General features: G+C 38.3%; 2 protein-coding genes and 1 long non-coding RNA gene across 3 annotated transcripts; 2 read left to right on the top strand and 1 right to left on the bottom strand.

Annotated features, from left to right (window-relative positions):
* Positions 1-15,751: 15,751 nt before the first annotated feature.
* Positions 15,752-25,306, bottom strand: LOC140227641 (bile acid-CoA:amino acid N-acyltransferase-like). The gene is made up of 8 exons (XM_072308058.1): positions 25,147-25,306; positions 23,550-23,735; positions 22,595-22,788; positions 21,018-21,160; positions 18,767-18,881; positions 17,918-17,998; positions 16,981-17,119; positions 15,752-16,264 (listed from the first exon to the last, which is right to left on the bottom strand). Exons 1-8 carry the CDS (start codon positions 25,304-25,306, stop codon positions 16,116-16,118), a joined length of 1,167 nt encoding a protein of 388 aa, XP_072164159.1. The 3' UTR covers positions 15,752-16,115.
* A 21,024-nt stretch (positions 25,307-46,330) lies between these two features.
* On the top strand, positions 46,331-53,768 carry LOC140226920 (bile acid-CoA:amino acid N-acyltransferase-like). The gene is made up of 7 exons (XM_072307351.1): positions 46,331-46,628; positions 47,689-47,873; positions 49,633-49,841; positions 50,464-50,578; positions 51,059-51,143; positions 52,044-52,178; positions 52,657-53,768. Exons 1-7 carry the CDS (start codon positions 46,370-46,372, stop codon positions 52,800-52,802), a joined length of 1,134 nt encoding a protein of 377 aa, XP_072163452.1. The 5' UTR covers positions 46,331-46,369; the 3' UTR covers positions 52,803-53,768.
* A 13,608-nt stretch (positions 53,769-67,376) lies between these two features.
* LOC140226919 (uncharacterized) lies at positions 67,377-69,474 on the top strand. The gene is made up of 3 exons (XR_011901003.1): positions 67,377-67,492; positions 67,917-67,994; positions 69,339-69,474. It is a non-coding gene; the product is annotated as an uncharacterized lncRNA (long non-coding RNA).
* The last annotated feature ends 2,615 nt before the right edge of the window (positions 69,475-72,089 follow it).

Below are 72,089 nucleotides of genomic sequence, written 5' to 3'. Positions count from 1 at the left end.
GGCTAGCCTAGCTGGAATTGGGCCTTTAAGAGCGTCTGGCGGCTACCCCCCACCACTTAAAACGTCTGGCAATGGTCATTCATTTATCCTGTAAGTGTAACGAACAAGTTCCAGTTGTTTTCATGGGGTTACTTTTCCAGCTAGGCTAGCCTAATTTTGGGGGGTCCTTTTTGTGGCCCTCCTGGCCACACCCACCACCTATGACCAGCCAGACGTGCATATCCATACTCAGGGGCATATGTACTAAATTGCTATACACATAAAAATTGGTAACCTTTTCAGCTAGGCTGACCCCCGCTGGCTCCCGGACTATTATCTCCTCCATTACGTTGCAACTACTATGAAAATGTTTGGTGCAGAATATGCCAATGTCATAGATCCATGAAGACAATACAAACAACATCTTACGTCAATGGTGCGGGATGGATTAAGGAACCGTCCAGTGCTTGAATTCCCAAGTAATATAAGAGGGCATCACTGCATCTTTGCAGCGAAATGCAGCGCACGGGGAAACCAGTAAGCCTGGATATTACATTGAGCGCCAATGTGCCGCCCGTGCAACCTGCGCTGATACCAATCCTCGTGTCATCGATACGGGGATGTCTCCGGGCGAATTCGACAATGTCCTGAGTATTTGAAACAAGCCAGGCATACATTAAACAATTCAAACTTGCACATGTAAATGACTAATGTCATAATTTAACGTGATGTACGTGATTCATGCCGACCGTGTGCCAAAAATCAGGAGAAGATAATAATGAGGAATGAATATCAAACTAAAAGCCCCGTCACACCTTTCCGGGCAAGCCTTGCGTGCGATTTGCGGAGAGCATGTTTTGCTTACCGGAGATCCCCTCAGATGGCCCGCATATGACAGTACCTAGCACGTATCTCGCCCGTAGTCGCCCGGAGGTGCGCCCGTAAATGCTTTTTACCCGCAACCATGTTTAGGCCCTGTCACACCTAGCACCTTTCCGGGCAAGTTATAAGCGGGCTTATTGCGTGTGGGGATTTTCCAGCATATCGGGCAATTTCTGAGGGCGGACAAGGAATTGGACGAGTTTTGCATGTGTCTTACTTGCTGAATGCGTGCTATGGCAACTTAAGTTCTACTTACGGGTATTATGTGTCAGGGGCCGCGGAACGTTTTTCAGTGTGGGGGGGGGGCTGCGGGACCTAGACCCCCCCCCCCCCCCCCCCCCCCCCCCCCCCCGCTTAGACGGGAAGAATCTAAGGGCGGAATCTTTGGAAATTGAAATTCATGAGTGTTGTGATTTTTTTTCTGTGATTTTTTCTTTCGATTTTTTTTTTTTTTTTTTTTTGGACGAACCAAAAGTGGGGGGGGGGGGGTTGCAGCCCCCCAGCCCCCCCGCTTCCGCGGCCCCTGTGTGTGGCCTGCGTGTCAGGCGCGTGGGGGCTGACAACTCGGTAAAGGAATTCCGCTGAAGGAATATTTATTTGGCAGAGAATGTCACAATCCTGGCCGAAGTCAAATCTCAGCTAACCAGCAGAAATGCAGTAACCCTCAACATGCACTCGGGTTAACTGCCTGTGACTTGCGGCAGATACTGGTGTTCTTCGTGGACCTCTGCCGGCAATCCCCGCGAGTCATCCGGAAAAAAGAAAAAAAGTTTTGAGCATGCTCAAAACTTGGCTGCGGATAAATCGGACTTGCGTGCGCAACTACGGGCGGTTACGTACTAAAGGTACTCTCACTATGTAAACAATCTGCGGGACCTCCGATTAGCACAATTGTTCCCCGCAAGTCACAAGCAAAGCTTGCCGGAAAGGTATGACGGGCCCTTGAGCACCCTAAAACTTGTTCCGGGTGAGTCGCGGGGATTGCCCGCAGATGTTCACGTTGCAAAGCAGTAGAAGGACCGTAGCGGTAGCACCTCGCAAGCAACTCCCACGCAACTACCCCGTAATCTGAACGTGAGTAGAACGTAAGTATCACATGTCCAGCAGGTAAGACGCACGCGAAACTCGCCCAAATCCTCGTCCGCCTGCAGAAGATTACCTAGTTGGGTGGTGGAAAATCCATACACGCAACAAGCCCGCGTAGCTTGCCCGGAAAGGTGTGACGGGGCCTTTAGGCAAATAAACGATCTCACTATGAAAAGAATTTTATCACAGATGAAAGTGTCTCATGTCATGTACATTGTGCGTTCACATGCATCACTTTGTAACGAATTATTTCGCCACCAAATAATAGATTATAATGATGGTTACGATTGTTGCCATAACGATTTTGTGTGGTCATGTCAATATTGCATTGAATAATACATTCAAATTCAAATTGTTCATTATCATTTGTTTTATGTATCCAATGCTAACTCAGCTTACAGGTTGCTGTCTTTTCAGAAATTCTTCAATGCAACGGTGTATTAGATGTGGCTTTGTCAATAATACATTCACTCGCTTACATGCAACTAAAATTTCTTCTCTTAGCATAATCCTTCTGATTTTTCCTTTTGCCGGGAGTGAAGGAAATCACACGCATTGCTGTAATGGCTGGCGATTATACTATACGCAGCCGATATCATCTAGTCACGACTCGAAAGAAAAAAGATGCTCCATAACTTAAATTGTTTATTTCATTGAACACAAATCACCACGTAAACTGATAAATTAACAAAATGAGAGATATTTTCTAGGACTTACATAAAACAGCTGGCAGTCTAAGTATGCATTTTGCCCTTTTGGTCCACCTGTCAGGAGAGCTTCTCCAATAGCACTGAAGTACTTGAAATCAAAGACTGCAAAACCGTGGGAGGCCAGAAGCTGAGGTCTGTCCTGAGCAGTTCTTGGGCCCAGTGAGGCCATCTCAATGATCAAAGGTAGTTGTGACGAGACGGCTGTTTCATAGTTTATCACCAGATAAAGACAACGGCAAAGAAACAATTTGATCCTGCATCGAAAAAAAAAAAATGATAATACCTTCTAACTGTCAACGTCAGCTATTGTTATCACTTGCAACACCTATTATGTCATGGCAAATCTGCCATAGAATCTTTCACAACATGGCGCATTTTACATTGCATAATCGCATGGCTTTGCGAGTCCTTAAAAAAGAAATCAACCCCCCCCCCCCAAAAAAAAAAAAAAAAAATCAAGTCATAAGACAGAGTTAAAAAAAAAAAAAAAAAAGATCCTGCAGAATAGTGCACAAATAATTAAAATCACATCAGAAATAAGGAAGTTATATGACATTCTAAAATTTCACAATTTTTCGGACAAGACACTTCTTCAAGACACTTCTTGATCAGTCTTTATGAACATTAAAATCAGCGATTTGAACGTGTCATGTTCTCACAATTTCTTATTCATTTCATAATAGAAATGACAAAAATCTTATATTATCTCAGCTGTATAAAACTAATCTATACTTGCCTTTAAACCACCTATAAAATAAAAATGATATATCCTGGTATGGTAACATGCTTTTACTTGTATTGGCTAAAAAAGGGGGAAAATCATATATAACATACATGAGAATAATAATTGTGAAAGCATGGCATCATCAACTCATTCATTCAAACATTCATAAGGACTGGGCGAGAAATGTTTTCTGACAATAACTATGTGAAATTTCAAAATTTTGTATCTTTCTTACTTCTTATCAGAATTTCGACATTTTTGTATAGTTCTGTAGGATTTTTTTTTCTCTCTTTCTTTTGAAGTTTAATTATTTCTGGGGTGGATTTCCACTTTGATATGGTAAATAAGGCGCGGATCCAGGAATTCCACTGAGGGTAGGAAGCGCGCATAGTGAGTAAATGAGAGGGTGGGTTATAGACCGGGGGCCCAGAGCATTTATTCAGCTGAAAAGGGTCACACTTTTTGATGGTCTCATCATGTAAGGATGTGGCCAAGGGTCAATAAAATGAATTGCTGGCAAGTCACATCCTGTACCGTAAGCCTAGGGACCACAAAAAGGGACCCCGAAAAATGGATTTATTCAGCCGAAGGGGGTCACGGACAAAAGTTGGTGGATATTGTTCCTTTGGGTGTCCTTATCATGAAAACAGCAATGCCAGCTATTTTATCCTGTACGGGGCCCCAGACAGTAGCCCCAAAGGGCCCCAGAAATATGGTGTTATTCAGCTGAAAAGGGTCACGGCTAATTTCTTTTGCAATGGAAGTAGTTCCCATCAGAGATATCCAAAACACCAATGCCAGCTATTTTATCCTGTACGGGGCCCTAGACAGTAGCCCCAAAGGGCCCCACCCCCATAGGCCTACGTACAAACACACACAAACACTGATTTTATTCAATTAAAAAGAGTCAGGGCTAATTTCTTTTGCAATGGAAGGAGTACCAATCAGAGATATCCAAAACACCAAAGCCAGCTATTTTATCCTGCACGGGGCCCCAGACAGTAGCCCCAAAGTGCCCCACCCCCATAAGCCCTACGTACAAACACACACACACAACATTGACTTTATTCAGCTGATAAGAGTAACGGCTAATTTCATTTGCAATGGAAGTAGTACCCATCAGAGTCATACAAAACACCAAAGCCAGTTATTTTGTCCTGTACGGGGCCCGGACAGTAGCCCCAAAGTGCCCCCCCCCCCCCCCCAACACACATACTCACACAATAGTTTCATTCACCTGAAAAAGGGTCACGGCTAATTTCTTTTGCAATGGAATTAGTACCCATCAGAGAAATCCAAAATACCAAAGCCAGTTATTTAATCCTGCATGGGGCCCCAGACAGTAGCCCCAGACAGTAGCCCCAAATTGTCCCCTTACCCCCTCCCCCTCCCCCCCCCCCCCCCCAACACACACATTGATTTTATTCAGCTGAAAAGGGTCACGGCTACTTTCTTTGCAATCGGAAGTAGTACTCATCAGAGATATCCAAAGCACTAAAGCCAGTTATGTTATCCTGTACGGGGCCCCAGACAGTAGCCCCAAAGTGCCCCCTACACACACACACACACACACACACACACACACACATATATATATATATTGGTTTCATTCAGCCGAAAAGGGTCACGGCTAATTTCTTATGCAATGGAAGTAGTATCCATCGGATATCAAAATACCAAAGTCAGATATCTTATCCTGTACGGGGTCCCGTACAGTAGCTCCAAAGTGTTTTGCTTTATTCTCTTTATTGTGTGCATCTCTTCTTCTTAAATATGCGCTCCTTCGTCTTCATTTTCGCGACAACGACAACGCGCCCTCCTCATCATCATCAGTTTTGCTGTTCTGGCAAACATTTTCCAGCGTATCGGCTACGTTCGATTTTAGAGCGGCGAGAGCGGAAGACTTGGATAATTGAGTCTGGGAAAGCGTAGGAACAGCGTAGCTAAAGCGGCCAACAGCGTTATCGAAGCAGGAATGAAGCGTCGTAGGAACAGGCCTTGATTTTATACGAGAGTAGACAACTTAGTGAGAGCGTCGTTAAAGCGGGAAGGTCGTGCTTTGATCAAGAAAGCGGCGTAGCAGCGGGACCATGTCGTCGGTGTCTAGTTTAGACTATATTTCCCGTTCTTGTGCCGCTCTTACTACGGTCAGAAAAACCTGGAATTGTTACGCTCATCCCGCGGTATTTACACTGTCACTGCTCTCTCCCCGTTTGAGCTACGATTCAAAATAGGTCAATCTTGGTGGGGAGATGAGGAAGAAATTTTGAACCAGTTCAAAATTTCTTCCCGATCTGTAAAATTGCCAGATCCAACCCCATCACCCAAACGCTGCTGCTACGATGCTCCCGGTCCCCGTACACTTTTGCCGCTCTCTCCCGATCTGACAGATTGAATAGATCGGTATGCAGATCTTGATAGTGGAATTACATGTGGGGACACTTTAGGAACACTCCGTGGGGCCCCGTACAGCTATATAACTGGTTTCGGTGTTTTTGATACCTCCTTGAGTACTACTTCCATTGCAAAAGAAATTATAGCAATGATTCTTTTCACATAGAATAAAATAATACGGGAGCACTTTCCAGCTACTGGCTGGGGGCCCCTTAACTGGATGGGTTTGTGTTTTACGTATCTCAGCTGTTAATTCCACTGCCAAGGAAAATAGGCATACATGACTGTTTTCACCTAAAAACAATTAATTCATATGGGGTGGGAATACCTTGGGGCTATACCTGTCAAGGGCCCTGCATCCGGGCCAATATCGCACCTCTTTTAATCGAATTCTTTAATGTTGAATTAAATTTAGCAAAAATTTCGCCTAGATGACATGGTAGTTCAATGTCATATTAATCTCTTCATTCAAATTTATTTTGAAACATTCACATTACCTCTAACCTTATTCTAAATAACACTTTTTCAGCTGAAATCCATATATAAGACAAGTACCATTCCACTATCCGTTCATTCATAAATTTATAATGATATAGTCACGTGATTACATGCTGCGCTCGTTCACTCAAATTGATTTCTGGCCATCTAATTTAACATGTTCTGCAGTCAATTAAACAGATATGTTCATGCTTGGCCTCTTTCCTTATTTTCTTTCGTCGTAGTTATTGTTTTGTAAGCATCATGGCATTTCATGTTTTCGTATTCGTTTAAGAGACTTTGACACCATTTTTTAACGTGCTTTTTGAATCCAAAGAAGTAAGAAGCCACAAATTATCTGGCCGTTACGAGCGCTTTATTACGAGCGGTCGGCCAGTTACAAGAAGTCATGGTTATGATCCTCAATTTTTTTTTTAATTCTTTCTATGTCTTCTAGAGATATACGTCTGTATATATTGTGCTGTCATGACTATAAAAAATGAAGTTAAGCTGCATTACTGGTACACGTATAGGCCTATAATGACATGTATATGAAAGAGAAGGAGCGTTACCAGTCTGGTTAGAGAACAACCAAATCCAGTTATACTAGATAAGAAATATGACACTTTTACTGCTTTATAACAGTAATTTATAGATGAAACGAAAACACACATAGAAAGACATGTTAAAAAGATCTGAAACAAAGAAATAGCATGATTTGAATTTGAATGAACACGTTTGGAATTTGACTGTCTTTCGCGAAATTTAATGACTGAAATACACTTTTCGGCAAGTCAAGGCGAATTTGAATGAACGTAGGGTACCAGCCAATTTGAATACCCATTTTACGAATTCGAACCTTCTATCAAAATTAATGAACCAACAAAAGTGCGAAATTGGCTGGGAAAACCTAACTGGCTTTGATGTTTTGGGTATCTATGATGTAAACTAAGGCCTACTTCGATTGTAAAAGAAAAACAACTATGACTCTTTTCAGCTACATGATGTCATAATAATTATGTGGGGGAGGGGCACTTTATGGCTACTGTAACCTGGGCCCAGTACAAGATGAAAAATGACTGGTTTTCGTAATATGGTCATCTTGGTTGTGCACTATACAGAAGTATGCTTCCTTTGCAAATTTCTTGAGTGTTTTGCTACTGTAACCTATGGGACTCCGTCAACAGGATAAGATGACTTGCTTTAGTGTTTGTGATATCTCTGTTCAGTAGGCCCTGATATTAACGTTACAAAAGAATTTGTAACACCATTTTCAGCTGATTCACAGTACATGTATAATGGATGGGACACTGTGGAGCTACTGTCTAGGGCTCTGTGCAGGATGAAATAACTAGCCTTGGTGTGTTGAATATCTCTGATAGGTACTTCTTCCAGTGCAAAAGAAATTACCCGTGTTTGGGGCTATACTGTGTGCATGGGGCCCCATACAGGATAAAATAACTGGCTTTGGTATTTTGGATGTCTCTGATGGGTACTACTTCCATTGCAAAAGAAATTAGCCGTGACCCTTTTCAGCTGAATGAAACTAGTGTGTGTGTGTGTGTGTGTGTGTGTGTGTGTGTGTGTGTGTGGAGAGGGGGGGGGGGGGCACTTTGGGGCTACTGTCTGGGGCCCCGTTCAGGATAAAATAACTGGCTTTGGTGCTTTGGATATCTCTGATGGGTATACTTCCATTGCAAAAGAAATTAGCCGTGACCCATTTTGGCTGAATGAAACTAATGTGTGTGTGTGTGTGTGCGCGTGTGTGTGTGTGTGTGTGTGTGCGCGTGTGTGTGTGTGTGTGTGTGTGTGTGTGTGTGTTGGGGGTGCACTTCGGTGCTACTGTCTGGGACCCCGTACAGGATAAAATAACTGGCTTTAGTGTTTTGGATATCTCTGATGAGTATGCCTACTACCAATTGCAAAAGAAAGTAGCCATGACCCTTTCAGCTGAACAAAATCAATGTGTGTGTGTGTGGGGAGGGGGGGGGAGGGAGCAATTTGGGGCTACTGACTGGGGCCCCGTGCAGGATAAAATAGCTGGCTTTGGTATTTTGGATATCTCTGATGGGTACTACTTCCATTGCAAAAGAAATTAGCCGTGACTCTTTTCAGCTGAATGAAACTAGTGTGGGTGTGTGTGTCGGGGGGGGGGGGGGAAGCTCCTTTGGGGCTACTGTCCGGGGCCCCGTACTGGATAACATAGCTGACTTTGGTGTTTTTGATATCTCTGATGGGTACTCCTTCCATTGCAAATGAAATTAGCCGTGACTCTTCTCAGCTGCACGAATGAAATCAATGTTTGTGTGTGTTTGTACGTATGGCCTATGGGGGGTGGGGCACTTTGGGGCTACTGTCTGGGGCCCCGTACAGGATAAAATAGCTGGTATTGGTGTTTTGAATATCTCTGATGGGAACTACTTCAATTGCAAAAGAAATTAGCCGTGACTCTTTTCAACTGAATAAAATCAATGTTTGTGTGTGTTTGTACGTAGGCCTATGGGGGGTGGGGCCCTTTGGGGCTACTGTCTAGGGCCCCGTACAGGATAAAATAGCTGGTATTGGTGTTTTGGATATCTCTGATGGGAACTACTTCCATTGCAAAAGAAATTAGCCGTGACCCTTTTCAGCTGAATAACACCATATTTCTGGGGCCCTTTGGGGCTACTGTCTTGGGCCCCGTACAGGATAAAATAGCTGGCATTGCTGTTTTCATGATAAGTACACCCAAAGGAACAATATCCACCAACTTTTGTCCGTGACCCCCTTCGGCTGAATAAATCCATTTTTCGGGGTCCCTTTTTGTGGTCCCTAGGCTTACGGTACAGGATGTGACTTGCCAGCAATGCATTTTATTGACCCTTGGACACATCCCTATATGATGAGACCATTAAAAAGTGTGACCCTTTTCAGCTGAATAAATCTTCTGGGCCCCCGGTCTATTATGGAGGAGGGCGTCTCGCCTCCAATGGGAGGGAGATTTTTATATGTATGTTGGTTATTGTGCGATTTCATGCATACTTTTTGTATACTTTTAATGATATCAAAACTCTTTATAAGTCTGGAAATATTATTAGTATTGTTTTACTCGAGGAATGTGAAATATGAATGATGGAGAATAAGAAAACATACAGTCTCATGCGCGCAATAAGTCATTTATGATAATGATGATAACAATTGTTATTATTGTTGTTATTATTACTATCATTATCTCCATCATCACCTTCAAATTCATGAGCCTGGTTTTTTTGTTTTGTTTTTTTTAATCAGGGTTAAGAAAAGTTTGCTGATTTCGAGTAGGGTAAGAATGAAAAGTATTATTCAATTTGAAAAACTTGTGCAAAGAAACTCAGTGTAAACTCTTCAAATATTTAAGCATAAATCGTAAACATTGAAATTTGATATATTAGTGTTTTGACAAATTGAACAATGGATTTTTTTGGGCGAGATATTTTGAAGCAGTTCAATGCGAAAGGCGTTCGTTTGTATGCAATATAAAAACAGTTTAGTCTTCGCGCTTGTTGCTCACGCTGTATAGATTACAATACATGATTCATGGTAGGAAAGCGAATTGTAAAGCACAAAAAGAACATCTTTGATTTTTCTTGAAATATACAAGTTGTAACATGGCGGATCACGATGATTCCAAGTTAAATTTTCATAACTGAAAATGCCTTCAAATTTGATAAAACCTTAATCTTCAAGAGGACACTAATCCCTATATTACATGCAAAATCATTTGATTGGGTATTTGTAATGAATTGAATGTCTGTCTCAGAAGATGACAAAGTAATAATGATAACGTCGTATTCACCTGTTTTATCTGGTAGATAAAGGGTTCCTTCGAATGATTCGCAATTAACATTGTTCACTTCCACATACGGTGCGATAAACCGTCTTGTTACGGTTTCGGAGGCGAGAATTTCATCGGGGCCTTGGTCTACTTTGGGCACATTTCCGTCGCACAGATCGATCGTGTACACCCAGTAGTGTATATCTGGATCGGTTTTGGCTAGTCTAGCCTTCTTTTTGGCGGATTCTGCATCAGGAATCACGCCCCACAGCAGTCCCATAGGGTGAACTCCTGAATAGGTTCCTCCCAGTGACGGTTGTTCACTCACTGATAAGAAACAAACGTAGAGTTCTTGAGGTTCATATCACTTTACACACAGACGCAAATTAGGAAAATGTGAACACTGTATCATATGATCATATACATATGTATATAATAATACATGTATTTTAGACAAATGACATTTTGATGCATGCAGATGAGAACTACGTGCCTACAGTTTGACTATGTAGGACTAAAAATCCATGTTGATATGATTTGATAATAAAATCACAAAGTTAAGCAAAAATGAATCATGATGTAGGTCGACAGATAAAGAATGAAATTTTTTGGGAAAGCGTTATGAACTTCAAGACGTTTAATTGACACGGATATACACGTAGATCAACACTATAAGGAGGATGTCGGGCAGTTTGTTCACAAACATCACGTTACACGGACAATATTATATCTATCACATGACAATTAGATGTAATTTTATATAATGTCGAATGTAGATTATTTTTATATCTTTGATACCAACGGAGGAGACTTGAGGCTGACAGTGGTAAGAAAGAATACATATCGTGTCCTAACTATACACAGCCCAGTCGCTGCACGTACGTAGCGCGACGTATTCGCACAGCGTATTAACAGCGTCTGGTCGGGCTAATCATGGAGCTACCGTAGCTCCATGGGCTAATCGTGTCCATACGTATAACGACAGAATAAAGCACATGGACATGATTATAGTCCATACCAATTATCTGTGTGAATTATTACACCTGGTGCAGTTTGCTACCCTTTTGGAATGAGTGATTCAATTCATCTGCATTTTTCGTGAAATTTCGTTGTAGCCTATATGAACCACCATAGCATATTTTGATTGGCTGCCTGATATATTTGATTATTGTCACACGGTGATCAAAGAGAACCAACAATCACGTCAAATTTGAAGTCACAAATTATTGTGAAGTAAAACCAGAAAACGACCCAATGTACAAGATGCGTTTTTGGTTTGTTTTTTTGTGTGTGTGTGTTTTTTTTTTTTTGATAATGCATCATCATGAATATTAGTTTATAGATAGAAGTAGCCTCAAGGGCTTTCCGTCGGGCTCACCTCTCACACGTCCAAGGCTATCAGCTTCGTACGTAGCGTGCGCTTCAAACGAGTATTTTCCGCATTCGGACTTAACGCTAGATCGCAGGATTACCAATTGACCAGGTTCCAAGCCACTTGCTCCAATGGTCACTTGCTCATCGGCCATCCCTACCTGTGGATGAACTTTAATTGCTGGTCTGGAATGGAATAGCTTTAAGCCATTGAATCTAGAGAACATGAGCAGGCTGTGGGTCCTCCTCGCAAACGCCTGCCCAAATCCCGTAAGAGCCATGCTTTTAGGCAACTCCGTTTGCTAGAATACCAAAACCAGTATCAGAGTCAGAACAGTCGTGTATTGTAAACTCTCCTATATCACATCACTGGAGGAAAAGGGAGGAGCATTTATGGAATGCTGACTGCGCACCGATTTTTTTTTTTCATTTTTTTTTCTTACACAAATGAATGATTTTATCAACATGATTATTGACAAAGGCCTTTGATAAAATCTGTCTGGCGACCAAAGGTCGAATTGCACAGATATAGAAGAACTATACATTCACCAAAAAAAAAAAAAAAAAAAAAAATGACATGACATAAATATATCTTTCAAAACATTAGAAACTCAATACGAATAATGCTAGTAGTCTGTACTAATCTTTTTGGGGAAAAATAGCTAGTGTAATGCTTAAAAGTACTTGGCATAACTACAGAGCTTTATACTGACAAATGACATAGAGCCAAGATCAGAGCTCATGTCATTCTCCAACCTATAGCAAAAAGGATAAGGGGCTTCGTGTCAGAGCATCACCAAAAACAAGTCACAACTTTGTTACGAACAATTCGCCAACTATATAATATGATGTGAGCAGGTGCCGCGTACACCTACCTTGCTGTGACGTCATTACGTGATCGCATTATTCGTGTCTTGCTGTATAGGGCTCACACGGGTAAATAATTCCCCATATAGAGACGTGTGTTAAAATTCAAAATTCAAAATATTCTGTAAAATAGCTGGGAGAAATAAGGTGTTTTATCTTCACTAACCTGGATAAGTGAGATATACCCTTTAATCCATCAAATTTCCAAGGCGGGTTCCTCAGCTGAAACTCTGTCCAAGGGTCCGCAAAGCCAGACTTCGAGTTCTTTTCACTCAAAAAGTCACCTATTTTCTGTACATGCACCCAATGAAATATAGTCCCTTCAAATTCCATGAGAAAAGCTTTCATCTTCCAGCCAAAATGCAGTTTGAAGAGGAATTCATACTCAATATCTGCAGCTATTCAGGTTTTTTTGCCAAAATGCATTATTGATTTTTAATTAATTTTTTTCCTTCATTTATTTTGGTATCTTTGGTACGAATTTGTGAATGGGTCTGGGACATTCCATTTCATTTACAGGTGTGAACCCTATCTATTATATATATATATATATATATATATATATATATATATAGCAATAATAAAGTCACAACAGAGGAATGCAGGGAATGCATTAATAGCCAATCTTGATTTAATGAATAATCCGAATTTTCGAGGATCCTTCCTCTTCTTCAGGGATGACAGTGCGAATATTCACAATGATTATTAAGAGTGAGGTGTTACTACCCTGCTAGCGTGCGCAATATGTGTAACCAAAACAAAAAAATAATAGATAATAACAACAAACGCATACTCTACGTCATAATAGATAAAACGTCACACTAGGATTGCGCGCGCTGCACAAAAAGATCATGAGACAATAATAGCTATAACAGAAACGTCATAAAGGCAATGAAGTTAACATGATACAATATGGGTGCCAATGGATTTTCACAGTGATATGTCAATATAAACGGTTCAGAGACCCACCTCATCTTGTCTTTCACTGACGCAAACTCACACCTCCGGCCCCCATAGAGACATCCCAGCCAGTAGTTGTGCCTTGTCCGTGATGGAATACTGTATCAGACTTTCCTGATAGTCAACGGTCTAATGCCATTTTAGGTTTTTTAATCTCATAATATATATATATATATATAACATATATATATATATATATATATATATATATATATATATATATATATATAGATATATTATGTGTCTCTGCCTTGCTTTGGCACACAGGAACAGCCGGGCAAATGTACGACTTCTTCGGAAAATTGAGTAAACGTGTAACTTCCATTGCCATTGATGCAGTGGTACGACGTCTTGACTTAGATATCTCTTAAACCTGCATGGCTTCAAAGCAAGACTATCTTCATAAATTTTGCGATCATCATAAGCTCAGGTTTTACTATTCACTTCTTTCTGTTATAGGTAGATAGATCTCGCACCTACGGTATCTCCGCTAGTGACAGAGTATTTTTTACCTTGCCACAATTTCTTCTTTTTGGGTGTGTGACACAATGAATAGAGCTCAGTTTCCGCAACAACAAAAAAAAAAAAAAAAAGAAGACAAAAAGAACTACCAAATAGGACAGTTGTAGGCATGACAGTGCGATACTTCGCAAATCTGTATGATTTAAAAATCAATCGAAACGAAGGTCTGGAAATTATTCGTCATAATTATCTTCACAACCAGACGCAATAATGGTATGAGTTTGCAATCAACAGATTGTGAATAGCAGTTTTCTGATTTATGATCAAAATGGCTGAATGGTGTAAGAATGAACGCTAATCACAATAGGGCGTCTCAATACGACCGTACACGTGATGAAATGTAATTGTGTTATGTGCAGTCGTATAGTACTTTGACCTAGCCACTGGCACGAAAAAAAAAAAGTACTGTACGACTAGAGATATTGATGGTTTCACATTTAACAGTCTAGTGGTATTTCAGACACAGTGAATGATTACCTTCCTTTGAGTACGCTGAATCAAGCAATGCTTGTTCTCAAGCGAAGGGCAATACTATCTATAGTGTAATTTGTATATAAACACAATGGCAGTGTCGATTTTTTTTTTTATTATTCTTCCAGGCTATTACTTTTTTCAGATTCTTAACAGAAATGCAAATTACTAATTTCATCGCATAATGAGAGGCTTGAGCTGCAGGAAAGAGCTGACACATTACCATTGCACAATATTCATTGATATGCATGTCACTGGCAAATTACATAAATCATTCATACATCACTCACTCATACACACGTCGACAGTAAATATTCAAATTTAGGAGGTCTCCTTAAATGTTCATCTGTAGACGTTTTTACCCTTTCATTTTTGTTTTGGAGCGCCATGAGCACCGATTAAAGGGTGACCTGTCGTTATACAACTAGCCTCTGATTATTATAATCATTATCATTATTATTACTATTTTATCAAAATGTGAATTTCAGATGAAAATGATGAGCTATCATAAATCAACTCGGAAGACAATGCATGATTCGGAGTTAATGTGAAAGGAACAGGTAAAAAAAAACAAGGAACATAGAGACAAAAACAAATCAATCGTATAATTATAATGACAAGCAATGATGTACAATGATACGCATAGACTTTTCTGGAAATAAATAGCTACAAATACAGTCCTCGCACACCGCAAACACAAACACTGTGGGTAGTGTCCTCCAGTTATTTTGTGTTGTATTGCTCAAGTCAATATTTCAATAACATCATGAACATAATCAATTCAATAACGAAAATAAAATGTGTTCATTGCACACTTAACCTACTATAACACAAAATGATTGTAACTGTCATGTGAGCGTTACATGGATTTAAATGGCTAATGATCTGAAGAAAGATGACTGGTAAATAAATCGTCAATTTCTTTTTTGATACTTCAAGATATTCTCACCTTTTCTCTTTTGAGGGGGAGGGCTTTGAAAAACTTGCAAAATACACGTAGCATTTTGCACTTCAATTGTTGCTTTTTTTTTCAACATTAAAAACCCTTTGCACGCCACATTGATTTTCCTGTCCAAAGGAATGTCTTCGAAATGTATGCACATTGATCTCGTTACCACAGAAAGGGTTAAAGAAATCCTTTTCCAAATCCTTAAATGCCTTCATTACGGTATTGAGTTTTGAATTTGTCTCCCTCCAACAAAGCCTTTCTCTGCCACGGAAATAGGCCTGCGCATTAGGCTGTAAACAAGGTTGTGATGGGTCTTTCGTAAAAAATACAGATCACTAAATCCAACAAGTTATTATTATTATTATTATTATCATTATTATCATTATTATTATTATTATTATTCATCGTTATTATCGTTATTATTATTATTATTATTATTATCATTATTATTATTATTATTATTATTATTATTTATCGTTACTATTGTTATTATTATTATTATTATTACTACTACTACTACTATTACTTGCATAGCTTATACTTAGGTTAAAGTTTGACCTGTTGACGGTTCTTGTAAAAGGCTAAGTTGAGAATTGCTGTGGTCCTGAGCGAAAAGAGCACACAAAACGAAAAACTCGATTTTCTGGTGGCTTCGCCATCGCTGAAATTCGCATTCAACGGCAAAACAAATTGTAGAAGATAATACTCAGCCATCAACTGGGGATCAGTGAATAAGTCCTCAATCTTGAGTTCTTTGGGTGGGTAGAGTCCGTTTACAACAGAGGTGATGTCCTATTGTTGTCAAGTAATTCTGTTGGTTTGCAGGCTCTGTCGGTCCAAAAAATGTTTGCTTTATAAACAGTCATGCTGATTGAATCCAAATCTAATCTCCACAATTCATTCAGAATAAATGGACGCAAGCGTTACATTTTAGACAGATGTAGTAGACAGCCAGTCCTGTCTCAAAGGCTCTACAGGACCAAGATGTTGTCTGAAGAAGTCCAGCATCTTCTGCCATGCTTTCACTTGAGCCTCTGCATGCAGCTTCGGTTCGCCGCCCCAGCGGGCGTATACTGCGGCTGTCGGATTGGAGATTAGGAATGTGTTTGACCTTTGAATCATATCTTTCAGAAGGTGATCATAAGCAACACTGTTTTAAGCATCTGTAACTAATCATTTGAACATTAACATGACACTATTTTAAAAATAAAGTCATTTATTACTGTTTCCAGGTTGTATTAGAAATACACGTACATGAACACACACATACACAACAATGTGAAATGTTTAGTTCGATGTTTTAACACTATAATCCTGCCTATAATCGCATTGTAAGCGTGGAGATGCTTCTGTTTAATAAAACTGATAGGGACCGGGCAGTATTCCATACAAGGTTTATTCGAGTTCATAAGGGAGGATTGTAACTGTAACTTATTTATGTACTAATCAGTAGATGAAAGAATAGGGGAATCAAACAAATAATAAATCATCGAATGGTACAGAGGAACTGGAAACAATGTGTCATGTTCCAAAAATGTACCACCTGTGTTGAACTGTGTTAATTGTAAGAGTGACACTATTATTATTAACATTACTTGAGGAAATGACTTCAACACTTATCTTCAACGTTTCCACATAACGAGGTCAGCAGCTATGTCAGGAAGTTTAACAGTTGAATTTAGAGGCATGTGAGTAAAAGCAATATTCATGTTTGTAGGTTTTCTGGGGGGAGGGGTTTAAGAATGCTAGCTTCACCTTAAAAAAAAATACATTGTCTGATTTTTGTCTGACTTACCATCCAAAACATCAGGCAAGTACATAGATGATTCCGTACAGAGAGGAAGGTAAGGGGATTGCAGGAGGTGACCAGCACCAGGAAGATGGACGAAGTCTACAAGATGACCGTTTCCAGCTTGCCTCATTCGCTCTGCCGCCTTTCGGACGTAAATGTAGCAATCAATCGGTGCTTTTCCTGTTATTTTTGCTGTTGTTATTTTCATTAACTTATTGTAAAAAATCAAGTAAGTCCAGTAAACTCAATCTCTAGAGATTTTTTTTTTTCTTTTTGCCAGCATTACGAATTTCGTTTTGCATTATAATACTTCTCATGCTTGTTCAAAGTGTACAGATACCGGATAAGGTTCGGAAACCTGTTTAGTGAGGGACTCTTCATTACAAAACTTCTCCATATCAGCACTGGAGGTGGCCGCCCCGATTGAAATACATTGATTGTGAATTGCAGTTGTTTCATTTAGATTTCAATTGTATTTACCAGCAACGCTCATTTGGTTCCATTTGGTTCGTATACATAAACTATGCAAGCTTGCAAAAAAAAAAGCTCGCTGGGACAGAGTACAAGGTAGAGGTTTCCCCTCGGTATATTAGACATTATAGTAATTAAATACTTCCTACATTTTGATCGTCCACAATACCTAAAGTAAAGATTATGGGTGATTGGTTACACAAGAGAGTAAAACGAATAACTGGCAAAGTGAAACTCAAGCAAAGAGACCCTTGAGTACACGCGATTGTTCAAATTGTCCAGAATCATTAATCATTATTAACGGTATTTCTAGAGCTTAAATCAACATTTCAGAATATTACCTTGGTATAGTTCGCAGCGTTTCTTGGCATAACAAAGTTGTCGATGTTGCCCCAGTCGTATATTTCCTTTAATTTTCAGCGGGCCAAATTTCAAACATAAACGACAAAAGAGACGCCAATATACTCACTCTGGTCATACATTTTTCAGTTGGTGCAAGTTGATCATCGCCGCAGACAAGAAAGAGGGTTGGAATGGTCAGATTCTCCACCTATAACACATTAAGGACGTGATTTTGTAAAATTCTCCTTTCACGAAACTTTTTTTTTGGGGGGGGGGGGGCTTGGGGAGTTTTTGTTGTTGTGGGTTTTTTTTTTTCCTTGATTAAATGCCATTATGCCCCCAGAAATATTAGTCAATTGAGAACATACAATGTTGCTTGGCTTGGGCTCTTTGAATCTCCTATAGGTAAATGCTATGGTCAGTATTTGTAATCACGTTCTCTGTCCTTCTGCTCATAAAGATTACCCACCCCCCCCCCCCCCAAAAAAAGATATATATGTACATATATTATATAATATATATGTTCGAGACATGGTGGATGAATGAATCGTCAGGACCATTAGTACCATCATTTTAATTACCGTAATTATTGCTTACACACACACACACACACGTTACATTATTTTCTCTCTCTCCTGCTCTCTCCCTCTCTCATTCTGTCCCCCTCTCTCTCTTTCTCTCTGTATACGTACATATACAGGCCTATATATATATATATATATATATATATATATATAGTTATAGTTATATTTCATAAAATAGCGCTTATCTATCGCGACAGTGCCGTCAGATTATTGCAGTTTTAAAATAGAAGCCATTATCAAGTGATTATAATGTCCCTAATGTTTGTCTTTGTAAGCCTATCGTCCAAAATTTTGGGTATAATTTAATGGATTCATAAAGTACTATTTTAATGATTATTATGACAATCTTCATTGTGAATAACGAATGACATCAAACTGTGCATGTCACTTACTGGGGCCACGTAGTCTTCACGATTTGCCGCGTCATGTACATGATGATCGAAGTCAGCCGTTACCAACAGGGTGCCATCCTCGCCTGGCTTGACACTCGAATACCTGTCCTCGCTCCTTGATCAAGGAAGTTGACATAATAAAACCGATGGTTTTTAGGACTATACAATATTTCATATAAACAGACAAAAGATAAGAGCATATCACCTCTTCAGGATATTTTACTGGACAAGGACGCTCTACTACCGATGAGACGAAATATCAAATACACTTCCATGCTACATTTCCCTTGCGTACAACTCCTCATGTGTTAAATCTGTTTTAGTGAAATTGGTGATTGAGATAATTTCATAAAAATATGGTTATCGTTATAAAATAAAAATAAAAAAAAAAAATTACAAAATAATAATTTCTATATTTACCGTGTTAAAAAAAAACAAGCATTAGGCAATTGTGAGGAAATAACTCGAAAATAACACGAAGCTGAATTTCAGGTGAGTACAATTTCAACCATTAATTTTAGTAACTACTGATGTCCCATATTTTACTTGCAAACCCCAATGACATCACACTGCAATGCATGCGGCACAGCATGTTGTTTACATTGAACTTACAATAAACTGGGAACTCGGTATAAGATAAAACTACCATAGTAGCAAGTACTTAGTGTTGGTAACATTATGATTATCACAACGAAATCCATAGCTTAAATGTCGCTATGGCGACAGGTATGCCCCGCCATAATTCATGGTTCTCCTAATAGGTCTATAGTACAATGTCTTGACAATGTGTGATGCCAGTTTCACATAACTGGCAAAATATTAAAATGACTGCTTTGTCACAATGTGTTGAATGTTCACTCTCCTTGAACTAGGTGTGAATGGCTATATTGTCAAAGAATGCAGGTATTTGAGGATTTTTACTTGACTTTTGACCATTTTATAAGTTTATGCACTGAGTTTTCAAGGTATGGAGAAAAAGAGTCATTTCAGTATCAAATAGCAAGACATTTGCATTTTTACCTGGCATTTGACCCTATAACTCTAAAATTCCCAGGAGAATTACTGTCAGGTAGAACATGCATAAATTATGTATTAAGTTTCATGATGATACCTTGAGTCACTTTCGAGATATGACGGAAGAACTGAAATTTAGCAACTTTCAGTTGATCTTTGACCTTTTGAACTATGGCCTTTAGGCAAGAAACTTCCCAGAGATTGTCTATTGGGTAATACATGTATGCATTAAGTTTGAAGAAAAATCCTGCAGGCATTGCATGAATAATGAGGGGAAAAGTGAAATTTGTAGGAGTTGACCTTGAGCTTTAACATGTTTAACCCCTGACCTTTGATCCATGACCCCTAAATTCCCTAGATAATAATTGCTAGTCAGTATACGCATATCTATTAAGTTCCATGAAGATATCTTAAACCATTTGCAAGATATGAAGAAAAAAGTGAAACTCTAACTTTTTCACTTGATCTTTCACATTTGACCTTTGATCTCAGGACCAAAAACTTTCTCTGGAGAAACTTTGTATGGTAGTACATGTATATGCAATAAGTGTCACGAAAATACCTTTAGGCATTGCATAGGGAAATAGTGAAATTTTGAGCATTTGACCTTGACCTTTTGACCTTGAGCATGTACACCCAAAAGTTGATAGGCACAACCTCGTCGACTCATACATACACATGCCAAGTTTCATTAGGATACCTCCAACGGTTTTTAGTAACGCTGTCCACAAATTCGATTACGGACGGAAGGACAGAAGGAAGGACGGACATATAGTATGGACGACCCGAAAATATAATGCCTTCGGCGACACTTAGTGGCGGAGGCATAAAAAGTGTGAGAAGTCGAGGGGGACCTAACAAAACAAAACAAAACACGAAGGAGACAGCATGAAACATGGAACATTGTAAAGATATCAAAGAACGAAAGAAACTGCACCGCCTACTGTAAGGTGTGAGAGTACAGAACATTGGATTCAAATGTTTGATACCCCCTCCAACCCCCCCCCCCCCAAATAAAGAAACAGAATTCCAAGGTACACACACCATTTAATACAAACTTATCTTCACATCTCATCCCAGATACATATGCTTCACATAGGTTACAGAAAGATGTGATGACAATGTAAAAGGACCCTATGAGAGAATTCCGACAAATTCTTACGTCAGTGGTGCAGGATGGATTAGGGAACCGTCCGGTATTTGAATTCCCATGTAATAAAAAAGGACATCCGTGCACCTTTGCAACGAAATACAGCGCACGGGGAAACCTGTAAGCCTGGGTACTGCACTGAGTGCCAATGAGCCGCCCGTGCATCCAGCGCTGATACCAATCCTCGTGTCATCAATACGGGGATGCCTCCGGGCAAATTCGACAATGTCCTGAGTTTTGAGAGTATTTGAAAAGATATCACAAGCATGACATACAAAAATGTATCTTACGTAGACGGTCCAAATTTGCAAATGTACATGACCAATGCCGCAACAATACATAGTGTTATTTTGAGTAATATGTTGGTCTCTGCCCTCTATGTAGTCCTATACCCTCACTGTGTGTCAAAAATGGGCAGTGCAAGGCTGGGGTATAACAACAGAAAAAAAAAGATGGAAAGACATATCTTGCATAAAGCTTGGTGTTCTTTTACGACTATGTCAATTTATTCCAAGGCATATTCTTATTTTGCCTTATAGAAAATGTTTCATTCAGCTATGTATAATGTATGGACCTTATGCAAGTATATACCTTAACGTGTATTTTATTTGGTAAGAAAATGAAGATGTGATCCATTCATTACATTTAGACCATTAATTTTTAAGGAAAAGCCTCGAACCCGGTCTTTCAGGAAACTTGAGTCCACGTTTGTTTGTTTGTTTGTTTGTTTGTTTGTTTTGTTGGTTGGTTGGTTGGTTTTTGTGTTTGTTTGTTTTTTAAGTTGCATAGATATTTTGTTATCATTCAAGATCAGTTTTCATTTTCTGACAGCTAATCTATCCATGATTATTATCGCAGAATGATGTCAATGTATCTTACACTCTTACAGAATAAAAATGACGACATCCCGAAATGTAAATAACGTATAATATATATTACTATCAAATTCTAGAATTTCTTGCCATGGAAATAAGAAAAAGCAAAAAACGGAGTCAAAAATACTTAGGTGAAGATTGATAAATGCTACTTCATGCGCATTGTTTATGTATGCAAAAAGGAAACAAAAAATGATCAATACTAAAAACAGCACTCGCGCTAACTTTCTTTCTTCTAAGAACTTTACTTAATTGTATGAGCAATCTAGTTTATTCAAACTTCGCGGTATAATGGGTTCATTCTGTCAATACTATGAAAACGAACAGCACTATTTCTATATATCATCCATACACGTCATTATTTGATTAGGCGTTTTCCCTCAAGAAAAAACAAATTTTTCATCTACGTTTGATTTGAAATGAAACTGAATGAAACTTGATTAGAATATGGCCCCATGAACACATGTCAAGGATACGAGTCAGCATTCAGATACATGTATTATTTTTGGTGCGTTATTATTGTTATTCTGGTTTTAACTCTTTCTATTCCAGTATAACATGAACATATTGTTATAAATGAATGAATATCAAATTATATCAAATAGACTAGGTCCAAAAATGGAAATAGCCATAGCTTTGAGAAGCTTAGTGAACTGGCATATTCGATCAAACAAGTATATTATCATACTGACGTTGTTGGGTTTTTTTTTTATAATTTAAAAAAAGGACACAGATTATTACGTAGCACGAGAAATGACAAAAATGAATAGAAATTTTTCCTGGACTTACATAAAACAGCTGACAGTCTAGGTACACATTCTGCCCTCTCGGTGCACCCTTCGAGAGATCTTTTCCAATGGCACCGAAGTAATTGAAATCAAAGACTGCAAAACCGTGGGAGGCCATGAGCTGAGGCCTGTCCTGAACACTTCTGGGGGCTAGTCCGGCCATCTCAATGATCAGAGGTAGTCGTGACGGGGCGACTGTTTCGGAGTTATTGCCAAGGATAAATAGCCATGGTACATATTATTACTTCCCAACCGAAAATATGAAGGAAAGTGTAAATGTAAATGTCAACTGTCAGCTATTTCAGCTTTAACTTAGCATGACTGTTACATGCCTCCAGTGACTCGTATGGAGTTATGGAATATTACCATGTCCTGATTAGTTGTGTTGTCAAAACATAACCCAATGATTAAAACACTGACATCAACAGGAATATTAGGAGTATACTCCCACTCAAATAAAACCTAAATTAAAAATAATTATTTTCTACATTATACTGCATATTACCTGAACATGAATAAATTTCACGGAAAACCTAAATAAGACCTGACACTCCTATTCTTCAATCGGTGATGTGATCTTTTGCATTCAAGCAAAATATTTCCCTGAAGACTTGATTATTAGTAGTGTTACGTTCAAAGCCCTTTTCCATGCTGATAAGAGAAATTTGTCCCTGTAACGTTCTCTTCATAATATTTTTCCAGTCCTGTGGTCTTGTGATCCCACATGTTCAAATGGACATAATGATCAATATATCCCGTTTTCGGTTTTGGATTACTATAAACTGTACACAATAAAACGACAAAGTGTAAACAATGCTAGCTGTTTTCATATTTACCAGTTTCATTTGGTAGGTAAAGGGTTCCTTGGAATGATTCGCAGTTTACGTTGTTCACTTCAACATACGGTGCAATAAAACGTCTTGTTACGGTTTCGGAGGCGAGAATTTCATCGGGGCCTTGGTCTACGTTGGGCACATCTCCGTTGCACAGATCGAAAGTGTACACCCAGTGGTGTATGTCTGGATCGGTTTTGACTAGTCTAGCCTTCTTTTTGGCGGATTTCGCGTCAGGAACCATTCCCCACAGTAGTCCCATAGGGTGAAGTCCTGAATAGGTTCCTCCCAGGGATGGTTGTTCACTTACTGATGGGAGCAGACGCAGAGAGTATTAAGTCACTTCAGTTCCACTCTTAACATACACACGCATATTGGTATCTATGTTTTTGTGTTATTACAATATTGCACATATCATACTATATGTATGTATGTATATACACTCAACAAAAAAGAAAGTAACTTTTTACAAATTTATGATATTCATTGAAGCTTTTGATGAAAGTCGATGTATTATTTAAGTTATTAAAGGTAAATAAGCTGGCTACCGACCTGACAGGTCAATATAAGGAGAAACTATGCACATGAGTGAACACATTTGTTTGTTTGTTTGTTTGTTTGTTTTTTTGTCCTCCAAGGTACAAAAGTAAAAAAAAAAAAAAAAATGCCAAAATTGTCCTATTGGCTTTCATTTGAAAAGACCTTTTACCAATGATGATAAAAGATTAGTTTAACACAATGAGAGATATGAATGAAGTAGCAAAAATAAGTTTTCGTTCTTTTATCTCTTTATAACCTCAAACAAAATGAAAGTGGGAAACTTAAAGAAAGATATGAATTTTCTGTCAACTCAAGCTTCAAGAAATAGTGAATAACGGCACAAAGATAATTACATGAACAAAATATCTGTATTTCATTCATTCAATTTAGTAATTTAAGAATTCATGAGGCAAACTCAAGAACCAAATGTAATTCACAATTTTCCTTACTGGAGAAATCCATTCAAAATCCTGCCATTTTTGTTAACATCGCTTTTTCTCTCATTTCATTTTAATTTGGATCTGACAGAGAATTCTTCATTTAACCTCCATTATTTCCAGACTTTATGAAGACGCTGACATGAATATTGAGTATAACACTGAGAAGGTCGTTCACAACCACCAAATTGTCATACCTTTACCAAAGTAGAGATTTAAGGCTGATCGAGAAAGGAATCCAGGCACTCTACACTTCACGTTCAAGAAACAGGGACATGATTATTTTAAACTGAAGAGCTGTTGCTTCAGATTAGTTAATACGCATGGTGCAGAGGTCGTGCTGCCCACATTGTGGAATAGCGACTCAGTCATTTGTAGTTGTGATATTTCATTGCAACGGTACTCTATACTATTCATTCAATAGACTGTCATATCTAATGGTCTGCATACTATGTTCACAGAGAACAAAGAAATAAGTTTTAATTCTAAGTTACAGATTATCATGCTGGATGAAAAAACGAAAGGTCAATAATACAAGATAATTATGCGTGCGGTTTTCATAATGGAGTACAAAGGGTAAAAGTGAAGTATAGAAGTTACATTGTACAAGGGTCTTAGGTCATACTCACAACTAATATGCCCAAGGCTATCAGCTTCGTATGTAGCGTGTGCTTGAAAACAGTATTTTCCGCATTCGGACTTCACGCTCGATCGCAGGATTACCAGTTGACCAGGTTCCAAACCACTTGCTCCAATGGTCACTTGCTCATCGACCATCCCATCCTGTGGATGAATATTAATCGCTGATCTGGAATAGAATAGCTTTAAACCATTGAATCTGGGAAACATGAGCAGACTGCGGGTCCTCCTCGCAAACTCGTGCCCAATTCCTGCCAGAGCCATGTTTATTGGCCGCTCAGCTTGTTTCAGTACCTAAACCAGTATCACATGCAGTCCGGCAGCTGTGTTATGTATGGTCAATGCTTTTATTATATCTCCGGGATAATAGAAAGCAGCAGTCATGGAATTCCGATTACGCACCGATTTTCTTTTCTGCCCCTCATACGTGTGCAAACGCATGTTTTTATTACCTTCGGTGACGCAACATTGACTTTGTCTCGACTACAAAGCTCTTAAACGACAATGGCCTATAATCACGTTATCCACCCATCTATAGCTATAGGAGAAGGATAAGAGGCTTCGTTTGAGCACTCAGCCAAATGTCAGAGCCTCGCCGTAAATAAGTTACTCGCAGTTCAGATACCAAGAATTTGCCAACTAACGTGGCAGTGGCATCAATGTCATGCTCAATATATCTATGATTTGGCATAGGAAGCAAAATTAGAGCCACTTCTCGAAAGAAAAAATGAGAAAGTCTGTAATTTAAAGTACCGTTGTAGAATTGGTATGAAATCTTCACTTATCAGATATATTTCAAAACGTGGTTCCAAAGTAAAACTAAAGATAGATTAATTTTACTGAAATTACGAGTTCATATGCACTATTTTTTTAATAGATCTATCACCTGTCATTCCCCTTGGGTATATCTAATCTTATCACATGTTTTATACTGTCATTATGCGTGGACATGCACTGCATGTCAGTCATGGCGGCGAAAACAGCTTAAATACGTTGGTTTGTTTGGGTTTTTTTTTGATATCTTGTAAGACATAGATGCTGCATACTTGGATTACACTGTGAAAAAAGATATATATAAGGCCTATAGGTATTCTAAAACGTCTAACTAAAACAAAGTGAACAATTATCAAAAAAAAAAATACCTTGTACATCAAGAGTTCGACACTTAAAATTATACAGCCCACGAGTCGTACAGCCAACGAGTCACACAGCCCACGATAGTCATACAGTCCATGAGTTATACAGCCCACGAGTTATACAGCCCATGAGTTCGACACTACGCAAATAAGGCCCTTGAGTGCGACAATTTAAGGCTTACAATAGAGACGGACATGTTAAGCCCCGTGATATGTCGAACTCGTGGGTCGTTTTTAATTATACCAAGTGTCGAACTCTTTGCCTTTTTTTTGCTTAGACTTGAACTCGTGGGCCTTGTTTGGCTGGTGTCAAACAAATAGGCCTTATTTACCTGTTGTACCATTGCCTTATTTGCCTATAGTATGTCGAACTCACGGCTGTATGACTCTTGGGTTGTATGACTCGTGGGCCGCATAACAAGTGGGTGTCGGTCTCATGGAATATGACCCCGATTAATATTGATCAAGGAATGGACAAAAGAGGGAGAAGTATTTTGTAATATAGTAGGGCATAAATAAAGAACATGAAATATGTTTTCGGATTTTTCGGATATACATTGTGTAGGTCTCATCATGCAAAGTATCCGATAGCTTGTGGAAGACCCTTCATCTCTTCTCCTTTCTCGCCTTTCCCTGTCCTCTTGTCTCTTTCTGTTTCTTCTTTCAAAATAACTTCCTCTTTTCCTCTTCTTCCTTTACTGTGTTTTGTTTTTTTTTTCTCTCTATCTCTCTCTTTACAAGAGAGGTTGCTTGTGTTTGCTTGTCCGTCTGTTTGTTTGTTTGTTTGTTTATATGTATAGGTCTGTTGTGTTGTACACCGATATATTATGTCTAGCTAATTGTTTTTTGATGTTATTTAGTCTTTTTGTCCACGAGGAGACTGCAAAATACAAGCTTAGCTTTTTAGCATGTCTCCTCCATTTCCTGCAACTTTAGTTTCAATTCAATTTTCATTGTTTACTTTGCTTTTGTGATGCGTAGTATTGTCAACTTCACGTATTTTTCTTTGTTACTACATTGCATTGATGTTGTGTTATTTTGTGTATGAAAATGTTGTTGGAAATGAAATAAATGAAATGAAATGAAATGAAATGAAGATCTCTTATGGATTGCATACATGCACAGTTGGAATATTTTGCTTGCTTAATGAAAAGAAAAATTGTAATATCGAAATGCAGAATAGGGGAGAGGGACCACACAAATATCCTTGTGGTGCTCAGTAAGCAGACTTTCCAAGGAGACATCTACCTTATTTGTTGAAAGGCTATTATGAACATATTCCTCTTGCTTTATAATATTCACTCTGCCAACGATGTCAATGTCTTTGGAGGAAATTTGTCTCTTGCAGTGCGCAGACATACCAGCCCTGAAGCTCGACAAACAAGTGCAGTTATAAATTTGTACAATAAAGAAATCTCATTTAATCTTCGCCTCCTCCAGTGTCTTAAAGCAAGGCACATATAAGGTTAAATATAAAAGATCAATTTCCGAATAAAAATACTCTCAAAATCAAATAATACAAAACAAGAACAGTTGTAATTATGCCAGTGGGATCCTTTGCAAATTTCCATAATTTTAGAATCAATCGAAATGCAGGTCTAGAAATTTGCTCATTGTGATAATACATGTAGTCAAATTTTCACGCCCAGACGCAATATGGTGTAAGTTTACGTTCAACAGATTGTTTTATGATTTATGATCAAAATGGGTGAATGGTGTAAATTAGTGAGAGCTATAATCACCAAAGGGCGCATCAGTAGGACCAGGGAGGTGAGACACCTCCCTGGTAGGACCCTTGACTAGACAAGATGAACTGTACGTAGTAGTCTTCCGTGCGACTTTTACCACACCGGCACTTGGCAAGTACGACTACGGGGAGTTCACATTTTTGACCTTGCCACTCCGTGAGACAAAAGGTGCACTGCGTGCGCTTCTGGTTGAGACTGCGTGGAATCTTGCGTGATATCATGATGTGCGTACGTGACTATACACCAAAAGTACAATTGTACAATAGTATACCATACTATATACCATGAATAGGGGCCTCCCTGAAGTAAGGTCATAGCTCGGTCAATGGTATTCATGGTTCATATTTTACTGCACCTGTGCATGGTTGTTTATGCATGCTCTCCGTTGGATGGGAAGTTGACGACAACATTTGAGATCCCATTGTAATTACACACATACGTTATGTCAGAGTAAGCGGCAACACATTCTCTATAACACACATTCTGAATTAAAAACAAAATGATAACTTCCAACAAGAGATATTGAGTCATGCCTGTTTCTATTTCTGATGACCAACTGGCCTCAAAAACTGTACGCCTACGTTTGAAATATATAACAAAAACCGATATTAAAAATCAAATTTTTGAAACACACCATTTAACTTATATTACAGAAAATGATAAAAATGGTTTCATTATTTAATAAATCTAAAGGTAAATGTGATGAACACTTTCCAAGCATTTTCCTGGGGGCAGCATCTGATTATGAAAATTGAAAATTTACTGTTTTGTAGTGTTAAATTGATATTTTTGTATTTTTGTAAGGAAACTATGATCATGATTTTATATTGATGTGCAAGATATCAATATCACAATCATTGAACACACATGTTTGGGAGTGTGTGATTAAACACCTAGACAATGGTCCTAGACAATGGCGAGGATTTGAATGCTTTATACTTTATTCATGAGGAATACCACAATCACAGCTAGTCTTTATGCATCCCGAAATGTAGTGTTTGCGAGAACATAGAAACATGTGCTTACTTTTTCCATGTTCATGCATTTCACCCTTTACCATCAATTCAAACTAGCAGTGCCCAGGGCAATCCATCATGAATTATTAATAAAGCATTCATGTGCCGTGGAGCAAGAGACCAGAAGCCTAGTCAGCAGATCTCTTTGAAAGGTGGTATTCATGTCCATTGTTCAGGGTCATTGTAAGCACACACTCACAAACATAATACCAATCATTGGTTCCTGTGTAAAGTTCGCGTTTTGTGCAGAGGGTTGAAATTTGACAAAAATCTGGAACCTTCATACTTCAAACTTAATCATGGATTTAATGAAACTGATTTATGCTTTCATATTCAAATCACTTTCAACTATAAGCTGTACACTATTCAGCTATTACTCATATCAATGATAGTCTTATCTGATATAAAATTTATGTTGTTGTTTTTTAACTATCAAAGATCAAAAGTGGGATTCTTTTGTAATTCCTAGCCATAGAGCTGTATGATACGATATGTAAATGCAGCTCTATGTTCCTAGCTCGTCCCTTCAGGACCTAAAGGCACTTTTTTTATGCCTCCGCCACGAAGTGGTGCCGGAGGCATTATGTTTTCGGGTTGTCCGTCCGTCCGTCCGTCCTTCCGTCCGTAATGAATTTTTTGGACAAGGTAACTATCAAAACCTTTTGAGGTATCCTAATGAAACTTGGCATGTATGTGTATTAGGGGGTGAAGTTGTGCCTATCAACTTTTGGGTGCACATGCTCAAGGTCAAAGGTCAAAAGGTCAAGGTCAAATACATAAGATTTTACTATTTCCATCATATCTATGCAATGCCTGAAGATATTTTCTTGAAACTTAGTGTATACATGTATTACTCAAGATTCTCTGGTGAAAGTTTGAGTCATGAGGTCAAAGGTCAAAGGTCAAAAGGTCAAGTAAAAATATTAAAACTTCACCTTTTTTCTCTGTACCTTGGAAATTGTTAAAGGTCTCTTCATACATGTACTGAGTGGCAGTGATTATCTAGAGAATTTATGGTTCATGGGGTCAAAGGTCAGGGGTCAAAGGTCAAGGGCAACACTTCAAAATTTTACTGAATATTTCCCTCATGTTTATGCAATGCCAGCAGGATTATTATTTTTTTTTACACTAGGTGTATGCATGTTTAACCTAATAGAGATTCTCTGGGAAGTTTTTTTTTTTCTTTTGTTTTTGCCTCAAAGGTCAAAAGGTCAAAGATCAAGCGAAAGTGCTGAACTAAGTTTTTCCTCCATATATAGGAAGTGGCTCAAGTTATCTTGAAACGTACTACATATTTATGCATCTTCTGCCTGCTTCTACTTTTTAGCATTCCTCCCCATTTCCAACATTTTCGTATACTTACAAGTTTTCTGTAAACTTATCCTTTACTTTGTATAATGAAATTTATGTACTGTATTCAATTTGTGTAATATATTTATATGTTTTTGTTGGAAATGAAAAATAAATGAATGAAAAAAAATGAAAATGACAGTGATTAGCTATGAATTTTAGGGTCAAAGGCCAGATGAAAATGGTAACAAATTACTATTTAATACAGAAATTGCACTTTTTCTCCATACCTTGAAAATTTCTCAATGCAGAAACGTATGAATGGGTCAAAGTCAAGTTAAAGTCTGTAAATCCCAAATACATGCTCTCCTATTTATCCAATTAAACCTAGGTCAAGGAAGGTGAGCATTCATCACATTTGTGACAAACTTGTCATTTTAACATTTTGCCAATTTTGTGAAAATGTAATCACACATTGTCCACATGTACTATCTAGACGTATTAGGAGAATCATGCATTATGGCGGAGGCATACCAGTCGCCATAGCGACATTTCTATAGTTAATAATATGTGTATTCAAGGATAAACATGAATTTTTTATTGTGGATCCGTGTGTATGATTATCGATTTCAGAGGTGATGATTTTTGATAAATAAGCATGAGGCAAATGAACATTATCAGTATTATATACATATAAGACTAATCAATTTCTCTGTCGTGATTTTACGTCGTTTCTGGTTATTATTTTTGTTGCCATTACATTAATTGGGACCTGTGTAAATATGGGATAGTGGTCGCAGATGTCGGACAAAACAATTCCAGACTCTGGAAGTGCAATAATATTGCAAAATATGTGATCTGTGAGAGTAGCTGATTGGTCGGCGACACGATTAGGCTTTGAAATTAATGGTAAAAAGGAAGCTAACATTAACATTTTTACGATGTTTTGTGAAATGATTGGGGAATTACATTTCATAAGATCAATATTGAAATCACCCATGTACATCTTTATCTTTCAATATAAAAAAGATTCAAAAAAGAAAATTAAGTCATTTTGTAACGAATTTGACCGTGCGACACTTGGCGCCCCATAGAACTTATCCTCAAGTTTAGATTGTAAAAGATCATCGTCTGATTGTAACTACTATTTAAAACTGAATAGTTAAAGAGTAATCGCAAGTACATAAGTCGCGGCCTGCTGCATTAAGCAAAACATGCGTTCCCGCTATTGTACGCAGCCGCTGTTTGTGTTGTGTGTTTTGATAAATTGAATGGGCTTGTGCCGAAAGGGCGGGTTGGGTGGTGGCGCGTCGCGTTAATGGGAACACCACCCTTCGTCCAAAGCCCCCCCCCCCCCGGTTTTGCCGAAAGGGTGCGTTGGGAGCGTTGGGTCGCGTCGCGTTGACTGGAACCCCACCCTCTGTCCAAAGCCCCCCCCCCCCCCCCGGTTTTGCCGAAAGGGTGCGTTGGTACTTTTTCTCGAGTTTTGAATTTATATTTAACCTGAATATGGGCTATCCAGCCATCTTCACAGATGGAAAATGAACAACAACAACAACAACAACAACCTTCAAACAATCATTTCAAAGAGGCTATCGTCCGGATCGGTTTACACTCTATTACCACTTGGTCTACAGCCAGTTGGTCTAATAGACTGTTTAATATCAGTTGGTCTAATAACCAGTTGGTCTAGTCATCATTTCGTCCAATTGCTGTTTGGTCTAATTGTTATTTGGTTTAATTACTATTTGGTCTACAGTCAATTCGTCTAATAATAGCCATTTGGTCTATTTTAGGTCTAACACCAATTTTTATCATCAAATACCGATTTGGTCTATCATGAGTTGGTCTAATTCCATTTCGTCTAATCATCAAATGGTCTAGAATAAAACCAAATTTGTCCCATATAAATTTGGTGTACACATCATTAATTTTGGTCCATTGTCCAGTTGGTCTAGCCTCTATCTATCATCATTTAGTCTACACCCATTTAGTCTAATAACCATTGATCTTATTGTCATTTGGTCTAATAGCCAGCCTCCTGGTCGAATGAGGTACCATTTGGTCCAATCATCGTTTCGTCTATATGACCAACTGGCCGATTTTTTTTATTTTTTTTTGGGGGGGCCCTTTTTATTGATGTGTACACCAAATTTATATTGGACAAATTTCCTTTTATTTTAGACCATTTGATGATTAGACGAAATGGAATTAGACCAACTCATAATAGACCAAAAATAGACCAAATGGCTATATTAGACGAATTGACTGTAAACCAAATAGTAATTAAACCAAATAACAATTAGACCAAACAGTAATTGGACGAAATGATGACTAGACCAACTGGCTGCAGACCAAGTGGTAATAGAGTGTAAACCGATCCGGACGATAGCCTCTTTGAAATGGTTGTTTGAAGGTTGAATATAAATTCAAAACTCGTCTTTTAATATTACATGAGAAAAAGTACCAACGCACCCTTTCGGCAAAACCGGGGGGGGGGGGGGCTTTGGACGAAGGGTGGGGTTCCAGTCAACGCGACGCGACCCAACGCTCCCAACGCACCCTTTCGGCAAAACCGGGGGGGGGGGGGGGCTTTGGACGAAGGGTGGTGTTCCCATTAACGCGACGCTCCAACACCCAACCCACCCTTTCGGCACAAGCCAATTGAATGGACTGTGCTGCGTCTGCACTTCAGCATTCGGCGCAAAGCACTTAAAATTATTCATGATTTACTATATTAGTGTTGATTCTGAACATGGTGCAAAGTTGACAAACAGATACACATTTGGATTGCATGGTAAGATGAACTAAAAATATGCAAGCCATGACTGCTATACACATATGAATGGATAAGGCTATTCCAGGTTCATTCCCATGAGTGAATCTGTAATTATTTTATAGTGCTCAGAGTCAGTGTGTTATCATTGCGGGGAAAATAATAGCAAAAGCGAACAATAATTTCCCCATGTTTACTACATAAAAAGCTAGAGCTGTTAAAATTGGCACAGTAAGATTATAAAGAGTACCAAAGTGTGATGGAATAGCCATTCATCGCAATGGAAACTGTTCTGAACAACCTCACCTGACCTGAATATCTGTGAACACCATTGCTGCTAACCATGCTCGCACCTGGTTCCAACCCAAGCTATAACAAAAGACTGCTCAATATGACATCATCACTTCGGTTCTCCAGAGTACAATATGTATTGTGCTGCCGTAGTTTGACATATCCCAAATCTGTACAAGCGCATGAGTTACTGTACTGGGGGCATTTCATGAAGCATTTTGGTCAGATATTTTTCTGACAAACTGTTACAAGCTATTGAAATCCTTGCATCTGAATGGCTGAGAGCAAATTTGTCCGACGACTTTGTCGGACAAGATGCTTCATGACTAATGCCCCCTGAAGTTGCTTCAAGATCAGGAGTTAGAACTACCTGCATGGGAGTATTGAGCACGAATGTACAAAAAAAAAGGGTCATAATATCACACCTCGGTACGTCAACGAGCAGTTCTCCGAGTTCTCCTTGAAAACATGACGGTTTGTTTAACAGTTTATTTAGCTCTCTCTCTCTCTCTCTCTCTCTCAAAAAAAAAAAGAAGATAATATGCGTTCGGTAGATATACTGTGTGCAAGATGCGTACATTCCATGCATATAGGCTACATACACTATATGTTGTTACCGATTATTTCTAATCGTTACATAGGCTATGGACATGTCAAAAGGTTATGCATATGGATTTAAAGTGAAAACAAAGTTCTGGTAAGGGCCTGAGAACCCGTCTGGCACCATTTCATATTTGCTTGCAATATATCGAAAGAGTCTACAAAGAAACTTACCTGGCTGACGCGGTCTGCCGGAATGATGAGTCGTTTTGGAGTATTTTGAGAAAAATAATAAAAGTCGGTAGACCGACTTTTATTCCAGAAGGCTCCAGACTAACTCGGTCTCAGGGAACACTCGACCCTATTTCAGACAATTTACACACAGTTCGTGATCGCCATGTTCATCAGTACTCTATACTACGGGTACCAAACGAGGCCTTGATGAGCAGACAGGAAAGTGCTAAGTGCTAATCCTGTACAAAACAAATGGACAGCGCGCGGTCCTCAAGCCTACTAGTATACGCACATCACCTCAGTTGCTGAGACGCCGCGGTCTTTGAAGTTTTTGTTGTTGTTTATCAAGCGTCTTTAATTGTTTTTAGAGGTGCTTGAGAGGCGCTCACTAATTTTGCATGCGCGCCAAAGAGGTTTTTGATGCGCGCGTTGTAACAACTCGGACCATTAGGCCAAAAAAAAAAATTGTTGCATTGGCGTAACATGAGATTTTCAAATAGGGTCGGTCGGGCGGAATTTTTTTTTTTTTTTTTTTTTTTTGCTACCTGCATTTTACGTGTAAAACTCGTGCTCAGCTCAGTAAACAGTTACAACTGCTGAACCGAATGTGCTGTGTTCATCTATTCTACAAATCATTTATGAGGCCGATATTACTGGAATTATACCCCTTCACAGAATTTAAAGATGTTGAAATCCCTATCCTGAATGTTTTCACTTCATATTTTACTATTTTGACTTAGATAAGATAGATGCAAATTGACCCATATGTACGATCTTTTCATCGCACACGGCGATGTCTATTACAGTCCCACATATACAGATTCGTGTAAGTTCTCCACACAAGAAACCTATGGCAAAACTGTGCACAATACATCGCAGTCTGAATGCTAGATCTCTCCCTCGTACATCCGATATCCCCAGAGCCGTTTCCACTTCCGGGTTTGTGCGATCGCGATCGCAATCAACAAGATATTTGATATCGATAGCAAAAAAAATAATAAAAAAACATGGGGTCGGCGGAATTTTTAGGGTCGGGCGGGTTACGCCAATGCAACAATTTTTTTTTTTTTTTTGGCCTTACTGCGAGTAGCCAGAACGCTACAATGTAGTTTATACAGGCCGCTCCCATATGCATAGTACAACGCTGTACAATCCAGAGGGACAACCAATACAACTCATCCCGCCGTCAAGCAAAGCGAGGCCGAGTTATCCCCGAGTCCGAGTCTAGCCTGACCCCGTCACCGAACTAAATTTAGTTCGGTGGACCCCGTTCGGGTAAGTTCTGAGACTGAACGTTTTTGGTTAATATTTCCCATTTTCGTCGTTACCCATCGAATATCTTGTTATTACAGCGTTATTCCGCACATTTCCTAGGCATACGTTCACATTTTGGAGCAAAATTTGACAACTTTTGCAGGCGTACATTGGTACCAGAACTTTCTTTGGGCTTTAAGCAATAACGTTATTGCTTGAGCTAGACCTTTGCTACACGAGCTTGTGCTTTTACTTGAACCAATTGCTTACAAGCAATGCTTGTTTTATGCATTCGGCCCGTTGATTGTGCATTTGCTCCTATCTATTATGAAACACACAATTGTGACGCTCATTTTGATATACGTTAGGGTGGGATTTCACGGGGCACGCGAACGATTTGCGAAGGACGCGAATGGCAAAATCCAGCATTTGCATTTTGGTCTGCAAACGATCGCCAAACGAACGTGAGGGTTCGGAAGCGTCGTCAATTGTTCGCGAATGTCGTTTTTACTTCGGCGAGAATTTCAAAAAAGTTTGAAATTTTCTGCGAACCTTTTCCGCACATTTGGTCGTGATTTGCTCGTGAATATTGTTCTCGAAAGTGTCTTTAAAGCCTCGTCATATGCGCAAGACCTTCGCAAGACACGCGCGATGTTCTCAAAATGTTCGTGAAACCCCAAACAGACTCCGAAACTTTGGAGAATGTCTCGGGTATGTTACGCGAAATCTGCGAAGTTTTTCCGATCATTTTACGACGTAATCGCAAACTGTTCGCGTACCTTTTGAGACATTCTCGCGAACGTTTAGCGCACGTTTGGGGGATGTATGACATATACGTTTTCTACAAATAAAAATCGTAGCATACACCTAAATATCAAACAATTCAAAACAACTATACTAACAAAAGACTAGCAAAGAGAAAGAAATGTTTGATATAAAAAATCGCAGAATACACTTGAAATTAATCTGAAGTATGTAAAATTTTATTTCAAGTACAAAGATTATGTGCTGGAGGAACTGCAAAGAAAAAATAAAAAAAGATCAAATGCTTTACTAGTGGAGATACGTCCTAGGAAAAAATGTAGGCAAGCACACGATAGAGAAATGAGAGAAAAAGAAAGGAGAAATAGAGGAAAGAAAAAAAAATCAACTCAAGACAGCTTCCACCTCTCTTTGGGTACATTTTCTCCCATAATTATTGAAAATGTTTCGTTGTTCGCATTTCCGTCGCGTGTTCTTCGTGTACGTAACATGCTGTACGTTAGCAATGATACACACGACATTAGCACATACGTCGTGGAAAGCTCGCACAAATTGCGCAAGAATAGTTTTCGGCTTCATTGTCGGAAAACATTCGGAGAAAAACTTTTCCGAATGTTGGATTTTGTCATTCGCGTCCTTCGCAAATCGTTCGCGTGCTTCGTGAAATCCCACCCTTATCCTATCGTAATTGGATGACATTTCTGGTTGGATATTATTGCGACTGCTAAATATTGATTGCAGCACTGCTTATCTGTGTATTATTCAAATAGTCATTGGAATGAGCCACTGTTTACGATAACTTGATTTTACTAGTTATTGTATGTTAATTATACATGAATGTGACAATTTGGGCTGCTAATTCGTTTGTAATCTCAGCAAGCTACTCGTCATTCAGTAAATCAGTCGTTGATGAGGATCATGCTCGTTATTAAAGGTTTGTTATTTAAATGGCTATTTTCGTAGGTCCGTTCTCCGAAGCACTCGTTATTCCATGTATACGCCTACACACAAAATTCGTATACCTTTATGGGATGTGTTCGTCAACCGAACGCAAAATGAGGTCCGATTGTACTGGTTGGTCCAATGATGGAACGGGGTTTGTTCGACCGAACAGAAAAAGAAGTTCGTGAAAACGAAAATGAAGTAGGGCTCGTTTAACCTTCAATCAAATTCGTGAGTTAAAAAACCAAGAAACAAACGAACAAACAAACTCAGAGAGGGTTCGTAAATCCGAAAGTAAAATAGATTCGTCTTCAAATGAGTTATCACACTTGAAATCTACAATATGACTATTTTGGTGTTTATTTGATTGTTTACATGTATAGCTCTTGATACAACCATGTGTGACTCTAGTGATGTCTTGGTGGCCTCTCCAAGTTATCAATAGCTTGGTATGCATGGTCTATCCTGATGGTGATAACGAAACTTAAAGGGGCCCTGAAATCCAAATGCATGTTGATTTGTGTTGATTTATGATACCCTCAACATATTTTTTTTTTTTGCGGTGAAACAAATATCTAGAAACATTCCATATATTTTTAACTATTTTTTCTTCTATTTTTCTTCGGATTACTTGTGAACGCCCACAAAGAATCCTTCCAAACCAATATTCTTGAGATGACCTTATCTGTCAATCATTGCTAAGGTACTGAAATGTTTAACAAAAGACATTGGAATGCACCTTCCCCTCGACTCAGCATAACTTGCATGTTCCCTCGCCAAAAGTCACATTAATATCACAGAAACATGCAAGTTATGCTGAGTCGAGAGGAAGGTGCATTCCAAGGTCTTTTGTTAAACATTTCAGTACTTCAGCAATGATTGACAGATGTGATCATTTTCAAGAATATTGGTTTGGAAGGATTTTTTTTATTTTATTTTTTTTTTTGTGGGCGTTCCCAAGTAATCTGAAGAAAAATAGAAGTAAAAATCGTTAAAAATATATGGAATGTTTCTAGATATTCGTTTCACCGCAAAAGTGATGTTGAGGGTATCATAAATCAACACAAATCAACATGCATTTGGATTTCAGGGCCCCTTTAAGACTAACGAACCTTTTGGGATTAATATTGTGTGCTCTGAGTGCCGACTGGCACAGCGCATTGCACGCACTGTCCACAGAGTCTCTAGCACAAAAAGCGTTAAGCAACCCTTGAAATTCGGATTACTGTGCGGGTATTGGAATATAGCTCCATGGAATGACCAAGAAGGTTCAAGAGATGAATTCCTATTGGCTGCATTCGTTCAAACAGCTGTCGGTTTTCTATGGGCGCACAGTAGAAATCCACAAGTGCATTTGTGCCTCTTGTGATTGGGGTTTGACGTGTTCGACACGCCGTCTTTCGGAGCAAAGTGTAGATTCATTTTTAGGCCTGATTTCGAACGCTAACATAATGTTGGCTATATTTATTTATGTTTATATTTATACTTGTTTATTCATTAAATGAAAATGAAATTTCACCCCCCCCCAAAAAAAAAAAAAAAAAAAAAAGCATATGAAACGAAAGTAAGTCCTTTTAAAAATATGTGAAGAATGTAAATCTGAGCTGTAGGCCTACGTTGTGAAAATATTTGAAACGATACCCTCACAGGAAAGCTGATTTTATCATTGTTCGATCACTTCCAGCAAATACGATTGATATGGTACAATCTGTAAGTGTAGTTCTTAATAATGTTGGATAAGTGTAAAGACATGACTTGTAAAGTTCAGTTATTTCGATATTCTATTTCATCAAACTTTGCACAATTCGTTCGTACAGGTACTTGTTTGAATCAGTATGCACCGCGTTCATCTTTATATTAGGGAGTTTTCGCAAGCACAACGCAGCCGGTATTTGAGCGTGCCGTGTGCAAACTTTGCTTATGCGCATGATCAAATCCGAGAAACGTCCCGTCCAGGGGAAAACGAGTACGGTATTCGGCCAAAATAGCGTTCGGTCCCGATGCAGCTGGGCAGGAGTGAGCAAGCCAGCCAGCCAGCCAATCTTGTCCCCACGCCTCCGTCCTATTAACAGGAAAGCGAAACTGCTTAGACATTTTTACGTAAGACGGGCCCCACATACTACAAGCTGTGCCTTTTAGTGGGTCCCTCCGGTTTTTTGTGTTTTTTTTTTTCACACAGTGCATATTGACAATTATTTCACTTTCGTTACTTTACCAGCCGTTGTAATGTATCCTTACTATAAGTTTTTAATAATTGTTTTCTTAGTATAAATTTACGTGCATCATTTTTGTCACTGAAGAAAGTGAGATTTATGCTTATATATTATTTCATTGTGAAAAAAAAAACACGAAATAAATTTGAACTGAACTGAACTGAACTGATCGCTACTCAATACATTCAAGGTAAATTCGAGTAATAGCGTTCTTCCAATGTCATCACCTTTCATCGGCTGTGTTCATCCAAGGAGCTATAGCTCCTTGGTTCATCAAAGTGGATTTGATTTTTCCAGTTAAGATTTATCGGTCATGGTTGAAGAATTTTCTACACTTCTGCACTCATCACAAATTGCGATGCAAAAGTCTGCCTAGCGAGATCCCTCTATAAGGTCAAGTTGCAATTTTTCAAGATAATAAACGGAAAGATGTTAACTCCGCAAATGCCATGGGTCGTCAGCAGCACACCAGGGATCACCAGTGTTTCGGCCATTTAAGTGCTGTACACCTCCCCCTGGCTGGCCGGTGCTGCGTTGGGATCCCCTTGACAGCATCCCCATGGCATTTCAAAGAAAAAACAAAACAAAACAAAACAAAGCAAAACATCACAAAAAAAAGACAAAAAAAAGGAAAACGCTTGGCATCAATCACCTCTCCTCACTCCAGAAACCATGGGCGTAAATCCCGGGGGGATGGGGGGATATATCCCCCCCCCCCCTGAAATGGAGGAGGGGGGGATGGCCTGTACAATCATCCCCCCCCCCCCCCCTGAAATTTGAGAAAAAATGGAGGAAGCAGAAATGTGATTGTATCAATTTTGGCATACTGCATGACGTTCGTACGCCCGCCTTCAGACAGTATTCTATCTTGTAGGATAATGTATACATAATTTTCTCAAGCGCTCGCTCGCTTCGCTCGCTCGCTCGCAAAGAAAGTAATATCGACATATGGTCCAGACGTTGACAACGTCAATAGCATAGGCTTACATGTAAACATGCTATGAAGCGAGCAACTCGGGACCATCTGCAAATTATGTACGAAAACGAACAAACAATAACAAAAACTATACCGCCATAATTGAACCCCCCTCCATTTCCTGAATCATTCCTGAAACGATGATGACTCTGATACATCTATGGGCATACCCAGGGATGATCAGGGGCGTCGATCAGGGGCGCCGGTGAAAGGCCCTACTATTTAGTAGGCCTTCACAGTGATGTCGCACAGGCGGAGCAAGAGCTGAAATACCACGATGTAGTCATTCAATTATCTATGAATATTTATTTTTCTTACTTGTTTTTTAATAGAAAAAAAATTCCAAATTTCACCAAAAGTGTTCACCAGATCGCTGAATTTCAGGCCTGAAAATGCCAAATCTTCCTCATGTGGGAGGGGGATACCCCCCTCCCATACCCTTCCCCCGCTAGGCCGCTCCGCTCTCTCGCACAGATATTCAAGCTTTCCCCCCCCCCCCTCCCCCCCCCCCCCCCCCCCAGGGCTGCGCCGGTCCGGTTATGGGCTTGTAATCATGGTGATGGTGACTATCGCCAATCATCCCCCCACTCCTCAGTACGGATTTACGCCGTTGCCAGAAACACTCTCTCTACACCCCCTATTCCCACCACCCCCAAGCCTTCCCTACTATCCATGCAGATCCTGTCTCTGCTGCCCATAAATTCTATCCCAAACTCTTCTGCACAAGCCTCGTAACACAAACCCTCAAACATACGCATCTTCTTTTCAACACTCCCAGCCAATTCCACTTTCAAAACTCCCGCAAGCTTGATGTCAAAAAGCTCCCGCTTATCACTTCTCGCCGGTGGCCATGCAATCGGCTCCTTCCGCTCAAACACAGCATGTAGAGCATGTTGAGGGTCTCCAGCTCTGTGGTCTGAAACCTGACTGGGACCTCCCACTGTCTCACCCAGCTCAGTGCTGGTGCAGTCATGCCCTACTGCCACTCTTCCACAGCTCGTTCTCGCTCTGTGAACTGCCACACCTCTCTTCCCCTTGAACCTCCTCCCGCATCCCGCACACACACCCTCTTGACCCTCTGCTTGATCTTTGTTCATTGTCGTGAGTCAAAGTACCCGCCCTTTCAGAATCCAGTATGGATTCTTATTCAGCACGACTCAATGAGAAAAAGCGGATGAGGCGGGTGAGTAGCCTTTCAGTCAAGTGGGCACACGCTCACCAATAGGGGTGAAAACCCCTCCCACTGCCACTCCTCAGCCCTGGCGCACAGCCCTATACGCCGCAAATGGGCCACACTTAAAACCGGTAACTCTGAGGGGCCGGTTATTTGCTTGCCATAGCCACCAGGGTAGCCTTCCCTGATGCCAAACCTATCCGGGGTGTCACTGTTCTATTCGCAGTCGTCACCTGGCCTCTCCCATGCGTCTCAAAAAAGATCCTGAAGGAAAGAGTATTTTTAATGTCTCCCTTCACAGTCAGAAATGGAATATGATCAAGCATAGAAAGAAATGAAAGGGAAAAGACAAAGAAAAAACAAAATTTAATTTAATAAAGTATATCGAATGTCTGAGGTATTTACATAGGCCTACTTCTTTATACCGGTGTACTTGAAAAATAATTTCAGCGCAAGAGATTACGAGGGTACAAAGTCAAATATGACAACGCAAGTCATTGATTCAATCTTTATGAAACACTGTACCCCAGATAAGAGGGGGGAGGGAGCTTCGTGTCATGCGAGGAATGGTTTGGTACTGTTAGGTTAAAGTACATTGTCATGCCGCTTTATTCAGGCCTTCATTCTTCGAAGGTTTCGACCATTGCTAACGTAAGAGTAAGTGCAGGAAAATGGCGTTGTTCATGCGAAGGCTGGTTGGACTCTTCGAAAGATGGAATATTTCAAAGCCGTTTATGTTGCAACGTGAGGCTTACTATCACACCACGGTACCTCAACGAGTAATCCTCAGTGTCCTCCCTGAAGCTGGTCTCATGGATGAACACATGGACATTAGTGCTTGCGGGCTGCGACCCGGACAGCGTGTCGTCCTACGGGCCCGAGTGAGGTCCGAATGTGGCAGGTTTGGGTTCGAATCCCACGCACTCTACGAGGCTGATGGGGATGGAAGAGTATCAGGTGTGTGCCATATTACATGTAGAGTACAAATTGGAATACAATGTAATAATAATAATAATAATAATAATAATAATAATAATAATAATAATAAATCAATTTATGAAGCGCAAAGCCTATAGACACATATTCTTCTGCGCTGCAAAAGCTTCTGATGTACTCGATGATAATAGACAGTCAAATGAAAAGATGTATTTTGAGTCGTGATTAAAAGACTGCTACAGGTGGGGATTTCCTGACTTCTAATGGTAGGGAATTCCACAGTCTGGAAGCTGCACAGGCAAATGCTCGATCTTCCAATGTTATTTTTGTTATGCGTGTTGGAATTTGTAAGAGAAGAGTGTCCTTAAAACTGTATGGGTATATTAAAATTAGGTTAAAATGAATGGGTATGTACTTACGTTTATTACAACTGATCGACAAATTTGCCCTGCATCGACATAGTATATTATAATGAATAAGAACCGAATTAATCCGTGTTTGGTAGTAGGCGTCTTATCTACTTGAGTGGATAAGTCAATAGTGGATAAGCCGCCAGCGGTGATCAGGCGGTCCTTGCTTCGAATCCTGCCCGAGTATATACCCATGATTTCATCGTGGCTACTTCTATGCACTGATTAATAATATTGGAGTTAGCTCATGGGAACGTTGGTACGAATGACTTTTCTTCTTTCTCAGTAGGTTTTTAGGTTCACTTCACTCGTTTTCAGAGCAAACATAATGCATAAGGTTCACATAACAATTTATGGGATTAATCAATCCTGTTCAAACCAAGAATAAATTTGCGTAGACCAGATGACCAGAATGGTCTGTCAATAACATTTGTGAAAGCATCCATGTCATTATTTTGCACTGAATCTATTAACAATCTCTTTCTATTGATATTGCCAAATACCACTTTCGCTGTCAGGTGGATGTGCTGGAAAGCAGCATTAATAAGGATTGCATGAATAACATTACATCATAAATGCTTATATCCCGGTGCATTTGAATACCAACATGCCTGTTGGTACCATTACCTTGTTTCTTCTTATGCGTTGTGTTTTGCCCCCGACCTGCTGGGAGATCATAAGAGCAAATCAGAAATCGGAATGTTTAAAATGTTTTGGGGACATTTTTGAGTTTTGACACAGACAGAGACATGCATTACTTATCGAAATTATGAATGTCCATGTGTACTAGGTAAATGATGGTTGTTAAAGTGGCGGTGGTTTGTGTATGTTTGTGTGGTTCTACTAAAGGAATGTCAAAGAGTGTAAAGTTTATACGGAATACCTATCACCCAGTGATTTTACACTTAAAGCTTATACTTACAAAATATTTTTTTTCCAATTTTTTGAATGTGGGTGAGCAACGACGCTGTGCCTACTTAGGAAAACAAAGTGTACAAAGTTACCCCATCATTGATGACGTGACAAGAACAAAAGAAAACTCTTGCAATCATGTACTGATCTACTGTAGATGAGAAAAAAAAAAACATGCGTCAATTTTGATAATATAAACACTAAACAAAAAGTAAGTTCCCCCTAAAACAAACCTCTGTAATTTATGAATCAGGAGCCTTTGAGGAAATCTGAATACATGATTATGTAGCTGTATTTCTCGGCTATACCTTTCATGTGAAATTTAGTGGATATCACTTGGTCACGCTTGAGTGAGCATGACTTGAAGTCAAAATGGTCACTTTGAAGTTCACAAGCCCAATTTTGCAACTTTGATTTGGTGATATCGGAACAAATTTCAATTTTCCAGGATAAAAAGGCATGCAACGTATAATTTATGTGCTTCTTATCGTACCATGTGACTTGTGCACAAAATTTCACGGTTGAGTGAACACGGGGTGAAAATTACCAAAATGGCTGATTTGACATGTTTCTCAGGGTAATTTCTGTCAATTGAGATTGAATTCGTGTGTTGAACAGTTTTTACACACAATTCAAATAATTTCACGGTTGAATGAGCACATTAAAAACAAAGAAAAAATTACAATTTAAATTGTGCAGTAAGAATTATGATAATTTGCGCACTAATATCAACTGTATGATGCTTGTTTATATTGTGCTAATACCCATACGCATATCAGTGACCACCTGACATTTCAGTCACGCTTCAATAAGCACGTGAGGCGGAAACCCTTTTTGTACCCTACATAATGAAAAATTGGCAGTTTGGCCATAATCCCCATGGTAAGTTCATGTGAAGAGGAGGAATTTATGTTTTTGAAAGCTAACAATGGCTTATGCATGCAATGTGGTTTATTTTACGGTTGAATGACCACATTATGAAACAATGATTTATCTTATTGAAATCATCCAGCAGGTGTTGCTTTGATATTCTGCATTCAAAATCAACTGAAAAACATTTCATTATTGCGTTTTAGGATCGATATAAATGTCTCAGTGATCCTTGGCATTCCTTCAAGATTTTACACGTCAAAGGGTACCTGGGGCCGGAAACTCCCCTTATAATCCATGGCTACCTTTGATTAAATATTGAAGTATTCCTGGGAAATTGGTCTGCCTTTAGTTTGATGACATTCTCTTGTTGGGGCAGAGATGAGAAATTATGCAAATTAAATCTCCGGGCCTTTGTCCTCGCTACTGAATACTGATTTTGGCATTAAGTTCTTGATGTCTTTGTGACGTCATGAAGTCATGCATTAACTCAAGGGAAAATAAATGCAATTGGTCACTGACATGGTAACAAATTTCACTTTTGTTAAACATCAATATCCTCCCATGCTGCAAATATGTACTGAGAGTCTGGAGACAGATATTGATTGTGGTGAGATAGTGGCCTTTGTTGTTCATGTGGTGTTGATGATTGTGATGGTAATGTTAGTTGCTTAGAATGTTGGTTGACTATTATGCGATCGTTATGGCAATATAACACAGATTGGGTAGCATCTTCACTCACTTTTTAGGCTCTATCCGATAACACCGCTGAATACGTCTTCATAAACAAAACAAATGTAAATCTTATGGGAATTTCAGCCATGAAAAATGGTTTTGACCCGCACACTTTGCTCATCTTAATATGTGCTCACTGAAGCATGTCACTATGTAATTTTGTATTGAAATGTTATTTTTTCATTGAAATCAGAGTAATTTCCCAACATTGCAACTAAAACATAAAAAACAATGAATACTTTCTTATTATATAGGGTAAAATGGGTTTTCCAGCCCCACATGCTCATTGAAGCGTGACTGAAATATCAGGTGATTACTGTATGCACAGTGGTATCAAACGCAATACAAAAAACATTAAACACTTGATATCAGTGCGCAAAATTATCGCAATTCTTACTGCACAATTCAAATTGTTATTTTTCTTTGTTTTTAATGTGCTCATTCAACCGTGAAATTACGTGAATTGTGTGTAAAAACTGTTCAACATACGAATTCAATCTCAATTGACAGAAATTACCACGAGAAACATGTCAAATCGGCCATATCGGTAATTTTCACCCCGTGTTCACTCAACCGTGAAATTTTGTGCACAAGTCACATGGTACGATAAGAAGCACATAAATCTTACGTTGCATGCCTTTTTATCCTGGAAAATTGAAATTTGTTCCGATATCACCAAATCAAAGTTGCAAAATTGGGCTTGTGAACTTCAAAAAGTGACCATTTTGACTTTAAGTCATGCTCACTCAAGCGTGACCAAGTGATATCCACTGAATTTCACATGAAAGGTAGCCGAGAAATACAGCTACATAATCATGTATTCATATTTCCTCAAAGGTTCCTGATTCGTAAGTTACAGAGGTTTGTTTTAGGGGGAACTTACTTTTTGTTTAGTGTTTAGATGGTCTTTCTATTTAAAGTTATCATGCAAGAGTTGCTGACACGTAGGACATCAGACCTAAAGACGGAGCTGATGGGTGGAGAAGCGATTTGCTCAAGTTTTAGAATGCATGATCATAATATAATCACAATTACAAGTGCAATTATCAATATATTAAAGTGCAGTAAACTCCCAGCCGTCCCTTGGCGGGACATACACTGGAATCGAACCAATGGGACTGTTGTGGAGTGTCGTTCCAGACAATGCATCTGCCAAGAAACTGGCCATTCTTAGCAAGCTTGACTCAACCATTCATCACTGGAACTACAAATTCGACATTTGTGACGGCGAAAAGAGGGGTACTACCAGTAAAACGGATTATGCACTCGATTCAAGGGTGGTAAAAAGGTTGTTCCTTGCTCCAAACGTCGAAATATCATCAATAAAATGTGGATCAGCCGAAGGGACACTTTACTTACCTCGGCAAGAAGGTAGCTATCTTTCTTCAATTATGATATACCACTTGAAAGCGAAAGTCTGATCCGGTTTACGGTTTCATACAAGCAGAATGTAGATTGTGTAAAATATGCAAATTAGAGGAGATGACGTCATGGTCTCACACGTCTTCCATTTTTTCCTTCAGTATTTTTAATTATTCAAGAGAATATCAAGTTCTTCATTCTAAGATTTGTAGAGCTGTTAACAATCCAGCAACTATGCTTTTTTAAGGGACAGAACTATGTTGTTGCTAGACATTAAATTATTTGGCAAAACAAATGACTTACAGTGATTGTCATTTACAGGCTAATTAGAGGTTTGTGAGGCGATGGAATGATCGAAATGATCAATTTGCATACTTCTAAAATTATACCAATAATGATATTATCATCATGAATGCATTAGAAACTTAAAAATTTGCTTTATATATTGAAACTTCTACTGTTACTACTGTTATTGTCTTTTGATTTACCTTTCTTACTGACGTCAATTTGAGAATGGGAGGGAGTTGCATTTTACCATCCAGCCACTGACGAAAAACAAGGTTGACGAAAAATGTTCGTATCAAATGTATCTCATCCAGCAGTTGTTGTGGACTCGTATATAGAAATCGATCCAGTTGCATGAAGTGTGTGTCAGAAGACTTGTTCTCTCTTGAACAGAGAACGGTTTTGCCTTTGGTCAGAGAGAGGATTGTTCAGTATTTACAAATGAATAGTTATGAATCGAATCATCAGAGTGATATGTGCTCTTGCAGTGAAACCTGACCACTGTGTTAAAAAAAAAAATATAAAAAAAATATATATATATATATACACTATATCAGGGCTCAACACTTACTTTTATTTTTGGTGGCCCAAAGGCAAACATCCGACCTTTTTGTGGTGGCAGGAACAGGCCACCAAATTCTTCATTTCTGAAATTTTGGTGGCCCGACGTGCGTTTTTGGTGGCCCCGGGCCACTGGGCCACGGTTAGTGTCGAGCCCTTACTATAGACACAATTTCGCGATTGTGACGTTGACAAAATATTTCTGACACTTTTGATTATGCAGTCGTATCGGGACCTCTTCCCTTCATCATTGACATGCCAGGAATGGCCCCGAGAAATGTGAAGGACAGGCCCGTCCTTCTGTCATCTCACGGCTTTGCTGTCTTCGATTTTCACTACTTCAACTCGGTCAAAGAGGACATAGAACGTGACCACACTACAGCCTGTTTCAACATGGGCCTTTTTTATGTGAGTAACCATGTATGTATCGCTGGATTTAAAGATAAACTAAACCTTAAAAGAAGTCGATTTGAAAGGAATCTTTTATATTACCTGTCTTCTTATGAATCCTGTATGAAGGTTCTACACCTGTTACCAAAGGGAAACGCGTGGAAGAGTAAAAATATAGTAGTACAAGTAAGGGCATTCATTCATACTGCACTGATGCACACTCGCAGTCTTAAAGGACAAGTTCACCTTCATGTACATGTGGATTGAGTGAAGGCAACAATGTTAGTAGAACACATCAGTGAAAGTTTGGGGAAAACCCGACAATCCGTTCAAAAGTTATGAATTTTTAAAATATCTGCGCAATCACTGCTGGAGAAGACTACTACAGTGTATGCCACATGCGTACAACGCTATAAGGAAAACAAAAAGAGAATTTCACAAAACTTGACTTTTTGAATAAAGTGCACATTTCCTCTACTTGTTACTGACTTATGTTGGGGTAATATTATTCCCCTTGACCTCTGAAAGAAAGAAGTCAAGTGTTCTTTTATTATGTGAGAAAAGTTAGAATATCTTGAATTTTCTTTATACTTTCTTTACATAGTTGTACTCATATGACATCACAAGCTATAGTAGTCTCCTCAGCCAGCCGTGACTGAGCAGAAACTTCAAAAATTCATAACTTTTGAACGGATTGTCCGATTTTCCTCAAACTCTCATTGATGTGTTCTACTAATGTTGATCCATTCACTCAACCCACATGTCTATGAAAGTGAACTTGTCCTTTAAGACTGAATTGATGTAGCATACATAGAGTCGTTAAAAACAATCAGGCGTGTTTGTCTTTGAATTCACTGAGATGGGCATCCCTGATGTAATGATTATTCATGTAACCCTTGTAAATGGCACTTACTACAGTACTAGTACCACCTGCCAGCAAGCCTGATATTCAGCAATGTTAGTAGAAAGACTTTGTTTATGCATTCAACACGAAACGATGAAATGAATGCCTGCCGAAGTGTCAATTCTTGTCACCTGCTCTGTGCAAGTTCATTCTTTGTTCGTTTGATTGTGAGTTCCATAAATTGTGGGCATGCTTTAATATGCATCGTGCTGCTTGACGACGAGTTAAGGACATTTGTACCAATGTGCCCATGAGCTAACTGTGAACTGGCTTTATTGGGTATTGCCATTCCATGTAGAGTTGCAATCATATCAACTTTTATGAAATAGGGCAACGGTTCTGGAGTAAAATTAACTGCAGAAATTTTCATCCTTTATTTCATTTGCAGCTTTGAATTTAATTCCGTATCTTACACTAGAGAAAAGTAAGATGGAACTGATGAAAAGTCATTAAATGTGCACAGCACGGCATCTGTTAAAAAAAAAAAATTCCAACGTAAGACACAAACATTATCTATGATTTGTTCAAAATGTGTTGTCAATTTAGATATTACTTTGTGATGAACAATGTTTTAGAGGGTTTTGACAATCGCTCTATTTACAAGTTAAAGAAATGTTTTATAGGAATGTGAAAAGGGCCATACGTTCTTTACAAAAACTTATATTTGTGAACTATTCTTATCAAATTTCATGAAATTGTTAGTATATGAGTGCATCTCACTTGTTGCATGTTCAATGCAGTTTCATTCGACCCTTTACCTCCTTCATTATCATTTAAAATGCAGACACGGACTTATTTATATGCTTTGTTGTTAAATTCATCCAATTCACAAGATTTACTCAATTATCGTGTATTTCATTCCTCTCTTTCAAGGATATCATAGAGTTCGTCAAAAGTCATCCACGCCTTGACGAGGCGAGGATTGGGATTAACGGAGCGTGTTTCGGAGGAACTCTCGCACTGCACACCCTGTCACGCCTCTCTGACCTTCCAATACGATGTATGGTGTTGCAAAGGTGTGTGGACACACTGGTTGGTCTTGGACTCCAAAACCCAGACGGATCAGTAGCTGTAAAGACGGAGTGAGTAGGCCTACATGGAGTTGAATAGTGGACTATACTTGTCTACCTGTGTTTGTCATATGACTACAGCAAGCACTTCAAGCAATTCTGTGTAGAAGGTGTTCGAAATTTACACAAGATAAGAATTGAATGCGATAGATATGGCCGTGTTTAGCTTTTACAGCTTCTATAGAATCAAAGGCCTTACTCGATGCATTAAAAATCCTTCTTTTCCATGAACCCAAATAATGTGTAATCACTAAAATAACAAACGTAGATAAAAAAAAAAAAAACTTTATCCGTTCTCTTAAAAATTCGAAATGACCTTCTACAATCAAACACTTCTCTACCTTGTACTGTTGATATAATGAAATTTGAAATTCATCATTATATCAAATCCATGGAATTGAAGTTCATATTCAGCTTGTGTGCAGGCATGGTTAAATCATGACCCCAATTAATGAATATTCATTTGTTATGTCTTTCATAATTATCTTCTTATTTTTCATATTCTTATTACATTTTTATTCTATTCTTACATCGTAATAAACTTACTCATTCTTTCTTACTCATCTTGACTGTTATCATTGCTGTCACCATGTTTCGTTTGTAATTTTGTCTGTCTCCCCTGTTGAACTTCCAGGGTTGTAAGTGATTATTCGACAGCTCGGGAAGGGGAGGACGGAAGAAAATGGTCTAATTTCGAATTCGATCACCCAATTTTTGACGAGGACGCCTGCGATAAAATCATTCCACAGGTAAGTGACTACGTGTGTTATCAAGTTTTGTATTCATCAGCAGGTGTTGTTTTTTATTCTGCTGCAGATATCAAATACATTGTTCCACTTTGATTATCAATAAAATCTTGTCTTTATATTCACTGATTATGCACACTGAGACAGGTGAGGGGTTTATGGTATGGTTATAAATCCAACATAAGCAGCTCATAACTCCCGTATGTATAGGTAGTACATAACTATCGATGACAAATATGTACCTTGATGATTATTCTCTTGTTTTGCACTGCTTCTGACTGAATCCTTCACCATTATGCCAGAAGACTTTAAGTAATAGCCATCTTTATGAAACGGCATTTTGCTGAAATCTTTGCAAATCATGTTACGATTGTGAAATAAGAATCTCCATGCATTTTATTCTTACAGTAATAAACGCTAAACTGTTTTGGGTTATTATCCCTAATCATGATCCTCTTTACTGGTCATTTTTTCTTCTGACAGGCTGAAAACATATCATGTCCTCTCCTTCTTATTGTTTGTGGAGACGACCAGCAGTGCCCATCGGAAAAATGTTTGACTAGGGTAGGTAAATTGCTCTAGATTTTACCTTGGAAAGAGATCCTCGAGTGGAACATTAACTTGGCAAAATTCTCTGTTAAAAACTAGTGAGGTATTTTGTTGTTTGTTTGTTTGTTTGTTTGTTTTTTTGTTAGGCTTGTATCCTTATGTATCATAAGTGCGCTAGCAGTGACCTTGATAGAATTCTCTGAAATTTCATGGTTCTTGGCAGATTGCGTCTTTAAAGAACCGACACACATTTTTTTTTTTTGTGTGTGTTTTGTTTTGTTTTGTTTGTGTATGAGTGTTGTTTTTTGTGGTGGGAGGAGTGGGGAATGTTTTTGTTCTTTGATCTTTGCTCTAGAGTTGATCACCTGAGGAGATATTTTTATTTCTAAATAAAAGTAATCTCCTCTTAAAAGAAAGATATCCTTAACCTTTGGTGAAATCGGTTAAATGTGACTCATACTTTAGTAACATAAAAAGACATATAACTGGCAGCTCATATTTGCTTCCCTTCTGAGTTTCCGAGGATTTCGTGTATAGTGGTCGGACCATATAAAGCAGTATGAATATAAGCAAACCAATACTTACCGAAAATGATAATGATATTCTGTTCGTAAAATTCGACACCAGCTGTTAACATTGATAAATGCGAATTTCATTAGTTTACAATCAACCTTTTACGGTCCTTGTGTGAGCTTTCACCTACATAACTGTTTTCTGCTCACCTAATTGATTGTGAACTAATGAAATTTGCTTTCATCAGAGATTTACCAATCAGATGAACCTCTTCCAGAGCTTTATGAACTACAGAATCGAATATCCATTTCATGTATACAGAGACTAAGGCCCAATAGAACTGCTATATTTTCAAACAAAAGACTCATCTGGGATTTCGATGCTAATTATTGTTATCTATAGGTAGCAAATCGACTAAGAAAAGCAGGGAAGGGTCACCTTTTGAGTATCACTCACCTACCTGGGGCCGGCCATTTGCTGTTGAGTCCTTTCTTGCCACTCTGCACCCAGTCACGCCTGTACATGCCCGACTTCACAGAAGGTAAGAATTGGTTCGCGGCGTGTTCCGATATTCCTCGAGGGCAATTAAGAATGAATGAACACTCTCTTGTAACTTAGTTTTGACAAATCGTCATTCTGAACAGGTGGACAAAGGTCTGGTACTCTACATGCTGTTCTTGGCCCATTGAATGATAATGGAATGGAATGGAATAGAATATTAGACCACTGACTCTCACTGATGAGGTCCCTAGGTCGACTTCGCTAGCAGTAACAATTCATACCACTCAGTCGGAGGGTTTTTTTTTTTTTTTTTTTTTTTTTTTTTTTAGGGTGAAAGTAGCTTTAAATTGTTGAACGGGTAACTGGCAAAATACAAAGACGTCTATAGTCATAAACAGTGATAAATAGTTCATAATATCATGCAACTTGTAAAGATGTCACACTTTTTTTGAACAAACTAGATGCGCGTGACAGTAATTGAACGGAAACACTTTGCATATCGCCTCACTCATTTACAGTTACTTATGTAAATTGGGGAGGAGAGAGGACTGTTCATTGCAAGGCGCAGGAGACAGCTTGGAGAAAGTCTATCAACTTCTTCCGTCACCACCTTGGGCCAATGAAAATGCTGCGACATGATTGGATCGACGGGGATCAAATGTAGTTTAATTTTCGAGTCTCCCAGCAGTGACTTCAGCCAAAGGTCCATTATCATGATGCCGGAGACAGCTTGAAGAAAGTCTATCAACTTCTTCCGTCACCACCTTGGGTCAATGAAAATGCTGCGACATGAGTGGATCGACGGGGGTCAGTAGGTTGATTTTCGAGTCCTCCAACATTGTCCCAGCAGTGAAGTCAGCCAATGGTCCATTATTATGATGCCGGATGACAATGCTTCCTATGACTGCCACACATCACGAATACCTCTTGTACCTCTGGTCTGAAATAATCATGAAATACATGTAAAACTTTTGCTTTATGTAAAGTATTACAGTGTCAAAATGTGAAGATGGCGTAATGTACATTCAAAGCGTGGAGCTTATAAGCAAATTTTGACGATAAGATGCGAAATCTGGCAGCCAAATACACCCTATAGTCTTACTGTATCTTTCTTACAATACGTGTAAGGATGGAATGGCACAATATGTTGCTCTGGACTGGGTGTTAGGCCTATATTTTCTACGCATTTGATGCGAATTCTGCAATCCTGCATTATGATTTTACCTTTCTTCAGGTTCACTGATGAATAAACGCATGTCGTAAACATGGCCATAGGGCGTACCATCGTCTTTTCCTATGAAAACACACATCAAGTTTGCAAATGTCGATCAACCTGTATTACATTTGGCCTTGAGACACTTGCAGATGTTAATGCAACTATATAGAAAATAAAGATGAAAATATTTTTAGATTGAGAATATTGAAATGTGTAAAATATTCAATTTAATGATTCATACAAATAAACAGCTATCTACTTTTTTACTAATGGACAGTTTGTCGAACAGAGCAAACACGTGATTGAGATCCTTTTTCTGAAGAGGTAGAAAGCTATGGACATAACAGTATAAGATAATTGGACAAAATGTGCACAATAGGTCAATTACAGAGTTCAAATTCATGAAATTCTTCCGTCGAGATGTTTGCATTGCAACTGATTGACAAATTGCCCTATAAACATCGACGTAAATAAGCGCTGAATTGATCAGTGTTTTAGTAGAAGCCATGATAAAAATTAATCATGGCTTCTACTAAAACACTGATCAATTCAGTGCTTATTTACGTCGATGTAGGGCAATTTGTCAATCAGTTGCAAGGTCATGGAGTACTCATTCGATCTTTGATTTGTGTTTGAGTTTGTGTATGTGTGTGTGTGTGTGTGTGTAGGTGTCGGTGTAAAATTTCCTCCTTATGTTAGCATGTGTGATAAAGTGGATGAGGCTTTGACCTTTTTATTTGTCGAGGTTATTCTTGGTTTGGTCAAGGCGTCGAACCACTTTGTTCCTCTTTACTTAGATGTTTAAAGGGGTATCTGGCAATGTTGCTTTCATTATGCCCGGAAGATCACTGAAGCGGTTAACTTGTGATAACTTGACAGAATTATCATCATTATCATGACCATAATAATTTGTATCAGTTTCAGTTTCAGTTTCATTGTTTTCAGTAATATTGCTGATACGGGATTGCTGTCTACATCACAATCATGCCACCATGTATTTATATCATTTTTATTCTTTGAAAAAAAAAGTACATGTACTGCCAGTGAGGAAGCCCCCCTTGGTAAATACGATTGAAATGTCACCATCTGCATCAATATTTCTATTATAATCAGAAATGGCTCACAGTATAAATTGGGTTGACATTTCAGCATACAGTGGACTGCCGTTATAAGGAAGTCCTCGGGATCGGCAGCTTTCTTTCGTTATATCGAAACGTCCTAATAACCGAACAAATAAACAATAAGAATTATAGACCGATTCGGGTTCGTTGAGGGCAGCAGACAATTTTTGGCACCGGGCGCAGCCATGAGCTCATTTTGCGGTGTCCCAGGGTCAAGGGGTCAAGCTCTTTGAAGAATTAGTCATCGAATATGATATTCCAATCAGAGATCGAAGGAAATATGACTCCCTAATGAATGGAATCTTTTTACAGTGGTTTGACTTCCCCCAACAGAATGAGGATATTGGAAATTTGTATGATACAATTGTCTCACAATTACTGAGGGTAAAAAAAGTTCCACGTCATTCGTATAGTGTGTTGGGATGCTTTATGAATTCATGCAAGGCAGAAAATAAATGGAATGATGTATTTCAAGAGGAAGGAGAGGACTTAAAGGAGGTAGATTGGACTATTTATCATACCAACAATTTCAGATGTACAATCGAGACTCATCTACGAGCATTCTACTTTAAAATGTTTCATAATGCAATAGGGATCAATAGTTTTCTTTTTAAGATTGAAAAGAAGAATTCACCAAATTGTTCTTTTTGCAATGAACATCCTGAAACTTTGGATCATTTTTTTGTTAATTGCCATAAAGTTAAACCGCTTTGGCATAATTTGATTTCTTTGATTTCAAAAGAAACTGGTAGGAATGAGGATTTTTCACCATTTCATCTAATGTTTGGTATTGATGAGGAAACAAAACATAAAACATGTATCAATTGTTTGTTTTTATGTTTGAAGTATTTCATATATGTGTGCAAATTTCAAGATCGCCATCCAACTTTTGAAGCATTTCTGGTTTTTGCAAAAATAAAACAAAATATTGAAAAGAAGATTGCCGAAAAGAGAGACAAATTACCGAACCATTTGAATAAATGGACAATCCAACTTAACCTTTCATAATGTTTTTTTTTTAATTGTATGCCCGTTTTATGTGATGATATTTTGTAATATTTGATAATTTTATAAATAACACCCAATTCCCACAAGATATTGACAGCTGAAACTTCGGTATAATTAATATTCTGTATACTTAGCATGTGATTTGTTGACCTTGCTGATATTGACTTTATGTGTACCTTTTGTAAATATTGTAAATATGTTGTTTACCTGTTGGTTTACATCCAATAAAAAGTTTTAAAAAAAAGATACTGATCATACTATCAGCGTTTGTTAAGTGAAGATGTTTTTTATGAATATCTTTACTATATTTCATCAATGACGAAAGTAGATAATTTCTGTTTGTTGAGATGCGCATTATAACAAATCGACTTCTATATCTGTAGGAAACTAGAAGATATAAGCAGATCTTACGTTACGTTAGTAGCATATGTGCGGCTGAATTTGAATTCGTTAGATCATTATGTCACGCACAGTGAGCCTTTAGGAGCACAGAATAATTTCATAACCTTTTCCAGAGAATTCAGCTTGTTCAGTTAGACATCATTATAACAAGTTAATTTCACATCTGTTAAGTGAAATAATATTATGCAGATTTACGCTTTGTGTTTGAAATCATATCAAATTGGGGCCATGCATATTAAAGAGGCATTTACATATCTATTTTTAGAGATTAAGTTTTGTCAAGGATTCTGCCTTTAATTTCCTGTCTTACGATCATAAAGAATGACAAATCAATGCACATTGCAAGCTTAATAAAAAAAAAATACATGTCTGTGTATGTGACAAGGGCGAATGTCCTTCACAGGAAATGTTTTCCTTCAAAATAAGAGGGACTAATGTTTTATTTAGAACAAAGGCAATCGTTCGTTAACTACGTTTATACCAACATAGTCTACCCACTAGGACCTCTTACTGTCTTAGCGAAATCTGGCCAAACCCTCTGTTGCCTCTTGACAATTTCAATGTTGCAGTCATTTGGATGGAAACCCAAGTACGAAACCCGTTGAATCGTTCGTGTAATCGTGTAGACGTTGTTTTTTATTCGTCCTTTAAAGCAAAAACACAAAATAAAGAAAATCGCACTAATATCATAATGGTATACGACATCCTCCATTCATTAATGATCGTCGAGACAGACAAAGCGCTTGATTTTTATCCTCGGGCAAATCTATTTGATTTCATGATGCACCACATTCTATTTTGCATAAGTCCTTTGTATATACCGGCAAATTAACCATCATGCTTGAAGAAAAAAGGGTAATGTCATCATTAATTTTTTTTAATAGTGATAATCTGCATCAATTCGTTTGATTGTACAAAAGTCACATTGTACTCTAATTCCTTTTTGTATATGCAACTGTCATGTGGTATTCTATACTTTTGTCGGAAAAAGAATGCAATTAAATGAAATAAAAATAACATACTGGTCCCAAGACAATGAAGACTTATGGTTTTCATTTACTCGTCTTCAATGTTGGTTTATCTTGGAATTTTGTTGCATCTCATTCTAATTCCTCTTCCTCTGGTCGATCCTTTTCCCAGTTTTCACCCTCAGCTAGAAAGCTTTGAAGGTTGCCAAACTTGATCTGATGTTCTAACAATGCAAAGTTATGTCAGTATTATACATCGCCAGTGATGGGTAGACACATATATACATGAAACAATGTCTTGTAAACAAAGAGAGAAAAAAAAAAGAGTATGAATGGTGCTTACCCTTTTGAAACGTCTCACTGCATACAACACGTACACATACGTCACTAACAGTGGCGTATCTAAGGGGGGGCAAGGGGGGCACGTGCCCCGGGCGCCACTCCATGGGGGCGCCGAAAACGAAAAAACGAGAAAAAAAAAAGAAACGAAGGGAAAAAAAAAAGAAAAAGAAAGAGAGAAAAAAAAAACTCGCCCAAACCAAATCAAACAAGATAAAAACAAAAAATGACAATGTTTATTGTGTTCACACAAGAATTCCATGTTTTGTAAGCTGAAATTTCGGATCGCTCGTTGCACTCGCTCGCCAAAATTTGTATATATATAAAAAAAGAAGATAAGAACAAAACGTGATGACGCGGACAAAATGACAATGTATATTGTGTTCACACATGCCATCGTTAAAAGGCAAAATGTTACACGGAGCAGCGGCTGCAATTTTATTTCTTTCGTTCTGAAGCGATCGCCCATTGGATCAAACGAGGGCGCCAAAGGTGTCGAACATACGGGGGGGGGGGGGGCAGCAAAAAACCAAATCAAACAAGATAAGAACAAAACGCAATGATGACGCGGAAATATACATATTTCGGCTCCATCGCGCGTACTAATTTAGAGTATTTTTCAAGTCCTCAGTTTGTTGGTGTAAATCGTTATCTATAAGGCCGTCATTATATTTTGATTAGAATTGTAATACTTAATAAGCAAAAAATGACAAGAATTCCATGTTTTGTAAGCTGAAATACAGAAATTTTCGGCTCGCTCGCTGCGCTCGCTCGCTAAGAGTTATCCAAAAAAAAAAAGAGATAAGAACAAAACGTGATGATGGCGCGGAAATATACAAATTTCGGCTCAATCGTGCGTACTAATTTGGAGTATTTTTCAAGTCCTTAGTTTGTTGGTATAAATCGTTATCTATAAGGCCGTCACTATATCTTGATTAGAATTGTAAGATTTAACAAGCAAAAAATGACAAGAATTCCATGTTTTGGAAGCTGAAATGCAAAAATTTTCGGCTCGCTCGCTGCGCTCGCTCGCTAAAATTTATCAAAAAAGAAGAAGATAAGAACAAAACGTGATGATGACGCGGAAATGTACATTTTTCGGCTCACTCGTGCATACTACAATGTAATTTGGAGTATTTTTCAAGTCCTCAGTTTGTAGGTATAAATCGTTATCTATAAGGCCGTCACTATATCTTGATTAGAATTGTAAGATTTAATAAGCAAAAAATGACAAGAATTCCATGTTTTGTAAGCTGAAATACAAAAATTTTCGGCTCGCTCGCTAAAATTTATCAAAATAAAACAAAGATAAGAACAAAACGTGATGATGACGCGGAAATATACAAAAATTTTCGGCTCGTTCGCCAAAATTTATCTAAATTTATTACATTTAAATCACCCTCAAAAGACCCCTGCTTGAAAAAGCATATCATGTAGACTTTTTTTAAAGTCCCTAGCGGGATGGGGTTGGGGTTGAACACTTTTTCAGAAATTAGGGGCGCAATTTTCGCGCTTGCCCCGGGCGCCGTTTTCCTTAGATACGCCACTGGTCACTAACGTCGCTAACAATGAAACACGTGCACATAATAGACATATACGTGAAAAAGGGGCACAAAGGAATAAAAGTGCAAAACATTGTCCTTTCGTGTGTGTCATTACTCATCATTATTCTTATTATACCTAAATACATATAGCGTGGGGAAAATCCCGGATATGCACGTGTAACATCCACGGCCCTGCGCAGGATTTTTTTTTTTTTTTTTTTTTTGGGGGGGGGGGGAAGAGGAAGGATGTTGGCAATGAACCACCCCCCCCCCCCCTCCAAACAATGTCCAGACTCCCGTGGCAGATTATTCGATCTACTGTATCTTAGTCAAATACCTGCTGAACACATCTGCTCCTCTTTAATGGGTGCAAAAGGCAATGAACTCAATGCGGTATCGGCGTACAGAGAGAGGTTAAAGGTTATAACATGTCGACTGTTTGATACTGTAGTTTCATGACTTGCGTGCCTCTCAGAATCCTGGGGGGTTTCGTACACACAAATGCTCACACAAATGCTCACACACACACACACACAAATTAAGAGATTAAAAAAAATGTTGGTATAGTGCGGTATGCATTTAGGGCCTATGCTCTTATCTGTCGCTCGCGTTTGTGTGTGTGTCACTTGATTAAGCACATAATTGATCATAAGTCAGTTCTGAATAAAGAATATCTAAAAAATACACGGAAGATGGAAACTCATATGAAAAGATGTTAAAATATATACCATTGTTCTATTCATATAGCAAAGAATTAATTCATTATTGAGGAATGTTGAGGGCACACAGAAAAGGAATACGTAAAGGAAATCAACATGAAAATATGATAAGCCCACATGTCCCGCAGAGATACATACTTCAAATTCTGTTTGTAAAATGCACTGCAGGTCAATGCTATTAACATGTAGAACTTCTTCATATTTGATGCAGTTATGCAGGTTGTCTGTATGACGCCTGCCTTTTTCTTGGATGGTGATAGATGATGCTGTAATATTACCAATAGAGATAATCAAGCTGCAGCGTGTTCAGGATGCATGTGCGAGACTTGTGTCCTGTTAACATTCTCCACCCGTTTTGATGAAGTTACATTGGTTGCCAGTAAGGCAGAGAATTTCATTTAAGATTTTATTACTTACAAAGTATTGAATGGCCAAGCACCTGGTTATGTATTATAATTTATATCGAGAAAACCTGGATAATCATATCCATATAATTTATGTTCGCATAATTTACGATGTGCACATGATAAGCTGCATCTTAAGCAATCTCACTTAAAAACAAAAGCAATTGGGGGGGATTGTGCCTTTAGTTGTGCTGCTCCAAAATTTTGGAATAAATTACCAGAGAAAATGAGGAAGGTCCCATCACTTGCTGTCTTCAAATCTTTGTTGAGGACTTACCTTTTTTTCAGAAGCCTTTGATTAATTTGTAACTTATTTTTTGTGTGTCTAATCAGTAACAATGTTAGGATCTCTGCTGCATCACAGCACAGTAGAGTATATTAGTATAGTAGTATATAGCTGCGCTATACAAATTTGTGTAATTATAAATAACGATTTCTATAATCTCCCGCTGTCCCCGAACCCAGCCAACACTCAGCCATCCCTGGGCGGAACCTACACCGGAATCGAGCCAATGGGACTGCTGTGGAGCATGCTTCCGGACGAAGTATCAGTCAGAAAACTGGCTCGTCTTGTTAAGATTGAGCCAACTGTGCATCAGTGGGTCTACACGTTCGATCTCTGCGACGGGATACACGGGGACGCCCGTGAGGCAGGCGGTGTTATCGATTCTAAAGTAGTGAACAGAATATTCCTTTCGCCCAACGTTGAAATGATGCCTGTAAAATGTGGATCTGCAGTGGGAAAACTTTACATGCCACGGAAAGACGGTACAGTTGTGGAATGAAATTACGTGTATTTCTTCGTCACACATTTTTTTTTTCCAGTTCACGTTTTTAGACTGATCATTTAAACGGTACAAAACAAACTTTTTGAGTCATCTTAAAAGGAAATAAAAGCTTCAATCATTCAGAATGACGATCTGATAATTTATATGCTGTGGACGTTGTGTTGCAATCAAACCAACAAGAAATTGATAATGTTCATTGGGCTTTACGGCACTCAGAATTTGAATTATGAACTCTTAGACGAATTCAGTTTAATGTCTGAAGTTATTGAGAGTATTTCATTGAAATTAGGGTTCCAAATAGAAAAAGTATTGTTGTAGGTGAAATATACAGGCCTCCAAATACAAACCCCACTGAATTTATTGAATCATTATCCGTACTTCTAGCTGATACATATTTTGAGAATAAGAGTTGTTTTATCATGGGTGATTTTAATTTTAACATTTTAGATTGTCATACCAACTCCACATGCCAAGATTTTCTCGACGTGATGTTATCCGAGTCTTTTTCACCTCTCATAGAGAAGCCCACTCGAATCTCTGATGTCACAGCAACTGTAATTAACAACATTTTTGTCATTAGTTCCCTTTCCAATATCATGTTTGGTGTAGTAGTGTCTGATGTATATCCGATCATTTTCCGATTTTCGCTGTTATGCCCAATTTTAGCATAAGTAATGCCTCTTTTTATTCGCCCAATTCTGGTTTTCGAGAAATGTCAGAACCTAGTCTTAATAGACTTAGGGAGAGACTAAGAACCGTTATTGGTCAATTGTTAATAACCAAAGCAATGCAAACTTAGCTTTTTCAACATTTTTCACAAATACTATCATCCACAAACAATTCCATTATACCCGTTAAGCTATTTACCCGTTCAAACCGTAAAAAGGTTCCCCCCCCCCCAAAAAAAAAAAAAAACCCATGGATCACAAAATCTAAATCGTAAAAATACCCTTTTCTAAATATACAGAAGTGATCCTAACAGTCGAACTCGGTCTCGGTATGCATTATCGCAACGTTCTTACATCATCCATTATGTTTAGCCAAACGAATGTATTTTTAAAAGCAATTTATCAAAATAAAAATGACATCAAAAGCACGTGGAGGATGATAAATGAAGCGCTGAACACTAAAAATAACACTGAACCCCCTAGGCATATCTTCAATAATGATAAATACATCGAAGATCAAGCTGATATGGCAGAAGTATTCAATAAATACTTTGTAAGCATAGGACCAGCAGTAATCTTGCCAGCAGTATTCCGCATTCAAACACTGATTTTTATTACTTTCTAAAAGACCAGAATCAGCAGTCTCTATTTTTTTTTCGAACCAGTAACTAATGAAGAAGAAATCAAAGTACAGTGTATCGTGCAAAATTTGAACACAAAGAAAAGTTCTTGATGTGATGGAATCACAAATTTTCTCCCTAAAAACATCATTAGTGGAGTAACACCATTAACACACATCTTTGATTTATCGTTATCTACTAGCATAGTTCCTCAAAAAATGAAAATAGCTAAAGTAGTACCAATTTTTAAACTAGACTTGGAATTTGTCATCAAGTTGACAAATAAGGTGATCCGATCTCTTCGAAAATCAATGATTTGAGTCCTGATCCCATTAGTCCTGATCCCATTAGGCATGACCACACATGTTTCATCTGTGTTTAGGGACATTGGCCGTGTGATGTTTGGATTCTCATTTAGGAAATGGAGTCAGGTCTGCCATCTTTGGTACCAAATTCCGTATACACTAACTAAGATACAGAATGAAGTATGTTTGACCATTGACCCTGCTTTGCACAGCCAAGATGGCATCTGAGCAAAAAGCTTTAATTTTAGCGAAGTTTTTCGACATGATTTGGACGTTGTATGAAAAAACGGAGGACACATAACGATAGCGCAAAGTCTCAGCTACAACATATTAAAATCTGGGAGAAATTCACGGAAGGGTAAGAGAGCTAGTGCTCGATAAAGACAATCATGTCAATTTTCACATCTAGACAAATTTCCTCCCATAGAGATAACACGTCATAACGAAGATAGAGAAAAAAGTACAGTTGACCTTTGAACCCACTTTGCACAGACAAGATGGCATCTGAGCAAAAAGTGGTTATTTTGTGAAATGATTCTTGTAACATGGTCTTTGCGTGTGCAAAATATGGGAAAGATAGGACATGTATTCACTAAGATACAGGATAAAACATTTATGACCTTTGACCCTAATTTACATACCCAAGATGGCGTCTGATCAAGTAATTGTTATTTTATCAAATAATGTACGTGACATGAACTAAACATGTGTAAAATATGGGGGTGATAGGATATGTTTTTCTTGAGTTATTGCAAAGAAAGTTGCAGAAAGAAAGAAATATTTCAATACATCGAAGATAAGCTTTAATTTCAACCAAGTGTTTTGATGTGATACAGACATCGTATGAAAAAACGAAGGGCACATTTACGATAGCGCAAAGTCTCAGCTACAACATATTAAAATCTGGGAGAAATTCACCGAAGCATAAGTGAGCTAGTGCTCGATAAAGATAGTCATGTCAATTTTCATTTCCAGAAAAACTGCACTCCCATAGAGTTAACATGTAAACTGGTCAAATTTGACAAGATTACATTCAATCCATTTTTACGAGGTGATGCCGTCATCTAATCAAAATACTGTTATTACGTCAATGAAAGAGCATTTAATAAGCTACAACATACTGAAATCTCGGTGAAAATTGACAAAGGATTAGTGAGATACGCTCGAATGAACTTAAAATTTGATGACGTCATTTTGAAAATTTACTTGTTTTACTTTATTAAGAAATTTGATATCTTTTAATCATTTTTTTTTTAGCATCGTCAACCCATGAAATGACATGTACAACTCATCAGCTTTCAAAATATGTAAAGAAAATAGGGGGTCACCGTCCATCCTGACGAGTAATATCGGATTTAAAATTGGCGGTTTTTTGGCATAGTTGCACTGTATATCGCCATTGACGCGCGCGCGGAATTTCAACTTTGACGGGTCCGTATGACGTCATATTGAGTCGGATTGACTTGAAACTTGGTAGAAATATTCCCTGACATTTCAGAAATCAGATATAAGTGAAAAAACGGGAAATTTCTATTGCATATGAGCTGTGCGTGCTTATATGTGCGCGCGCGTACGCGTCCGTCCGATTTTTTCAATTTTTCAAAAAATGCTCCAAATTGTCTGAAACGTGTGCAAAAAAATTTTGAGCTCGATTTGAGCATACAAATATTTCAACGCGCGCGTACGCGCACGTTTTAAGCTATAGATAAATTTTGAGAATATGAGTAGAATGCGTTTGACTTGAACTATATGTGACGTAAATTTCATTGAAAAATTCCATTCCATTAATGAGATATGATTGAGAATGTGTTTTCATATAATGACGTCATAATGACGTCACGGTCGACTGATCACTTTGATTTTAGTTCGATTGCCGTCTTTGGGACACGATACATACATGATATAGGTTTGAACTTGATAGGCATAGCGCTTCTGAGCTAACCTGTGCACAACTTTTGAGGAGAAAGAAGAAGAAGAAGAAGAAAGAATCCGTACAGATACAGAAGGTGATCCGAGAGGATACTCGGATCACCTAAAAAGGACAAAAAGAATCTGTAACAAATTATAAGCTGTGTGTGAAGTGTGAAGTTTTTTGTAACCCCCAGTTTGGTTTTAGGAAAGTTTGGTTTTAGAAAAACCCACAGCACGATCCATGCCTTATACTCACTTTTATCCATAAAGTTACTCACGCTATAGATGATGTCTCCCACACTATTGGAGTTTTTCTTGATTTTTCGAAGGCATTCGACACAACTGACCACGATGTTTTGATTTACAAGCTACGACATTATGGTATACGTGGGAAGGCTTTGGACTGGCCTCGAGATTATTTATCAAACAGAAAACAATTTATGAACATAAATGGCCGTGATTCTCAGTTAAAGTTAATTTCATGTGGTGTTCCACAGGGCTCTTAATTAGGCCCACTATTGTTCATTTTGTACATTAATGATCTTCCTAGTTCCTCGCCAATTCTTTCCTTTAATAATGTTTTACTGACGACTCCAATCTGTTTTTTACACACAGCGATTCTTATACTTTTGTTAACACAATGAATAAAGAACTTAAATCTGTGCAGTCTTGGATATACGCAAATAAATGGTCACTTAATGTAGATAAAACTCATTGTATGCTTTTTAGCAACAGTCTTAAAACCCTTCCTTTTTATATCATGTTTAATGAAATTGAATTAAATCAAGTTAGTAGTACAAAATTTTTAGGGCTTTTTATTGATCGTGACTTATCTTGGAAATCCCACGTTAGTTATTTAAGTAATATTCTTTCTAAAAACACGGGTGTTTTTCCAAGTCAAATTTTGCTTAATCTTCATTCTACTTTGATTTCTCCGTGCCTTAATTATGGTATTCTTGTTTGGAGGAATGCAACTAGATCTACTGTTCCGTATTCAAAAACACGCCATCAGAAGATCAGAAATATCAACCATGTCGGATATTTTGTCCCACACGAACAACTTATTCTTTAAAAATAAAATACTGAAAACAGCAGATCTGTTCAGTTATAACGTCGGCATATTCATGTATAAATTTTCTGCCAAGGAGTTACCGGAGGTTTTTACTCGCATGTTCAGGACAAACTATTTGATTCATAATTACCCGCCAAAGTGACGCATTTTACCTTCCACGTATTTGAACAATTTTCGCTAAAAAAAAAAGAAAAAAAAAAGAAAAAAAGAATAATGTATATGGGGGCCCAGATACTGGAATGACCTCTCCCCCCCCCCCCAAAAAAAAAAAAAACAAGCTGCTCGTCTTTATATTCCTTTAAACGCAAATTTCAAGAGTCTTTATTGAGTGCATATCTTGCAGACACTGAATAATTTGTAATGTCTTGTGTAATATTGTGGTAGGTTATTGTCCGATCAGGGAGGTGCTAGAGAAGGAGAGACAACTACTGCTCTTCTTTGAAGTCATGCGCGGCACCGCCGAGAAGTTATGCGTTCAACTACAGGTGTTTACATGTGCTTTGACAAAAGAGAGCATCAATAATCTGGAATAGCGCTCTCACATCTAGAAATACTTGCCCCTACTGCAATTCGCTCTCTCTTTCAATGTGATGGCAACAATGAATTTGTGTACCCTGAATTGGAGCAGCGAATCAAAATGCAGTGTAAAACTGACAATTTTAACAACGCTGGAACACGCTTTAGCGGAGTACTTCATTTAAAAGATCAAAATATCCCAGATTAAAAGATAAAAAACTAACATGCGGAAATGTGCGCATTATAGAAAAATATTAGGTCTTTAAGAGGGCCTAATTTTCATTTCATTTCGATTTGCGCATTACGAAGAAACTAGAAGTACATGTTTATAATATTGAATTCTTTCCTAAACTATTCTAAATCAATTCGAGTGTTTCATTTAAAATTTTACGGTGAAATAGAGCTTGTAATTCAACGAAAGGTGAAATGCGTTCTTCGTCTTAGTCTAGATTCTGGACGTTTTTTATCATTACGCATCCACGCGCCGCTCCACAGCTTATCGCGCTATCCCCGGCCCCTGTAACCGCTCGATGCCAACAAACCTGTCCGCGTGCGCGGCAAATTAATACACGAGCGTACGGTGGGGCATACGCGTTCACACGACTTTCTACTTTTGTGCATAATATATCTGTGTAGAGAATGGCTGTCCTATATTCCTATAGAAGGTCCGAGGCTCTATTTCTAATTCCTTTGTTGTTTATTAATTGTTCAACTTTTGCTCAGAACCTCAGGACAAATGCATGTTTTCGTAATTTTTTTCCTTGCATATTCTAATAATTTTAGTAGGCCCTACTGACAGACCGCTGTTTTGACACAATAGCTTTATGTCTTTATTAATTACAGATTTGTTGCATATACCAGTATGATGTGCACTGACAATACACTACACGATAACGTTAATCTCTTGCAGCCGTCTCAGGACGATAAACTGACAATATGGAGATTGTCATGGTGAATGGGCTGAATTTGAATAGACGTTGCGAAGACTATACTTTCAATTCAGGACATATTGCAGAATACCAACATTTACAAATACTGAGGTGACGATAAAGTGGTTTGAGTAGATAGGGCACGAGGAAACATTAAATGGAGGACTTCTAATTTCTATCTTTTTTTCTATTTTTGTTTCGTTTCGTTTTATGTATGGGTCATATTTTTAAGGTTACTCCACCGGCAGTGACCGGTAAGTCATTTCGCATTTGTAGCTTTCCTTCCTTCTGAGTTTTGCGAATTAACCCGTGTTTTTTTGTATTCATTGGCGTCCCCGAGTTATTTAGGTATGATACCATGATAAATCATGTATAAAGTAGCAAAAGTTGTTTACGAGAAGCTGTTATTCGTGTTAGTTGTTGATAAAGTTGTATAACGCCGACTCGCACGCCAATGTCAAACATCTTACAAATTGATACGTTATAACAGTAAATCATTTTACGCACGGTGTTAACATATTGTTGCAATTCTGATTGCTGAAAAGTATAAAAACGTCCGTACTTTATTTACGACATTCCATAGGCCTATAAATCAAATGAAGGACAATTTAGATAGTCCTGCGTGTATCTCCATTCATGACACTACAAGGCTAGTCTACCTTCATATTGTCGAAATTCCATGCTATTCCATTCAATTAACCTATTCCAGGCACCCTGACGATTTCACAGCCACAGAAGTGCGTGAAGACGGTAGATCATGGATAACATACAAACGTGACCACCGCGTATTTGACGAAACGACGAGGGACAGTTACATTGCGCAGGTAAATGTTGATTTCTCATGATCTCTTAAGATTATAGTAATATGATATCATTACCACAACAAGAGACAAGAGACGAATTGCTTTTTAATTTCACTTGTTCGGTTCGGTTTCTCTTAACAAACCACAACGAACAAACAAAAATATAAACAGTAGCGTAATACTCTATCAGCTGAACAATGTATCTCCATACTAAAGTGATAAAACATTGAAAGCATGTCAAGATCAAGAAAGATAAAGCTCGGGAATAAATTTGACAAATCATTCATTCCTTCTGGGCATTTTCGTAACACAATAGTCTGTGATGTGCTTTCATAAATTGTGTTTCAAAGAAAGAAAGTCATGCAAGTGTGCAGTATTTTAAAATATCCGCCGTCCTCATTCGATTTGTGTGCATTACAACCGTAGTCTGTTTGTTCGTATAAAGGTTGAAGGAATATCGTGTCCACTGCTGTTCTTGGTGTGCGAGAGCGATACAATCCCGACGGAGAGATGTATGATGAGGGTAAGTTTGACTTATTTTTTCCGTGTGAATTACATGTTGTTGTACATGCAGTTTGTCTTGTTTCTTTGTTTGTTTCTTTGGGGTTTTTTACTCAATGATTATTGCTCGAGCAGAGTATAGACGTAACCATAAAATTAAGTTTGAACGTGATTAGACCATAGAAACAAATTCGCGCTAAGATTTAACATGAACACCATCGCAACTTGTCTTTTTATCATTTTCTCAATCATCACGTTAATTTAAGGTTTGTTTTGTTGAACAAATTCTCATGGTCGAGTATTCGTCATTGCCGGTATATGTGGATACAACAAACGGCTCGCCTGTGAACAGTGCATGTGCGAGACTTGAGCCTGTCTGCACCATGAGCAAGTGATGAGAGGGCACTGTATCTTTGTGGCGACAGAGATGACACACCAGACTACACAGTACGACGTCGGCGTTCAGAATCCTCGATCTACCATTCTTTACCCTAATTGGTCAACATGATTTTCTTGTGGCTATCAGAAATGTCTTGATGGACTAGACCTATATCAGAAAATTTCATGGAGTTCACAACTGATGATGAAAGACAAGTACATAATCTCTTTTCAAAAGTATGCCGATCTTAAGTATGTTTTCACTCCAACCTTGGCCTCCATTCCTTCTATTGATTCATGAGGACTATTTCCTTTCTCTGCATACCGTTAAAGCTGTAGGGTTCCACATGAACAGCAATAGTACGACTTGTTACAGACAAAGCCTTCCGTCCGTAAATCAAATTCCAGACTCTTAAAAGAAATGATACATGTTCACCAACTTGTATGCGTGAGGAGGATGAATGCCACTGTGATATAAAACATCAAACACACGTAGTCACAAAATCCATTGAAGCTATATACAACTTCTTAGCTCGCCTCTTTTCTGCAAAAAACAAAAAACAAAAACAAAAACAAAACTTGAAATTGCACAGTACTCGATGCGTAAACATCATGCCAACCGTTCCTTTTCCTGTATCTTATACTGTTTTTGTTCTGGAGGGGTTTTTACCAATAATGCTGCAATTTCATGGAAAATACTGTACTTCCTTTTTCGCATTACTACGCAATATCTATTGCAGAAAAAGTAAAGCTATTGTTTCTCACCTATAGAGCTCTCAGAATGCTGCAATGTTGGCATACTTGTACTGTAATCCTAGTAATTACTAGTGAGTTGCCAACAAAAATAATGTATAGCGCCCGCCGCCCGACTGTCACACTGAACGTTCTTTGAACAGTTGGACCATGTTCACGTTTTATACCCTTTGTCCCTCTATTCTTGATACCATTCATATACAATGTATACATACCTTTCATTCACATCACTCAGGCAGCTCACCGACTCGAAAAAGCTGGAAAGGGTCATCTCCTTGACTACACCAGTCTACCAGGGGCGGGTCACCTGTTGGAGGCGCCCTACGTGCCGCTCTGCCCTCAGTCTCGCCTCTACCTGCCACACTTTACTGATGGTAAGTCCAGTAGCAGGTCTGAGGGCCGCCCATGATCTGCATAATCCACAATATTTCCAAGTCTGAATGATACAGTTTCGCTTTTGTGACATAAAGGCCCAGAACAATTGTGGATTATACCTATTCCCGTTCACTCTGCCTACCCCTCCCCCATAAAAAAAGTAAGAATTCCTGCCTTATTTTTTTCTTCGTGGTTGCCAAAATAGTCGTCTACTAATCGATCTTTTACACTGTTTCATATTATTCGATAGTTACGTATATCCAGTGGGGAGGAGACCAACTATTGCACGCCAAAGCACAAGAAACGGCCTGGAGGAAGACTATCAACTTCTTCCGGACGCACCTTGGTCCGATGACCATGCTCAGAAACGACTGGGTTGATGAAGACCTCACATGAAAGACTGGAGTGTCTCTTTTTTGTTGTTTTCATCATGCATGTACATTATGTCTCTAATCTTAAAGGTTACGTTACGTGATACGAGTTACGTGATTATTTCACAAGTCATTTCGTTAATGTCTTCTCATCCAGCAAATGCAAATGTTCTGTACTGCCATGCAGTACGACATTCCATCGACGTATTTCGCGATTTAAAAAAAAAAAGAAAGAAGAAATCTTTCACATGGAAAATTTAACACAGGAAATATCATACCGCACAGCATGTCTAAGCAAATACTGGCAGTTTATACAACTTGTCCTTCTTTGCCACAGGCATAGTATTTGCATTGCAGTCCAATACTTGGAATCAGTTTGCATGCGTTAGCCGTTGCTTTGTACGACAACAAACTTCGGACTAGCTTTCTTGTCAGGAACAATCGCGAAGGTTTTCATTAAATTCACATTTTGAAAATTTCGTTTGAAAGTCCTTTTATGATAAGGACAGAAGATTCAACAGATGATTGTAAAAATCATCTCGTTTGCATAACGTCTTTGATGTTAATTACTTTGCTCACGCTAATACATAGTGTCTGGCAGCAACCCTACCTACCAAACACTAATTTTCATATTGAAAAATATCATCATTTTTTGTAACTAAAAAAAAAATACAAATTGTAATATTTTTCAAATTTTCCTGGATGCTTTCCTAAATTTTCTACCTAATTTTGTAGATGATTATCTTAGAAAAACCAGTACTGAAACCTCGGGTATTTATCTTTGTTACTGCTGAGATATTTGCATAATTGTAAATCATGTTTGCAATATCCGTGCAGTCCCATATAATGAATTTTATGTGGTACTTCGTGCAAAAACGCATATTTTGACCTCATTTTAAGCTGTAAAATTTCATTTCATGATGAAATTTATTTTTTCTGCATTAGTGTGATAAAAGTAAATATGTTTAAGTGAAATAACATGGGATTTCATGATAACAGAAAGACAGAAAATGTAGCTTGGGGCCAGAAAAGTGGCCTGTAGCAGTTTACGGGTTAATAACATTATATTTGAATAAATGTTGAAACTGAAATATAAACGACACTAATGTAACTTTTACAATCTTGCTAAGAACATGGAAATTGTTGGGGATAGGGAAAATAAAGAATTGTGTTGTTGCACTTTTCATGGATGGGACTGTTTCAAATTTAAACTGTGAGGCATTTGATAAATGCCTTTAAAATTATATGGGAAAATATTTTGTGTGAACTATTGTTTACATTGTGGGTTACTTTATAAAGATTTAACACACTCAATAGAGTATTTTTGCTCACTTTTCAAATGTCCTCATTTACTTTTTGTCAAAGCACTTTTATGATTTACATTATTCAGATATAGAATCAATTTCAACTCTCATTTCAGTATACCTCTAGACTCTCTGTCTGCCCGAATGATAACGGGCCTTCGCAGCGACGAAGTGTAGTGTATATCTGATTTTCGGATTAACCTTTTTTTCTTTCATTTTTGAAAGAAGAACCTACGGAATAAAGAATTGTAACAATATAAATATTCTAAACATGTAAAGTATTCTGTTGCAGCATGCAATCTGCCTATCCCACTTAAATACAATGAATGTTCATATACACACATCTATATCTATCAACAGTTTCGAAATATTCAAGAGATGAATCAACAATGAATATTGCTTTCGATGAGTGTGAATTTCTTACAGTGTTGTAACCCTGCAAACTCTACATTCATTTGGAATGAGTTTTATGTGATATTCAGAAGACCAATTTACTATTTCATACAGTTAAGATTGCAGTATTGATGGAGATTGCAGTGGATGGTTTTCTACAAAATAAATGTCAGGTCATCAATATATGTAAAATATGGTAATACTTCATTTTGACATGCATCAGTAAAACATTCTGAAAGTGAAACACTTTTATTATAACTATAGTTCACATGATCCGCTTCGTCTCACATACTCTGTTACTCGCACCTTAGCCGGTGATAGGACATTTACTGTGTCTGCTTCAAAGCACTGGAACAATTTACCACTTACCGTTAAACAGTCTCCATCAGTCAGTGTTTTCAAAAAAGCCTTGAAAACACATCTTTTTAGTAGCAACTAGTTCGTAGCTGTAACATTTATCCAATTACACATGTTGTCGTACATGCTTTGAATTGATTGTAAGCGCTTTGGGCCTTGTGGGAAAAGCGCACTATAAATAATAGT

This window comes from Diadema setosum, chromosome 4, assembly GCF_964275005.1.
Source record: "Diadema setosum chromosome 4, eeDiaSeto1, whole genome shotgun sequence".
Taxonomy (NCBI): Eukaryota; Metazoa; Echinodermata; class Echinoidea; order Diadematoida; family Diadematidae; genus Diadema; species Diadema setosum.
This window is presented reverse-complemented; position numbering and strand designations above follow the sequence as displayed.

Coding starts and splice junctions, on each gene's coding strand:
- LOC140227641 (XM_072308058.1), bottom strand. CDS start 25,306: ATGGCTCTGGCAGGAATTGGGCACGAGTTTGCGAGGAGGACCCGCAGT. Junction 21,161..22,594: donor TAGACTGTCAGCTGTTTTAT/GTAAGTCCAGGA, acceptor CTCAAAACTCAG/GACATTGTCGAATTTGCCCG. Junction 16,265..16,980: donor CTTGCCTGATGTTTTGGATG/GTAAGTCAGACA, acceptor CCAATCCGACAG/CCGCAGTATACGCCCGCTGG.
- LOC140226920 (XM_072307351.1), top strand. CDS start 46,370: ATGGGACTGTTGTGGAGTGTCGTTCCAGACAATGCATCTGCCAAGAAA. Junction 47,874..49,632: donor TCAACATGGGCCTTTTTTAT/GTGAGTAACCAT, acceptor CTCTCTTTCAAG/GATATCATAGAGTTCGTCAA. Junction 49,842..50,463: donor TCAGTAGCTGTAAAGACGGA/GTGAGTAGGCCT, acceptor TTGAACTTCCAG/GGTTGTAAGTGATTATTCGA.